The sequence below is a fragment of the Canis lupus genome, chromosome 20 (genome assembly GCF_011100685.1).
Source record: "Canis lupus familiaris isolate Mischka breed German Shepherd chromosome 20, alternate assembly UU_Cfam_GSD_1.0, whole genome shotgun sequence".
NCBI lineage: Eukaryota > Metazoa > Chordata > Mammalia > Carnivora > Canidae > Canis > Canis lupus.
In genome coordinates this window covers 21,980,974-22,053,062 of record NC_049241.1, presented here as the reverse complement: position 1 = coordinate 22,053,062, position 72,089 = coordinate 21,980,974, and the positions used below count along the sequence as shown (strand labels likewise).

General features: G+C 37.9%; 1 protein-coding gene and 1 long non-coding RNA gene across 2 annotated transcripts in view; both read left to right on the top strand.

The window, feature by feature from the left end:
• Positions 1–30,358: 30,358 nt before the first annotated feature.
• Positions 30,359–61,475, top strand: MITF (melanocyte inducing transcription factor). The gene is given in 9 exon segments (NM_001003337.1): positions 30,359–30,523; positions 31,394–31,621; positions 32,668–32,751; positions 34,837–34,932; positions 43,146–43,263; positions 46,454–46,528; positions 52,188–52,263; positions 55,607–55,754; positions 60,876–61,475. Coding segments are annotated over 9 exon segments (1,260 nt in total). The 5' UTR covers positions 30,359–30,490; the 3' UTR covers positions 61,278–61,475.
• A 4,717-nt stretch (positions 61,476–66,192) lies between these two features.
• LOC102155999 overlaps positions 66,193–72,089 on the top strand; it is a 15,092-nt gene continuing 9,195 nt past the window's right edge. Inside the window, exons 1-3 of the long non-coding RNA XR_005374765.1 lie at positions 66,193–66,857; positions 68,232–68,324; positions 68,419–71,253. This is a non-coding gene — a long non-coding RNA (uncharacterized LOC102155999). The remainder of the gene's footprint in view (positions 66,858–68,231; positions 68,325–68,418; positions 71,254–72,089) is intronic.

Sequence of the window (72,089 nt, the reverse complement as noted above, 5' to 3'; positions counted from 1 at the left end):
TCTAAAGTCAGCTCATTTGGTTAACTACATCAAGCACCAGCCTTATCGCTGGGGGCTTCTTTCTTATTTTTTTAAATCAGTGGTCAGCAGAAGGATGTTGTTGAGTTGCCACTGACTGAGATTTAGCAGTCCTTTCCAATAACCCTGAAGTTGGATTTAAGAAATTGAACTCCCTTCTAGAAGTCATAGCTTCTAACTCTAAGTCATAGCCTTCGTTTGGGATATGTTTTGGGAGAGTCTGTTCAAGAGGTGCTGGAATCAGTTCACTTGGTTTCTAATTTTGCCTCTCCTATATACTAGGAGTGTGATCTTGGATGCCAGATTACTTAACCTCTGAGAGCCTCTATTTTTCCTTGGCAAAAAGGCAATAATAATGATGATTGTGTTGTAACACAACACACTATAATAATGACTATAAGGTTGTTGTGGATAATGATGTAAGGTTATTGGAGATACAAAGTAATGTCTCTGTGCAAAAATGTAAATGTTCAGTAATTGTTAAAGACTAGTATTATAACCCTATTACTACAAATTTTGAATTAAAACTCGAGACAGCTTGTCATCATTGGCTTAAAGCAGTGTTACCCATAATTGTTTATTAATTACTGTCTCCTTTCATCCTCTCTGGAATCTTTATTCATTTCACAAATACTGATTTAGTACAAACTATGTGCCAAGCAGAGCGCTAGACACTGGGGATGCGGTGGTGAACAAGAGACAAAACATAAATGATAGCTTAAAACATTTACCTATCTTTTGACATTTGGAGTTGTTTTCAGTCTTGGAATATTGTAAATAAAGCTGCTTTAAACATTTGTGTACAGTTCTCTGTATGAATGCCTTCTTTCTTTTTTCTTGAGTCAATACTTCGGGAGCGGACCAGCTGAATCATATAGTGGGCATACATTTTACTTTTTAACAAGCTGCCAAACTTTTCCCCAAAGTGGTTGTACCATTTTATATTCTTATCAGCAGTGTATGAGAGCTCCATTTCCTTATATCTTTTTCAACACTTGGTATGCCTTTTAATTATCTGAGAGGTGTATACACTGATAGATGTGAATAAAAACCACAATGAGAAAGTATTATACATCTCCTTAGTGACTGATGACATAGAGCATCTTTCCATATGTCTCTTTGCTATCTATATATCTTCTTTTGGTAAATGTTGGTGCAAATCATTTGCTCATTTCTTATTTAGGTTCTTTGTTTGATTGTGTTTTGAATGTTCTTTATTTGTTCTGGATGAAGACATCCTATATCAGATGTCTGCTCTGCAAGTGTTTTCTCCCAGTTTCAGTTTATCTTTTCATTCTTTTTTTTATTTTTTTTTATTTTTTTGAAATTTTATTTATTTATGATAGTCACAGAGAGAGAGAGAGAGAGAGAGAGAGGCAGAGACACAGGCAGAGGGAGAAGCAGGCTCCATGCACCAGAAGCCCGACGTGGGATTCGATCCTGGGTCTCCAGGATCGCGCCCTGGGCCAAAGGTAGGCGCCAAACCGCTGCGCCACCCAGGGATCCCTTATCTTTTCATTCTTAATAGTATCTGTTGAAGAACAGAAGTTTTTAATTTGGCAAAGACCAATTTATTAATCCATTCTTTTATTAATCGTGCTTTTGGTGTCATATCTAAGAACTCTGCCTAATCTAAGGTCATAGAAATTTTCTTCTGTGTTTCCTCTAGAAGTTTTACAGTTTTAAATATTATGATTCATTTTGAGTTATAGTCTTTGTATATGTTGTAAGATATGGGTTGAAATAAGTTTTTTTTTCTGCATATGGATGTCCAATTGTTTCAACATTTGTTGAAAAGACTTTTGGGATGCCTGGGGGGGCTCAGCAGTTGAGCGTCTGCCTTCTGCTCAGGGCAGGATCCCGGTCCTGGGATCGAGTCCCACATTGGGCTCCCTGTATGGAGCCTGCTTCTCCCTCTGCCTGTGTCTCTGCCCACACCCCCCCCTCCATGTCTCTCATGAATAAATAAATAAAATCTTAAAAAAAAAGAAACGACTTTTTTTCTCTATGGCATTTCTTTGTTCTTTTTTCAAAAATGAGTTGATCATAAATGTGAGGTCTATTTCTGCACTTTTTTCTTTTCTACTGATCTGTCTTAACACTGATACAAACTCTGTCTTGTAGTAAGTCTTGAAGTCAGTCTTGAATTGCCCTTCAATCTGTTCTTCTGTTGTTACTTTTGAAGCGGATTTAATGAGTAATAGTTGTGTGCATAATGTCAGCTTTTAGAAAAGTAAAACTGGAACTCTATCACTTTGGTTAATAAGTGCCATGATCTGGCATTCTATCAGTTGTCTTTCACTTAAGATGATTTGTTATTTTTTATCATTCTGACACATTTCAGAATTTTCCCAAATACCTGAGGAATGAGTTATGTGCAAGTCCATTTGTTTAATCTTTAATTTTCTCTAAGCCTTATTTTACAAACCTTTAACGATATAGTTACTTAACATTTAAGAAGTGACTTCAGAGAGCTTGTCACAAGACTGATCAAACTCTGGTAAATTCTGAAGTGGATTGCAGAATCCAACCAGGAGGACTGTGGTTGAGGTTTTGTTTGCCTGTTTTAAAGGATGCCCAAGTGGAGAGAGTCTAGGATGGAGACTGGCTAACCTATAGATGGGTGTGGTTTATAATAGAAGTCGTCATCGTACTCCCTTTTCTACATCTTTGACCACGTACACAATAAAAGTAGCAGCTTTTATTATTGGCTAAGTAATATATGCTGATCACTGTGCTACATAAATACTTCACATAAATTGTTATACTGGATACTTCAGTTGTCACTGTGAGGTAAGTGCTATCAATGCCTGTTTGGCTTGGGAGAGAGGTTAAGAAACTTGTCAGAGGCCACACAATTAGAACTGATGGATCCTGTATTTGATCCTTTCCTTGCTTCCCCAAATACTCTTTGTTCCTAACCACGGTGCTGTAATACCCTTTGCACTGAAAGAATGAAAGGGATTCAAAACTTGAAATACAACTTAAATAGGCCATTGATCTCTGGAATTCTTACTTTCTGTGTCCAAAATGTTCTCTTTTGAACCATTGAATGAAAAAGCCTCATGGTATTTAGAGATGGGACCTTGTGGGTCAAATGCTGGAATAAATAAATAGATCATTTATTCATTGAGTAATTCAACACAAATCTGAGTATATACCAAGCACATATATACTGAGTATACAGCAGCCAAACAAATAGATTAAAAAACAAACACAAAGGTCCTTATTTGATGAAGGTTATATTCTGTTGGCAAGGGACATATATGATGGACAACTTTGAGATAATACAGATGGCTTCGTCTATGAGCTGGATGTCATATTCTCCTCTGATCCTCAGCTCATGGCATATACAGGTACAAAACTTGGAGTTGAAATTACTTTTGATTTCAGGTGGGAAACGCAAGCTGTTTGTTCCAGGCAGTTTTGAATGCTCCCTTTAGTTTAGTACACCATCTGCTTTACTTTAGCTTAGATCATTGACTGTACTTTCTAGTATTGAGTTTTCCCCAAGATCATTTACCTCTCTGTGTGCCTTTTAAATGTATGAGAGCAAACTCTCCCAACTAGTGTAAATACTATTAAGAATAAATAGTATCTGTATGAACACAAGAGAAGACATTTCTGCTGGACTCAAAGAATTTCTCAGAGTTGACTCAGGAGAAGCTTAAAAAAATATTAAAAACAACTTTTAGAAGGAAACAGGAAATGATCTCTGTGTCATTTAATGGTTTTATTTCAAGAGTGGTGGAAATAAACCAAAATATTCAGGTCCTTTTTCTTCTTTTAGAACTCTTTTGCAGAAGTTCTTGTTGCATTTGTCTTACCCTTCTGCCTTTTGGTCTTCATAGAGCATCCAGGAGGGATACATGAGATGAAAAGATAATGGAGAAATGTTCAATGCAGTTGGTTAGGCCACCCAGTTAATATGGGGATATGACTCAACTTTGTAGCATTTTAAACAGTAAGGAAACATTTTAGAGGGAGCATTGCTCTCCTTGGGCATAGGTAGGTCTTGTTCCTGTCTCCAATGCAGTTGAGTGGTGAAGAATGATTTCCATTTTTCTGCTTTGCCTTCTGGAATTTTAAAAACAAAACAAAACTCTTTTACATCTTATATCACTCCTTTATTTGGCATGAGTTTCTAAATTGACTCTTATTTCTCTTTTTTTTTCTCCCTTCCCATTTTAAAAAAATTACTGGGTGGTAGAATTTTTTTTTTAATTGACAATGAAAAAAATAGTTGTTCTTTAACAAACATAACAAATTAAAAAATTTACAGTAAAATAACAAAAATACTATCAAAATAAAATAATAGACTTTTTGTTTACCACATTATTATCTGTATATTTGTGGTTTATGACACTGCAATTCAGTCTCTTATGAAGATGTGGAGAAATGGGCATTCATATGCTGCCAGTAATAAAGTAAATTGGTATAATTTTTGTGGTGAAAATTTGGCAAAATGCTTCAAAAGCCTCAAGTGTTTTGTTATCCTTTTATCTGATAACTCCACTTAGTTTATTTTTCTCTTTTGGAGAAAGGAATAAGGAACAATCTGAGAGTGTTTGTACTTGAGCAAACACAATTTCTGATGATTGTATCAGAGTTAGTTCCTTTGTAGTGTCAGTTCTGCTTTTAATTGGAGATTATTTATGTTATAAAATATGTTTAATATGAAATAAGTCCCTAGAAAATATGTCTTTGATGCTTATTGTTATAGGATAAGGGGATTCCTTTACCAGTTGCTAAATTGTGTTTTTAACAACACTTTCAAGGGATGGTATTATAAAAGTTAGGACATTGATGCTATGATTGTGTGACTTCTCACTTGAAAGGCAAATTTAGTTGCCACAGAGGTGATTGCTAGTTATCATATAAGGTTTTAATCTTCTGTATTAAGATTGAATATCATACTGACTTTGTTTAAATAGTGAATCTTTTTGTATACAGAAGTTCTCATTTCAATAGAGCTGATGGGGTGCTTGGGTGGTACAGTCAGTTAAGCATCCAAGTCTTGGTTTCGGCTCAGGTTGTGATCTCAGGGTGGTGAGATCAAGGGCTGGATCGGGCTCCAGGCTCAGTGCTCAGTGCGGAGTCGACTTGAGATTCTCACTGCCCTCCCTCTGCTCATATACTCTCTCTCTCTCAAATATATAAATGAATAAATGAAATCTTTTAAAAAGCTAATTTTCCAATGTTAAGAAGCCAGATTTTATAGACTGATGTTTTTTATTATAATATTTATGGATTAGTTCCCTAATAAGAATATTAAAAATACTTTCTGGGAAATAATTTAAAAACATCATATGCTTTCTTTGTTTTTTAAAACTCTTTAAATTTTACTTTGGAAGTTTGATGAAAGCACAATTCAAATGGAATAAATGACAGTGGATGATCTCTTTCTAAGGCTTTTATTCCTGATCCTTTTTTCAAGGAAGGTAGATGCAGTTAAATAGAAACACAGTCAAAAGACAAGCAATAAAGAGGAAAACAACGTCGATAACATAAATAACAGGCTTAGGATTAGTACCTAGAATATATAAAGAACTTCTAAAAATTAGTAAGAAAAGTATTGGGTAGAGGGAAGGAAAAAGAATATATGTAGACAATTCACAAAAGCTCAACATTATTTATAATCTGAGAAATGCAAATTAGAGCAATAACCAGATACTATTTCACATACAATTAGGTTGGCAAAAATTAGAAAGCCTGAAAATACCATGTTTGGACAGAATAGAAATCATAGCCCTCATATGTTGGCTAGCAGGGGCACAGATTATACAGATACCATGGGGAAAATTTGGCAACATTTAATGAAGTTTTTAATGCATGGAACCTACTCTGTAACAATTCCTCTAAAGAAACCATAAAGGAGACATGCACATGGTTGTTCACTCAGTATTTCTTGTGATTGTAAAAAATTTCAATTAGCCTAAATGTCTCTCAATGAGGGAGTGGATTACACAGAACATTATAAAGTGGAGAAAATAAGCAAATTAGATGTGTATATATCATCATGGATAGATCTCAGAAATGTAATACCTAAGTGATAAAAGCAAGTTGGTTCAGTCATACATACAGTCAACATTTATGTATTCTTTAAAGAAGATCACGTAAAATAACAAATTTTTTAGGTGCTATGTTGCAGATGCAAAAGACATAGACTGAATGGATACACAAATTCTGGGTAAGTTGCATCTGGGAAGAGAGAAGAGAATGGGACTGCACAGGGGAACCCCAGAAGGACTTATTGTTATTTCTAATATTTAATCCAAAGCAAATGGCAATTTTTTAATAATTTTTTAAATTTTTTATCTTTCCGGGGTGGGAAGATTGCTATTATATCATTCTGCACAAATTTTAAAAATTAAAAGAATTGTAACTTTGTGTGGTGATGGATGTTATCTAGACTTATTGTGATCATTTCACAATATATACATTTATTGAATCATGCTGTACCTGAAACTGACATATTATTTGCCAATTACATCTCAATAAAAACATTTAAAAATAATTTAAATTGTTTAGATTTTTTAATATATATTTTTATTTTTAAAAATTTTACTTAAATCCAGTTAATTAACACATAATGTTTTATTGGTTTCAGAGGTACAGGTCAGTGATTTATCAGTCTTCTATAACACCCAGTGCTCATTACATCGTGTGCCTTCCTTAATGTCTGTCACCCATTACCCAATTTCCCCATCCGTCTCCCCTCCAGTGACCCTCTTCCATTTGTTTCCTATGATTAAGAGTCTCTTATGGTTTGTCTCCCTCTCTGATTTCACTGTTTTATTTTTTCTTCTTTTCCTCTATGATCCTCTGTTTTGCTTCTTAAATTCCACGTATGAGTGAAATCATATGATAATTGTCTTTCTCTGATTGACTTATTTCACTTAGCATATCCTCTAGTTCCATCCACACCATTGCAAATGGCAAGATACTGTTTTTGATGGCTGAGTAGTATTTTCATTGTGTGTGTGTGTGTGTGTGTGTGTGTGTGTGTGTATACACACACACCATACCACATCTTCTTTATCCATTCATCTGTCAGTGGACATCTAGGCTCTTTCCATTGTGGCCTGTTGTGGACATTGCTGTTATAAACATTGGGCTGCAGGTGTCCCTTTGGGTCACTACATTTGTATCTTTGGGGTAAATACCCAGTCGTAGGGGAGCTCTATTTTCAACTTTTTGAGGAATCAAAAAGGTTTCCAGAGTGGCTGCAGCAGATGCATTCCCACCAACAGTGTAAGAGTGTTCCCCTTTCTCCATATCCTCACCAACAACATCTGTTATTTCCTGAGTTGTTAATTTTAACCATTCTGACTGGTGTGAGGTGATATCTCATTGTGGTTTTGATTTTTATTTTCCTGATGCCAAGTGAAGATGAGCATTTTTTCATGTGTTGGCCGTTTGTATGTCTTCTTTGGAAAAATGTCTGTTCATGTTTTCTGCCCATTTCTTGATTAGATTATATGGTCTTTGGGTGTTGAGTTTGAAAAGTTCCTTATAGATTTTGGATACTACCACTTTATCTGATATATCATTTTTTAAGCTGCTCACAAAAATTGTTAGAAAGTTTCTCAAACCTTTTGGAGTCATTGTTGGGGAAGGAGTGAATAATTGGGCACTTGGATCCTCTGTTAGGAATATAATTGGAGGGGCAGCCCAGGTGGCTCAGCGGTTTAGCACTGCCTTTAGCCCAGGGCCTGATCCTGGGATTGAGTCCCATGTCAGGCTCCCTGCATGAAGCCTGCTTCTCCCTCTGCCTGTCTCTCTCTCTCTCTCTCTCTGTCTCTCATGAATAAAAAATTAATAAAAAAATTAAAAAAAATTTTTGAAAAAGGAATATAAGTGGAATAGCCTTTTTGCGGGGAATTTGAGAAGCATCCATTAAAGTGTAAAATAGGCATTCTCGTTGTCCAACTGTCTTCTACCTTAAAGAGAAAAGCTTATATTATGGTGTAAAATATTCATGAATGCAGTGATATATACTTATGCATTACTTACTTTTTTTCTGCCTAACTTACAATGGTGAAAATTGGGAGCCACCTAAATGTCCTTAAATCTAGAAATCTAGAATGGAACACAAGGTAGCTGCTTTAAAACAGAAGAGGAAGATCAAGGTGTGTTGACATGGAAAGTTGTCTGTATTATGTTATTGTTGTATTTTCTTAAAGATTTTATTTATTTATTTGACAGAGAGAGAAGGAACAAGCAGGGGGAGTGACTGGCAGAGGGAGAGGGAGAAGCAGCCTCCCCACTGAGCAGGGAGCCCAGTATGGGCCTTGAACCTAGGACTCTAGGATCATAACCTGAGTCAAAGGCAGTTGCTTAACTGACTGAGCCATCCAGGCATCCCTATGTTATTGTTTTAAAAATGCAAACTTTAGGAAAACATGCATCACACAACCAGGTGTTTGTTTTAAATGCATATATTGTATATATGTGATTATATTTTATGCAATTCTATTTGAATTAGCCTAGAAATATAAAAAATGCATGTAGACTCTAAAATTGATTACTTTCAGAGAGTGGATATAAGAAGAAACTGAGACAGGCTTTTGTTCTAGATTTATATTTGTCTTTATTGTTTTAAGATTTTTTTTTAATGAGCTTGTTTTATCAGTGTTTAATTAACACCTAGCAATATTGCTAATGTTTGGATGACATTCTGTCTAAGTACATGAAGGAAGCATGTCATATGTTGCATGTCATGTTCTATGCCATTATTTTTCTTTGGGAGATGAATCCTTCCTTGAGAGCTCTCATTTGCCCTGCATATGTAATGTAAGGTTTATCTACAGTTCCAAAGAAAAAGCTGAGGTAATGGAGCAATGACAATAATAGTGCATAGCTGAGTTTGCATGAAGGTGACTCAGAATTCAGCCCTTGAGATACTTGATCATCATGCGCGGTGATGGACTGCATCTCATTTATGATAATACAGTCGATTCTTTTTAGATATAAATAATGGCACAGTTCATTGGACAGGAAGGTAGAGCTGGGCAGTTCCACGAGTGTCATCAGCGTGTAAACTAAGCCAGTGATTTTATATCATTCTAACAAATGTGTTAATAGCATGATAAAATGAAGGCCTTTGAATTGTTTTGGTGGTGGTGGTGCCTATTCAACCTTTCCATATTCAAGACAATATAAAGTTGTAACTGGCTTTCATGAATGCAGTATAGGTTTGATATTGCACTTTTTATTAACTGTGACACTGTGGGTTATGGCACTTTAAATGAGAAAGGGAATTCTCTCTTTTTGAAATGTGAATTAATAAAATGCTTATTCTTGGGAGAAGCTGTTTTCATGGCCTCTTCATTTGTTTCTGTTGTGGTTGCCCTCTTATCCTGCCCCTTTATTGGACAGACAGACCAACACACAATTCATATTCATTAATTATTGATACTAGAATTGAACAATTTTGCTTTTTAAAGGATAATTTTGATTTTAGAAGAGGGTATTTAGATTGGGCCATGCAGTGAACACTCTCTAGTAGATGAACTTGACAGTCCATCATGTATTCATTGTCTATTTGTCTTTGGGCATGTTGTTACGTCCTCGAAGGGATGCTTTGTCCGCTTGTGAGGTAGCAGTAGTGACACCTGCCCCACTGGAGCATTGAGAGTTATTGTTATTGTTGTGCAGGGTTGGATGAGTAAGTGTGTGAAAAAGGGTGATTGCTAGGGGCTGGTTGCTCTGCATGGGAATGCATTGTAATAGTTGGCTCGTTGTTCAATAGGGGACTGGGAAGAGGAACCCTGAAGTTGACTACTTCTAGGGTACTTCCACTTCTAAAATAATGAGCAATTAAGGAGAGTTCACATCAATTCAGTATTTGAACAGATATTTATTGAACACCTTCTGTGAGTAATGTATTAAGCATAGGAAAAAATCCAAATCCTAGTTTGGTAGGTTCTAATGTAAACACCATAAAATAGGTGTACTTCTATATGTAATAAACCACTCTTTGGTCCTGTGGGTCACTGTACAATACATAGATACAGCCATGGACATTAAACATGATCAATTACCCTTTCCTCCAAAGTTAAACAGAGATACTACTTGCTTTCACATATTAACATTTAACAGTAACATATAACCCAGAGACAAATGTTAACAGCTAATTCAGTTGCTTCTAGTGGGAAGAAATCTAAGAGAATCCATTCATTTGCAGTTTTTCCATTTTGTTAGGATTCTTTTCTAAACTAGTGTTTGTATTCCTTTAAACACAAATAGTCATAATCAGACATAATAAAAATGAATCATGCCATACAGTTTTTGTTTGGGTCAAAAGTTCCTAATACATAAAGATTAATGAATAATCATTCCTCCTTATACTTATGTAAATATATTTGTACACACAGATGCATATATTCACATATATTTAAATATGTGATATTTTATCATAAATACATATTTATAACACAAATACATATTTATAAAAGTAATCAAATCTTAGCCTTGTGTCAGAGTTTTTAATAGCTAGCAATAGTGAGCAAGTCTGGTTAATTTTAAAAGAAAAGAAATTTACAGACAGAATATTGGGATAACTGCAGAGGTAGGTAGGAGGATCAGGCTTGGGACTGTGTGGCCAGGAGCAGAACCTCAAACCATATCACAGAAGTGGTCTGGAGAGCAGCCACCGGAGTCCACTCCATCGCTCCTGTTGCAGGAGGAACTGAGTCTTCTTACAACACGACCATCCATGGTTCTACCAGCTCATTCTCTCTTGTGCCCTGATCCAGTACAGGCACATTTGATTGATGGATCCTAAGTCATGTGTTCACTTTGAACTGCAGGGGAAGCCAGAAAAAATACCTACATTTTCCCACTTCTTCAGTGAGGGCAGGCTCTACAGACAAATAAAAAGAAAATTGGCAAATTGTTATTATAATGGTCATATTGCAAACTTTGGAAAGTAGAAAAGGTGAAAATGTCATCATATTCTATTCTGACACAAAGCTCTTTTAAAATACAATTTTCGGGATCCCTGGATGGCTCAGCGGTTTAGTGCCCGCCTTCAGCCCAGGGCATGGTCCTGGAGTCCAGAGATCAAGTCCCACATCAGGCTCCCTGCATAGAGCCTGCTTCTCCCTTTGCCTATGTCTCTGCCTCTCTCTCTCTCTGTGTCTCTCATGAATAAATAAATAAAATCTTTAAAAATAAAATAAAATTAAATAAAATTAAAATAAAATAAAATTAAATAAAATTTTCTTGAAACTACTATAACCCTGTATATTAACTAACTAGAATTGACACCTGGATGGCTCAGCAGTTGAGCTCTGCTTTCAGCTCAGGTGTGATCCTGGAGTTCAGGGATCAAGTCCCACATCAGGCTCCCTAAGGGGAGCCTGCTTCTCCCTGTACCTATGTCTCTGCCTCTCTCTCTGTCTCTCTCATGAATAAATAAATAAAATCTTTAAAAAACAACAAACTTAAAAAATAGAAGCAAAAAAAATACAATTTTAAAAATCTCTCCCAATCTTCCAATTAGTTTTTATGCCAGTGTAATCATAGCTTTTATAATGTTACTGCATCTTTTTTCAATATCATGTGTTTTTATATTACATATAAAATGTATTTACATTGTATATTCTTCGTATGTGTCAATATTAATAATTACATAATAATTGGGATGCCTGGGTGGCTCAGTGGTTGAGCATCTGTCTTTGGGTCAGGGTGTGATCCCCGGGTTCTGGGATCAAGTCCTGCATCGGGCTCCCTATGGGGAGCCTCCTTTTCCATTTGCCTGTGTCTCTGCCTCTCTGTCTCTCATGAATAAATAAATAAAATCCTTAAAAAAATAATAATTAGGGCAGCCCGGGTGGTTCAGCGGTTTAGCGATGCCTTCAGCTCAGGGCGTGATCCTGGGGACCCGGGATCGAGTCCCATGTCAGGCTCCCTGCATGGAGCCTGCTTCTCCCTCTGCTTGTGTGTCTGCCTCTCTCTCTCTGTGTCTCTTATGAATAAATTAAAAAATCTTAAAAAAATAATTACATAATAATTCAAATGAATGTACTTACTCTGCCATTTCTTCTAATGTTGGAGGTTACTAATATACTTTTATTATTATGAAAAATGGTAGTGAAGATGTTCATATCTGAAGCTCTGACATCTGTATGTTAGGGAAGAACTCAGAGATATATCTTATTACCTCTCTATTCTCCATTAAGAAAAATTAATGTATTTAGTTTATACCTTTCTGTAATTGATTTAAATGTAGTTGCATTTCTGACTCCTTTTGATGTGAAATTTTATAGTTCACAATTGAGTGAGTTAAAATTGAGGCTATTTGAACTTTTAAAACATTTTATTTTCCTTGAGTTTATTTTTTTTAGTAATCTCTACACCCAACGTGAGGCTCAAACTCACAACCATGAGATCAAGATTGCATGTTCTTCTGACTGAGCCAGCCAGGCATATGCAAGCTATGTTTGTTAGGCAAACATTTACAAAGTAGCAGTGCTTTTAAAACTGATATTAAGAATACAAGTACATGACCTAATAATAAATACCCTGTATCTAGATGAAATAATTTGATCTGTATGATAATAAGCTTATGGCTGCCTTGAATATCAACACTTTTCTCTTAATGTTTTTTCAAGTAAAACGTCATTTTTATCAGGATCACAAACATTAGAATGATACTGTCTTTACTTTGTGATGTTTTGAATCAATTACAGTATTTACAAGTGGATTCTTTTAAAATTAAATGGTATTCTCATAGAATAATACCATGGTTTATTAGCCAGCCTCTTTGATAAATCTGTCAGTCTGCCATTTTGAATCTTTAGAAGACTTGCTCTGTCCTGTGAATTTCTCTTATCACGACTTTGGAATATGTTTGGAATATGTTTATTACATGTCTCATGTGTGTTAGATATGTGCTAAATACTAGAATGCAAGAACAAGAAGGAAGTCTATTCTGCTATCAACAGGCTTCCGTCAAGGAAGTGGTTGTATAATATGGAAATGTATGTGTGTAGATGCTTTCAAAAAACCACAGCGGATTATTTTTGGGAGTAATGACCCAAAGAATCTCAGTTGTGCATATTTAAGTTATTAGCACTTAGGTTAGGGTATATATTTTGAGAACTCAGGTCTGGAAAATTCTTAGGTATTGCTCACCCTCTTGCCTTTAAAATATGGAGATATTTGACTTACAGTTTCTGTATTTATTTATGTATGTATGTATGTATGTATGTGTGTATGTATGTCATCATTTGCCCTTGAATCCAATCTAGGTTGTAATCCTGTCTTAGGTGAGGGTGGTTACCCTTATGAATGATGTGGAAAAGACATTAGCATAGCAAAATGGAAGGGTTGGGAGAAAGCACAGGGTTTTTCTTAAGATTTTATATATTTATTTATGAGAGAGGAAGAGACATAGGCAGAGGGAAAAGAGATCCAGGACCCTGGGATCACGACCTGAGCCAAAGGCAGATGCTCAACCACTGAGCCACCCAGGCACCCCAAAGCACAGGATTTTTCATCATTAAGTCTCTCCTTACAGCACACTCCTTGTATTCCTCACATTGACGACTCCATTTCTACTTCCTTGCTACCTAGCAAAGGGCTTATTATAGATCCGAGTATTCGCTAAGACGGGGATGCTACAACATGTAGTTAAAGAGTCAGGAGTAGTAAAATGTAATTTAATAATCCTAATTTGAACTGTACTTTCAGAGATTGATTTGAGTGTAATCTTACAGGATCTAGTTGAGTAGGTTAGTAAGCATGTTTTCTGTTTAGAGATCTGTATAAATCTCCTTTTAGGAAGGATGGAGCCTTGCTGTTTTTGAACACTATAACTTTTGCTCTAGTCCTACTAACATTGCCTGGTGACCACATTACAATTCTACGTTGACCTATAGAAAGATAAATACCATCATGCTTTCAGGATTGATCTCTCAGTATGGGATTACTTGTGACATATTGTTTTTCTTTCCTTTGCTAATCTTCATTTTTTACATTATTTTCAACTACATGTACTATTTTATATGAAAGGTGTAACTGCCTCACTCCATAATTTAAGGCCAACAGAAGATAAGAGAAGAGAATGCTCACGTTTGGTCACTGCAGTGCATTTCCTAGAGTGCTAATTAGATAAAACACATAATACAAAGAAGCTTCAGTTTGGCAGTTGAATCCTTTTGTCATTTTGCTAAAAGAGTCCATTTAAGATCCTTGGGTGATTTTGTCTGTTACCGACATCATTTGAGACAGAAACTTTGTGGGAAGAATAGTGTTTAATTAGTGCTCCCTCTACAACTTTAAGGAGTTTTTGTTTTTCCTTTCTGAGCATGTGTAGATTTTTTTTTTTTTAATGTACATGATAGGGAGGCAGAGAGCAAAATAAAGCTAGAGCTAGAATCTTTAAGATGATGAAGAGTTTGCCATTGAAGTCATCAGGATTAAATAATTTTATGTGAACATACGAGGCCACTTTTGTGTGTGTATGGGTGCATGTGTCTAAGAATGTCTAAGAACTATTTATAGTTTTTTCTTTTTTTTTATAACTACCATGAAAAACTTCTAATATACATGAAAGTGGGAAGAATTGCCCAGTGTGACTCTTTCTCTCCATTTTTCATCTTCAACAGTTATCTGGATTGCTATACGTCATTTATACTTTTAAAAGAAGTTAGAAAATAAAGTCTGTGTGTCAGATGCAAAATGATTAATTAATGACTTTTGAAAGTTCTGAAAATATATTGAAGAAAAGATATATAATGGAATATTATGCAGCCACAAAAACGGATGGAGATCTTGCTATTTGTGATAACACAGATGGACCTAGATGATATTATGCCAAGTGAAATAAGTCAGAGAGAGAAAGACAAATATTATATGATTCCACTTATATGTAGAATCTAAGAAGCAAAACAGATGAATAAACAACCAGAAGGAAATCAGATCTATAAGTAGGGAACTAAGTGGTAGTTGCCAGAGGGAAAGGAGTAGGGGAATGAGCAAAATGGGTAAAAGAGAGAGGGGAATATAGGCTTCAGGTAATGGAAAGAGTAAGTCACAGAGGCTCCACATAGGAAATATAGTCAATGATATTGTCATAGCACTGTATGGTGACAGATGGTAGCTATTACACTTGGGGTGAGTGTAACATAACTCTTAGACTTGTACAATCACTATGTTGTACACCTGAAATTAATGTAACATTGTGTCCTAAAAATACTAAAACCCCCATCACCTCCCAAAGAAATTAGAAAAAAAGGAAAAGATAATTCCTCCTTCAAGATGCAGAAATGAATAGATAAGGAACTGTGGTTGTTTTGTGCTTGACAGTTTGGGATGGGAAGGAGGATTTATGTGAAGCACTGTAAAAGTAAGCACTAGTGAATGGCTTTGTCTGCACAAACTGGCGTGTTCCTTTACTTGGTATTTTACTTGTGACACTCTGTGATAGTGACAGTACACTCATAGGTCATGTTCAGGAACACCAGAGCAAGTTCCCAGTGGGCTTTTGGATAATTGGAGTCATCCGCCTTCATTCTGCATGGTTTTAGGGCACAGTTTATTATTGTGTTGAATTGATATCGTTCTCTGTTTTCCAGCATAACTCTTCCTTCCCACGTTACTATCCAATTGATATGAAGCATTTTGAATTAAGCTATTTACTGTGATGGCATTTCCTCCTCCTTACAGTTGACTAAAAAATTGTCCTTTGCATGTCAAGACAGGATGTGAAGTGACTCTTATCTAACTGTGGAGCTCAGAAATGAGGAGGAAGCACATAAGTAGCTCTTGGGGTATCTGTGCCCTTCCTGTGCCTTGACTGGTTTCCTTGCCTTTTTCTGAAACTATCCTTGAGAAAGTTGGTGCCCAGAGTTGACACCACATCTACTAGTTGTGGGTTCTCACTGTCGATGCTGGAGTCAGGTAATTCTCTCCTGTGAGGAGCTGTGCTGTGTACCATACCATACGCAGTGTCATCCCCACTCCCTACCCAATGGGTGTCAACAGTGGCCCCCACCCATCCCCAGTACCCCCAGGCGTGACAACCAAAAATATTCCTTGCAGAGCAAAATCTGGTTGAGAACTGCTGTTTCAAAAGGTAGGAAATCCCTTTCCTCCCACCCTCACCTTAACCCTACAGCTATAAGCTTCTTGAGGACAGGAATGAGGGATTTCCTTTCATATTGAGGGCTCTTTCTATCTACTGCACATAATATATAGACTTTTGGGGACTCATTAAACCGTCTCTTTTTGTTTTTATCCAAACTGTATAGTGCAGTGGGTCTTTTTTACAAAAGGGTGATCTGCACATTTTCTTCTTCCCTATTTTGATAATGGTTTATAATTAGGTATATGGCAACTGGCATTTCTATAATACAGTGGCCTATTTTCTTTCTCATAAAAGAATTACTATATCATACAATAGTTTAATCTTTCCTTTAAAAACCCCATGATACTTAGATGCTTTTGGTTAACAAAATTCCTATTGAGTCTGGAAGATTCTGTTTGTCTGCCTATCCCTCCAACCACCACCCCCCCCCAAAAAAAGAAAAGAAAAGAAAAGAAAAAGCATCAACTCTTAAATTACTCAGAGTCCTGAGGCAGTTTGCCCATAACAAATGTTCTCTTTAACTTTCTCTGTTGTGAAGTCCTGTCTTCTTTGACCTACTGCTGGCCTGAGTGCCTGCATCTGTTCACTTAAGAACTGAGTAGAACTTTGGTTTAAATGCCTTGTGTCCACCCAGGTGATGATGGAATATTAAAGAGAGGCTTAAGGACACCTGTGTGGCTCAGTGGTTGAGAGATGCTCAGATGGCTCAGGACATGATCCCGGGGTCCTGGGATCGAGTTCCACACCGGGCTCCCTGCAGGAAGCCTGCTTCTCCCTCTGCCTATGTCTCTGCCTCTCCTTCTATGTTTCTTGTGAATAAATAAATACAATATTTAAAAAAAATAAAGAGGGACTTATTTATAAAGCATGAAAGCAAGTACACAAAAGAAGTAGGCTGTCTGTACGGTATCAAAACCAGAAATGTTACATTGAAATATGAATTGTACAGATAAGTCGTAAGATGGCACTGTTTACTCTAGTGGCTAGGAAAAAAGCCTCAATTTTCTCTTTCCTAAAATGGGAATAATGATAGCTCCTACCTCATAAGGTTGGAGTGAAGATGAAATGAGCACATCCATTGAAAACCTTTAGAAAAATTACGTGGCATATAATAAGTGCTAATCATTACTTCATGTCACTTTTTAATTTTTTATCCTCATTGTGAGAAGGCCCAGTATATTCTTGTTTTCTTATATCTTTCAAAATTCCCACCTTTCTTCCCAAAAGAAGTATTTTGTTCTTTTCATCTTCACTCCTTTATTCATTGTTTTTGTTACACACAGAAGTCCAAACAGGACTATCCCATTTTTTGGTTTTGTAATAAGTGCATCCCACTTTTATAAATTTCTGTCTGTCTGTCTATCTATCTATCTATCTATCTATCTAGCATATTTAAAGTCCATCTGAGAATGTGCTTTGTAAAGTATGATAAATCACTTTTAGCAAATGTTTTTTAATGAATAAAACAATTCCTAAATATCTTTATAAACTTAAGCTTCAGTTGCTTGTATTTTTTTATCTAACATAAATACAGATCATTGTCCATTTTGCTTGAAAGAGGTAGTCCTGATTTTGATCTGAAAAGGTCAATATGATTTTGGTTTTGTACCCTGTGCACAAATAAATATTTTATTTGTGGCTAAAATACACATTCCTGCTTTGATCAGTGAGAACACTTCATGGACAGATCCAAATTACTCTGTAAACAAAATATTTCTTTGAGAGTTGCTCAGGCTGACACCACCACAGAGGAATGGCATGGACCATATTGAATCCACGATCAACTCATAGAACATAAAAATCAGCTCTTAGAGAAGCAAGTTCAGGCTTAAGTCCGGAAGAGCAAGAAAAACAGACATTTATACTTATGATACATTGATGGATTAACCAAGTGCTTGCTCAGTAAATATGTTACCGTAAGACTCGCCTTTTTATAGGAAGAGAAGATAAAAAATGAGTACAGAGGAAAACATCTAACACATAAATATGTATGCTGTGCGTGAATGTGTATAGGTTGTTCCAAACTCCTATAAAAACAGTGAGAATAATATACTGAACCCCTCATGTCCTCATCAGCCAGCTTCAGCAATAACAACTCAGGGTTCATCTTGTTTCATGTATATACCTCTCTCCCCCTTGCAAATCCTAGACAGAATTTCATCTTCAAGTATTGTCTTGTGTTAGATCTCTTCTTAGGAAAAATGAACCTCAACAGTTTGCATGCAATTTTCAGGAGTTCCCAGATTCTCTGAAGCCCAGTTTAAGAACCAGTGACCGAGCTAGCCGATTCAGAAAGTTAGAAGAGAGAAATAATTTCACAAAAGCCTTTTATAAGATACTCCAGCCAGCACGTGTCCCATGCACTAAGATTGTTGTGTATCCACTTTCGCCCTTAGTATCCATCTGTGATATTTGAGTCATCTAAAGAGAAGGACTTAAAAAGATGCCTGGAAGAGGCTGAATACGGCCTCCATTCCCTTCTGCCCTCTCCACTGCTTCAAAGTGGAGAGGGCACTCTTTTTTTCTTTTTCTTTTTTTTTCCCTTTTTTTTCTTTTTCTTTTTCTTTTTTCTTTCTTTTTTCTTTTTCCTTTTTTCTATTTTCTTTTTTTTTCTTTTCCTTTTTCTTTTTCCTTTCTTTTCTTTTTTTTCTTTTTGGAGATGGATGAGCTAAGTGACCTAACGCTGGTCTACTGGAATGGGAAAGTGAAAAATCCAGGACTAACAATAATAGAGAACAGTATTTGTTTATTAAGCATTTATTTCATGCTAAGCACTTCTCATGCACCAATCAAGCTTAGCAACTACCAGGTAGGTATCCGTGATCCCATTTTTGCAAATAGAAAACTGAGACTAAAAGCATTTAAGCAGTTTGGCTAGGATTCAAGTTCAAGTGTATAAAAATTCCAAGCAGGTATCAACAAGGGTGGATCGGTTCTCTCCGCTGCACTCTGACAGCTGGCCATTGCTTAGCTCATGAGCCCCAAACAAATCTAAATGGGATATTTTACAACTGTATGCATCATTTATTGTAACTTCTCGATGGTGGTGTGAGACATTTCAGAGCATTGTGACGATCATCTTTGTTGTTGTTAGTTCCTTGTATGTGCTATTCTTAAATTGGATGCAAGCCCAGAAGAAGCCAGGTACAAGGTCCAGAAACATATTTTTCATATCCAACTGTTTCTTAATTTTTGAGTCTAAGGCATTTTCATTTCTTCCTATATATGGCTACAGGAGTCTCGGAGTTGTTCCTTGTGTGTCCGTTCTTACTTCCCATCCACATCAGCCCCAGAGGGATGGTCTTACAGATGTTCATCAAGTCATGTCACTTCTCTGCTTAAAACCTTCCAAAGAAAGGTTTCTTCTAAGTAACAGAGAAGAAAAATCCAATTCCTTACAAAGCCTCTGAAGCCCCTAAACAGGTGACTCTGACTGGCTCTCTCTGTTCACACGCTGACCTGGTGATCGCTCCAGCACCACCAGATTCTCATTGCTGACACCCTTGTTTCTCCCATCCACTAGGCTGCTTCCTACCCGGGATATTTCAGCTCCTTGGCTTCACCACGTATGTGGCTTCTTCCCGTCATTCAGGCTTCAGCTGGAATGTCACCACCACAGAGCAGCCTTCTCTCCTAATAACTTTGTTTTGTTGTTTGCAATGCACTGAGTCATTGTATGGAATTGTTTCTTTGTTGATTTGTTTCCATTGTATTTGTCTCTGCTTCCCGGACTTACACAGGTTTTCTGTGGTCCTAGGAGTCTAGCTGTGGTGGTTGTTCTCCATATGCTCAGTGAGTGCCTGTGTGCATGCTGGTTGCGAGAACACCAAAGGAGGTAAAGGGGGTAGTTACAGCCTGCCTGTGAAGGGCTCAGCATAGCACCCAGCACGCTCCAAAAGTGCTCCCGTGCAGTGGTCCATTCCAAACCGGGTTTTCCTCATCACATAATCTAGGCAACGAGTCTTTGGAATTACCCAAGACAATGCAGTTCCTTAAAAACCAAGAGACCCCTCAGTCTTGTGATACGGACCCTGAAGTCTGTTATTAGGAGGCGGCTGCTTTTTTGCCAGTTTTCAGCCCATGTGGACTTGACCTTCAAACCGGCAGCCTTCAGCTCTCGTTTCTGACTGACCTTTTGCTTAAGCCCAGGGCAATGTTTTCATCTCCGACAAACTTGACCACTGCCAGTTTCTTAAGAGTGCCGGCACTCATGAAAAGGAGTTTTGCTGCCTGTGCCATAATGATCTCTAATACCCGATAAACTGCAAACAATGGGGGCATTTTGGGGGGGAGATACTAAGACAAAAAGGCGTCTGCAGTTCTGAGGCAGTGCTAAACTGGGGCAGATGGAAAAGTTACAGCACGTGGAACGCTGCGTTCGCAGCTCCCATTAGGAGGGGGAGAAGTGGACGGCCCTTACAATGGGTTATTATTAGGGTACCACTGGACCACGTAATCACAGCCCTTTACAAAACCATAAAATATGTCAAATATACAACCTCAAACTGTTGGGGCCTGAATGTTGGACTAAAAATTTCATGAAAAGCAGGGTCCTCTTAATCTGATCAAGTATTTAAAGGGAAAATTGAAATGAGGCAGATTTCATCATTATATAACAGCTTCATGGGTTTAGGTGTTGTTTGCAAAATTTTCAGTAGAGGGGTTCGGCCTGAATATATTTTTGTTTGCCCGGGTCCACAGGATTTAGTTTTTGTTGAATTTGTAGATTTTTTTAAATTATAAAATTAGTGCCATGTAGATTATAGAAAATTGGGAGGGGAAACCCCAGTAAGGTAACAAACCCCTATAATTTTCTTATCCCAGAAGAGGCATTGTGATTGATAATCGGTCTTTTTTCATCTCTGCTGATGTAAAAATAACAGTTTTAAGCCAGTTTAGGATCACAGCATATGTAGTGTTTCTAAGTTGCTTTGCATTCCTATGTACATTCGGAATGTTCCCCCAATTAAATCATTTTGTGAAATATGGATTTTAATGACTGCATTGTATCTATCTACATGCAGTAGTTCTCGACTGGGGGCAGTTTTGCTCCCCAAAGGATGTTTGGAATGTCTGCAGGCATTTTTGGTTGTCACAATGGCTGTTTCAGGGGAGGCTTCTTATTGGGTAGAGACCAAGGATGCTGCTGTCCTGTGCACAGGACAGAGGAGTATCTGGCCCTATGGTCAACAGGCCAAGCTCAGGGGAACTCTGAACTTACACACCTATCTTGTAATTAGTTTAACCCATTGCCTGTTATTAGATTTTTGTTTCCATTTTGTTGTTGTTGTTAGAGATTTAAGGTTGGCAAACTTTCTGTAAAGGGCCACAGAGTAAGTATTTCGGCTTTGGGGGACATAAGGTCTATTGGTCAACTCTGCTCTACCACTGTTATAACTTGAAAGCAGTCACAGACTATATGCAAACAACTGGACATTGCAGCATCCCTGTAAACTGCTTATAAAACCAGGCAGTGGGCTTTAGGGTAATAATTTGACCATTCCTTTTATGGTTGATGCTCTGATGGACATCCTTGTAACTTAAACCTTTTCTTTTATCTTTTGATTTCCTTAGAAAATTGTTGATTGTTTAATTACTAGCTGGACATGCATGTGCCTTTAAAAAGTTTACATCAGTTTATTTTATGTATTAAGGCTATATGAATTTATTTTATATTCTCTCCATCGCATAAGATTGTTTATTAATGTGGCTTTGTAAACATATATATGCTACCCATTCTGTGAGATTTGGAACTACTCTGGGAATGGGGAGTATTTAAAGGATAAGGGAAGGTTTGCAGTTCAGATGCCTTCAGGAGTTAGGGAGATTAGTGAGTGGAGCAGGCTACTGGCACTGTGGGTACAAGGAGTGGTGGAATGCTGGCAAAATGAAGAGCAAATGGCCCATCTAAAGAGGAAAACCACCATTGAACTCTCTTCTTTGCTGGCCCACTAGAATAGCTTCAGTGTTGCTAGATCTTTTAATTTATCCAAAGAAGCCAGAAATCCAAAATTTGGTATAAAAATTTCCAATTTTTAATTAAATAGAATATAATGGCAAGCCATACCTGTAGACTGTGCCCATGGGCCACCTGCTTGGAGACCTTCACTTTAACTGTCACTTACTGTGTGACATTGCTTAGACATCAAGGCAAATCTCCAGGCTCCTGGCCATATGTCCTAGCCCCTCAGGATCCAAAGCCTTATAGATGAGAGTGATAATAATTGGCAGCCTTTGGGAAGACCCTGAAGAGAAAAGGAAGCTTTATCTCTCAGAGTAGGGAGGCAGTCTATGAATTACTGCCTAGCCTGGAGACTTAGTTTCTCCAGAGCCTTCTGAATTAGCCAGGAAGAGGGCACATTTGTCACTTCTCCATTTCCTCAGGACATTTCTGGAGGCTCTCAGAATCCTAGCCTCAACCCCTACAGTACCCTACATGGTTTGATTCCTTGTGCTTAGCTTCTCTTCTCCCCTACCTCCATGTGCTTCAGGCACAGCAGCTCCATTCATTCACTGATTGACCAGATACTTGTTGAGCACCTACTATGTGCTAGGCTGTGTACTGTACAGGGTAGAACAGGGTACTGGGATCAGGAGCACTGGCAAGGCATGGTTGTGGGATTTTGAATAAGCTCTTAGGATGGTTGTGGGAGATAAGTCCAGACAGGTCATGATCCCAGGGTGGAGAGGGAAGTAGGCAAAGAGGGCAGGGGTCTTCAAACTTTGATGTGCGTAGGAGTCTACGTGGTTAGCTTGTTAAAACATAGTTTTCTGGTCTCCACCTAAAGAGTCTCACTCATTAGGTCTGGGGTGGGGCCCAAGACTGCATTTTTAACAAGTATGATGGGTGGACTTGTCAGCCATTTTAAGTACTTTTTTTTTCCTCAGAGAGAAATAGGGAGCCATTAGAGGGTCTTTTATTTATTTTGTAGAGTAGTGACATGATGTGACATATTTTACAGGGTCATTCTATTGATGTATTGAAAATAGACTGTAAGAGTACAAGAGGGCACAAACAAAAACCAGTAGAAGAGTCCGGAGATTTTTCAGTAATCCAAGTGAGAAATGATGATGGCATAGATCAGATGGTAATAATAAAGGTGATGAAAATTGGTTAAATTCTGGATATATTCTGAGGAGGGAGCCAATACTTCTGGATATATTCTAAGGAGGGAGCCAGTACTTCTTGATGGATTAGAATGAAGGTGTGAAGGGAAAAAAAAAGGAGTCAAAGATGGCCACAGTTTTTGAATGTGCAACTAGGTTGAACTATATGAAGACAACTTTTTTGATCTACAAAACAAAACAAAACAAAACAAAACAAAACAAAACAAAACAAAAAAAGGTAATTTCCTATATAGATGGAGTTGCCATCTACTAAGATGGAGAAGACCGTAGAGGAGCTGGTTTGGAGGGGGTGATGACTATGTGACGTGTAGGGTGTCTGCAGTGGCGCTATGGAGTAGGCAGATAGAGGTGAATCTGGAGTTCAGAGACACCTGAACTGGGTATTTAAATCCCTGAGACTGGCTTAGCTCTTCAGGGCTGTGCATGTCCATAGAGAAAATCAAACTCTCAGCCTTGAGATACTCTGACATATGAGAGCAGAAGAGAGAACTAGCCAATGATGAAAGAGGTTAAGAGGAATACGAGGTGCCTATGCTAAATTGGAAGCCAAATGAGGACTGTGTATTAAGAGCCTTCTTCCTGTTCCTTGGGCAGGCTGGGCTTGCTCTTGAGAACTTTCGCACTTTGCTGGGATACTCTTCCCACCATTTTGCCTGGCTTATCTCCTCCCCAGACCTTCAGGCCTGTGCTTCACTGTCACTTTTTCTGTAGGACCTTCCCTGAACAGCCTGTGTAGGATGAGGGCAGTTGTCTGACATCTGGTTGGCACTCAAGCAATACTTATTGAATGAATCATGAACATATAACTCTTTTTTGGGAGAAGTCCAGGTGAGAACATATTACAGCCTTGCACTCAAGGTGTAGTGTGGTCTGTGGACCAATAGGGTGGGCATCCCCTGGGAGCTTATTATAAATGCGGGATCTTGAGGCCCACCTCAGACCTACAGAATCACACTACATTTAACAAGATCCCAGATGATTTATATACACATTAAGGTTTGCCCTCAAACCTATATTTAGTTCTTTATGGATATGGCATGAAGGCAATTGGGGATAGTTTCAGACAGCAGAGACTTAAAATAAGAGGTTAAAACTATTAAAATCAGATTTTTTTTCTGTAGTTCCTTCTGGATTCAATCAGTTATCATATGATTTAAAAAAAAACAAAAACAACTACATGAAGAGGCTTTGAAGAAAATCTTATGTGGTTATCCAAGTGATTTCCTAGTTTTGTTTTTAAATGACCTAAGCTTGGAGTGAATATAAAATGTATAGGGTAGAGAATTTTGAGTGAATGAATACTAATTTTTTTAATATATGTTTTAAAATTTTGCTGTTTAATATGACATACCATGCATAATGACTGATACAATCTTCCTAGTACAGGTAAATGCATAGTTTTCAATTAAAGTGAGTAATGCATTAAGTTTATTGGGTTTTGCTGCTTCTCTCATAGGAATTTGATTCTGAAAATGGCATTTTTATTCTGGGATTATAAATACCCTGCAGGCAGACGGCTACCACTCTTAAATCTCCTATTTCTATTTGGATGAAATAAAAACTTGATGTTCTTTTTATACTCAGACCTTTGGCTTATTTTAGTCTGAGAGAGAAAAAATAATGTATATAGTAGGAATTTACTTATAGTGATACTTTTTTTTTTCCTGAGGGTACTAAAATATTGTTTGTCCTAAACCCAAAGCATGCCCACCTTGTGGTTTATATTTATAATAAGCACACTGGTTTATAGGTCATCAGCTAAGGATAAAAGACCTATTAGGAATTTTTGGTAAAGCTAGCCTGGTTTATTCTATTAAAACATCAAAATTTTTAAAAATGGATTTGCCATCCTCTCCTTTTGTGCACATTTATAACTCCTATCTCTGAATTTAGAAGCCTAATGATTCCACAAAGTGATATGATACGAAGTAGTGTGAAAGTATACAGACCAGAGAAATGGGATATAAATTCATATGTATTTATGTGTACACACCTAGAGTTTGTGAGTACACCTCTGGATTTACATAGTTTTATCTTTCCCCCTTAATTAAGTTAAAGTCCTAGATTAAAATTCATCAACAGTGAAGGGCGGTTCTGTAGTTTGCCACTGGGGACAGAATGATGAAGACCTTGGTTTGTTTTCCAACCCTGGCACATCTTTGAACTTTCTCTTCAGAGCTTCTGTTTGTCTTTAAAATGGGGATAATTAAGCATACCCTGTGTTCCTACGTGGCTGCTTGTCCAGTTTAGACAATATTTAATGAAGTAACTACAAAATTATATACACATACACTGTTTCTCTTTAGAAAAGTCACCTCATTCTTTCCTTCGTAAAACTTCTACTTAATAAGAAAGTTGAACTCTGGTTAGGTAAAAAACTATGGTTTAGGGTGGTTGAAGACTGGAAATTTTATTCATATCCTTATAGAGCAGAGGTTGAAATTTTCTGTAAAAATCCAGATAATAGGTATTTTAGGCTTTGGAGGCCAGGCAGGCTCTACCCATCTCTGTCACTGCAGTGTGAAAGCAGCCATGGGCAATATGTAAATGAATGGGCATGGCTCTGTGCCAAGAAGAATTTATGGACACTGAAATTTGGATTTTACATACTTTTCATGTATTATGGAATTTTCTTCTTCTGATTCCTTTCTACCCATTAAAAAAATGTATAATGTATCCTTAGTTTACAGACCATACCAAAATAAGGAGCGAGGCCCTTTGGGCTGGTGGGCAGACCCCTGTGCTAGTGAAAGGAACTTGGGCTCATCCACCTAATCCCCTGTATCTCTCCTTTATGTAAGTCTTTTTTGGTTTTGCTATTTGTTTGCATCAGATTTTGATTCTTCTCCCTTAGGTCAGGATTCATATCCTCATCTTTATGTTTTGCTAAGGATACCTTTGTACAGACTGCACAGAAAACATGACTAAGTGTCTAGAAACGTGTGTTTTGGGCTTGAGGTTTCCTTAGTGGTAATATCGCAATGGTGGAACTGAAAAGAACCTTTCACCTGTCAAATGTGACCCTGGACAAGACTTAGCCCAAGCCATTTAGGAAAGCTATCTTTCTCTGTCTTACCATGTTTTTCAGGGATGGTGATTGCATAATTGACCATCTCTATAAATTGACATTTTAAAAAACAATATAAATGAGTCCGGGGGAGGGGGCAATAGTGGATAGCAACTGAGTGAATTTAATCCCTTTAATAATCCTTAACTTTACTGAGCAACAGGATACATTTTCTCCCTAAACATAAAATAAGAAATCTGAACTCTCTGTTGATGTGTTAAAAAAATAAATTGTGAACTAAAAGGATTATGAGGATCTTCCCTCAATTGTATTTACATTCTGGTTTACAAATAGTAGAGGCAACAGAAGAACAGTGAACCTTGGATGGGATTTTTTTTTTTTCCCCTCTAGTGAATTCTTCATCACTCAAGATGGTAATATCTCTAGGTACCATCTCACACTGATGTGCTCCAGGATCTTTTTTGAATGAAATTGATGGAAAATAACCTGTCATTGTCACCTGGGAAGTGGCACAGCTAAAGTGTGACAGTTAGAAGGTGATCCATTCCACTTCCCTTGGTATCATATCAATTCAGGATCTGAATGAAGAAAGGAAAAAGCACAAAAAGATAGTAGCAGTAACAAGGAAGAAAAGTTTCAAAGCCTTTGGAATTCTGTACCTTAACAAGAAAGCTAATGTACTTTATTTATATGAAATATCCATTATATCAACAAAATAGTATGGTTTGATAGAGCATGAAGTATTCTAGTTTTTTTTTTTTTGTTTTTTTTTTTTTGTGGTCTGTGCTTCAAGTGCTCAGCCTTGATACCTTTGATACCTTGATACCTACCTACCTTTGATATCTGAATTCGTTAACTTGGGTGGTTAGTTTGAAGGTCAACCCTATGCAAAAATTATCAGGAAATCATACAGATGTTTAATGTTACATATATGTTCTCATTTATATGCTTGCTTGATTGGCTATTTAGAAACTAACATAAGGAAAGTCACTAACTAAAAAGCTATGGTTTAGGGTGGTTGAAGACCAGAAATTTTATTCATATGGCTTTTAAAATTGTCATAGGACTTTAGAGCCTCACAATATGGCTGTGAGGAAGTTAAAGGGTTTAGGGTCTTACTCCAGCATCTTCCGGCTGAGAGAGGCAAGTAGACAACACAGGTTGTGTCACACACCACTGATACACAGTGGTGAATAGCATGGCTAAGATGGGGTGGTAATAATACTCAAGCACTACCTGTATTCTAGATCAGTGGTTCTCAAAGTCAGAGAGCCCCGAGGGGTCTCCAGGACCCTTGCAGTGGTTCTGCGAGGCCAAAACAATTTTCTTAATAACACTGAGAGATTCTTTTCCCTTTTTCATGCTCATTGTGTGATCTTACGTTAGAGTTTTACGAAGGCTTCATGCAGGTTAAAATGTCATTGTTCTGATGGTCAGTGCAATATATGCTCCTGTATAATCTTGTGTTTTAAAAATTGCTGCTTTATTTCCTAATATGGTGAACGCTGATAGATATAATTCACGTAAACACTAAAGTTGAAGGGCTTAAAATGGTTTTAAGACAAAAGTTTGAGAATTGCTGTTTTTCAGATATATTGCTAAGCCTGTTAGAAGTGTGATTTCATTTAATGCTGCGATAACTCTACGATGGAGGCTCAGCTATCATCCCTATTGAGCATGTGAGGAGATGAAAGCCTAGAAAAGTTAATGACTTGCCAAGGATCACAGGTCACATAAATAGTGAAGTTGCAAAGTCACAATTCGAACACAGGTTTTGAATTCTTAACTATTCTGCTGACTGTGCTGTCAGGCCTGCTGTCTCTCCAAAAGCACCAGGAAATACCTGGATTTGGACAGTAACTTGTCCTCAGAACCTGGGCCACCCTCCCCACCCCCGGGAATATAGATAGGAAGGTGATCCTCAAGGATGGTATGAAGCAAAGACCACATTCTAGTGGCTTATGGGCTGAGTCCAGTGCACAGATGTGTTTGACTTGTTTTATGCAGTACGAAAAGTCAAACATTTGGGTGTCAATTTTTTAATCTGGGAAGTTTAACTTAAAAAAGTTTAGATTGCCATGGAAGATCTGTACTAAGTTGGTGTACTCATATGTCCACAATCAGCTGCAGTTTATGTCAGCTATTTCTTTTATTTTATTTTATTTTTTAAATTTTTTATTGGTGTTCAATTTACTAACATACAGAATAACCCCCAGTGCCCGTCACCCATTCACTCCCACCCCCCGCCCTCCTCCCCTTTTACCACCCCTAGTTCGTTTCCCAGAGTTAGTAGTCTTTACGTTCTGTCTCCCTTTCTGATATTTCCCACACATTTCTTCTCCCTTCCCTTATATTCCCTTTCACTATTATTTATATTCCCCAAATGAATGAGAACATATAATGTTTGTCCTTCTCCGACTGACTTACTTCACTCAGCATAATACCCTCCAGCTATTTCTTTTAGATGAGATATGTGTGTTCTAGTTTGCCACAGGCCTCACTACCTTCTATTATCCAAAGTTCATATATGTTCCTTGTTTCTGTTACCTGTTTTCAGTGTTTGGATTAGAAACAGCTAGAGACGTTCCACCTCCTGCATAAGATTTATAGCCAATCTTTACTCAACTTATTTGAAAACTAAAAAGACACTGGCGGTAAGGGGACAAAATACATTTCACTCTGATTACCCTAACCTGGATATAGTAAAGAGCTCACTGGCAATGCCAAAGAGATAGCAGGTTGCTTCCTTCCGTACTAAAGCATAAAATTCTAATTCATTAAAGAATAAGGATCTGCCAGTGAATTAACATTTATTTTTAAATGTGTAGCCCTTTCTTTTTTAAGTGTAATAGTGAAATAAACACATTACACCCATTGCCCTCATTTTATGTTTATTTTAGTAATGTCTGTTGTCCTCATCATTATCGTGTCTGGACCCTTTCATAAACCTAAAATGTCTCTGTGAACCTCTGTGTACATGTTAGATCAGTCATTTGAAACAATTTGAGATTGCCAATATAAAGGACTTCATTTTCCTGGACGTTTGGATAGAATTACTGAATTTCAAAGTTTTATGCTTAAGATAGCTCACCATTTCAGCAGTGAATATTAACCATTTATCATAATTTTTAGATATGTATTTGTTTGCCTTTTTCTTCTTTTGTCTCACCCCAGACTACAAGTTTCATAAAACTGGCAGTTAGGTCTGTTTGTTCACAGTGTATTTTCCATGTCTTGCAAGATGTTAGCACATAAAATGGTATTTAAATAATGGAACAAGTAAATGAGTAAAGATATATCAGTCATATGTATGATAACTCTTATTCTTCTCTATCCCTAAGAATTATTATTATTATTATTATTATTATTATTAATCCCTAAGAATTATAATAAAAGATTTTTAGTACAAGTTTTCATGCTTCCCAGCTTGATTAAGTTGGGGAGACATTTATTTCTTATTCTCCACATAAATATACATCCAGTCCTGTGTGTGTGTATGTTTTTCTTGTTCTGTTTAGGATAGTTTCCCTTCCTCCTGATCAGTAGGAAAGATCCATATCCCATGCAGTTAAGAATAAGATGCATATTGAGACCAGGATACAGGATGAGGCCATTGAACTTGAAAATGCAGCACAGAGACTCCTCCACAGACCCTCTTCCTGCAGTTGGCAGTTACAGAGTTATGTGGCCATTAGAAAGTCTCATGTGTAATAGTAGCTTTTAGGCGTTGTCTTCTCCAAAGGGGCAGCCAGCTCTTAACCTATTGCTGAAAGAGAAATACCATTGTCTATTAATACTACTGGAACTAAAGATGAATAGTGAATTGGCCTTGATCTGACAGTGAGTTTGACTTTGATAGCTCATCACTTAAAAAGATTCTTTTATATTTATGAAAAAGCATGACGTCAAGCTGGGGGGCGGGGGGAATTGATACCAATATTGAAGACCAAGCTCGTAGGACTCCCCCCCCCCAAAAAAAAGGAAAAAAAAAAAGCCCCTTGTTCGAATGGTTTTTTTTTTTTTTTTAACATGCATAACTAATTAGCTTAGGTTATTATAAGCAGGGCTGCTGTGATAAAGTTTCCGGTGGTGTCTCGGGATACCTTGTTTATAGTGCCTTCTCTATGCCAGTCAGTCTTCGAATCGGAATTACAGAAAGTAGAGAGAGTGAATAGTCTACCGTTTCTCATTGGATTGGGGCCACCTAAAACGTTGTTATGCTGGAAATGCTAGAATATAATCACTATCAGGTGAGCTTTATTCTTATTCATATTTAGTGTCTGAAATATATGCAATACATTGAGTAATTCACCTTTTCATGTTATTGTACTCTTTCCAGTAAGTGCAGGTCTACTACTTTGATGCTGTTTACTGTTTGATACCATGAGTATCACTGATTTAAAGGATTTTTAATTCTGTATTAATGTTTATAAGAAAGGAGGAAAAATACCCTGGCGGCTTAATAGTCCTGCTTTTAAAAACACATACATGTAAGTGTGAGGCATCTGAAAGAAACTGCTTCATGTAGAATTGCTTTTTATGTTGAGTTCAAGATCTTAATTAAAATGTTGAATAATCATGTCCAAATGAAAGTGGGAGGAATTAATCTACAACTAGTTGATTTAATCATCAGAGTGTTTCTGTTTATTTTCTACAACCGTTTTACAGCTGGCTCTTAAGGAGGTTTGTTGTTGTTGTTTTTAAACAGAAAGCTGTTCTGTTTGCCAAAGAAAGTAAAATAAATTGTTATGCTCCTTTTTTTAGATTGTTGTTCTGATCTCAGTAAATCCTTTCAGTCGTGTTGGGGAAAATTTTGCCCTCCAGATGGTTGCAAATTTTAAATTATTAGACATGAACAAAAGGGCACAAGTTTTCAAAGAGATGTGCAGCTAATTAGCAGGGAAATAAAACAGGGCAAAGTATTACCCCAAATCCTGAGAGTTAGACTTTAAACTTCAGTAATATCAAAATCCATTAGCACAGTGCCTGGTACATAACAGGGGCTTAATAATTTATTCTGTTGGTGGACTGGCCAGTCTCATGTTTGTGCCTGAGAAAAGAGCCGACCGAAACTCACAAATAACGGCGCTGTCTTCTCTTCCCTCCGTGGCTATGTTCAGGTGCAGACCCACCTCGAAAACCCCACCAAGTACCACATACAGCAAGCCCAAAGGCAGCAGGTAAAGCAGTACCTTTCTACCACTTTAGCAAATAAACATGCCAACCAAGTCCTGAGCTTGCCATGTCCAAACCAGCCTGGCGATCATGTCATGCCACCAGTGCCGGGGAGCAGCGCACCCAACAGCCCCATGGCTATGCTCACACTTAACTCCAACTGTGAAAAAGAGGTAATTCATGTCTCCTCCCCTCTCCTGTCTTCTTACACTAAATGAATGTCTGTCGGATATTATTCCCCCACTCAACTGTGGACTCTGCGGGGCCACACACGCCGGTCTGTGTCCCAGATTCTGCTATGTGGCCTCCACCCTACGGCCTCTTGACACCATCACCGGGTTATTGGGTTGTGTGGCTCAGGATGGGACACTTGGCCGCTCCAAGTGGGACGTGGAGGCGAGGACACGTTCTCTCCCACCCTGTTTCTGCTCCGTTAGCCTCGCGCTCTCTTCTCTTCAATGCCTTTCCATTTACAAAGCAGTAAAAATGCAGAGAGAGGAAAAGGCAAGGTGGAAAAGAAAAGGCAAAAATAGAAAAGGTGTGGGACAGGCGGTTTAGAAGTTCCGCTTGTTGTGAATGTCTGGAATATTATTTTTATTTCTCCCTGGGTTGAAGAAAAAAAAAAAAGCACAGAATGTGCGTGGATGGATTTGAATAATGTAGCACATGAGAATTTAACAGAAAAGCAAAGGTTTAATTGCTAGATAAATTCCGTTTCGTAATAAGATTGCCGCGGCCGTGAAATCTGCTTTTGTAAAGGCTGGATTGGAGACGAGATTCAGACACACCGCAAGCTAATTGTTGCATCAAAATTCGAAGCATTAAAATACCTGAGGGGAGAGTTGTGATTTAATGCCCGTTATTTCCAAATTATAAGATGATAAGCCTCATTTTAATGGAGTTTTACTGTACTCTGAAATGTTCATGTGATTTCAGAGGTGACTCTTCTGAAGTTTCTGAGTTTTAATTTCTAGAGGGACTAAGTCTTTTCCCCTGTGCCCAAACCAACCTGTCTTATTTTTCTCTGTCCGTATTTGTCATCTATCAAGCTCATTTGACGGAAGTTCTTTCTGCATTATTTTATTTCTCGGTCAGATTCTACTTTGTGAAAGCTTTATTAGTCCATCTTGTTGCTGCACCATCAGCCTCGTGTGAACATGTCATTGAAAAGTCATTTGCAAATCCAAGTCATGGGCTGATTTTGCTTGTGTTTTTGCAGGGATTTTATAAGTTTGAAGAGCAAAACAGGGCGGAAAGTGAATGCCCAACCATGAACACGCATTCACGAGCATCGTGCATGCAGGTACTGAATGACTCGGCAGTGCAAGGATGTAACACTTTGTAATGAGAATCTATATTTGTGGCTCATCACACCTTCCTGATGACTTAAGGGATTTTTTTTCTCCTCGTTGATTTACATATTTTTTTTAAATAGAGAAAGCTATGAACAGGGCCATTTTCCTCATAGTATCTCATTATTAAATAACTCAGGGAAGTTAAACTTAAAATGCATTTTCTGTAAGTTGTTTCAAGTCCTTAAAAAGTGCTTGAAATACACAAATTTTGATACATAAAATATAATATGCTGTACTTCTTTAAGATACCATCATCAATGTGTTGCACAAATTTGTAGAGTAACAACTTCAATAGGCTGTTAAATGAAGATATACGTGTGTGTAAGAGAGAGTAAGAGAAAGCAAGATCTATAAAATGGAATCTCATGCAACATGCATTTGCAACTTTTTAAATTTAATAATATTTCATGGATTTTTCCCAAGTGATTAGAGATTCTTCTATGACATCCTACTTAATAGACATATAAATAATGCCATGTTTATTAACATATTTATATATTTTAAAATGTGTGTATAGATATATAAGGAAAAAGAATATCAATGAAAAAATTTTTTTTGCTTAAAAAGAAATTATTCTAAAAATTCTATCATACCAGGCCCATTCATTTTATTTCCCTAAAAAAAACTTATAATGAGAGATTGTTCATAAAGTCCTCTAGCCCATTTGCCTATTCAACTTAATTAGAAAATCATCTCTTAAAAGCAAACAAAACTGATGTATCTAGAAATGAAACTGCATAAGCAGTGTGCTGGCAGTGTTTCAAAACTGACCTGCAATTATTCTTCTTAGGGAGTCACTTAATAACCCTCATTTTTTTTGGATATTTACTATATTCATTTAACTGTGAGTTCTTTATATGGTTTATCCTGAAATCTCACAAGGATCCAAAAAGGCAATGAGTATTATTAACCCCATTTTTCAGATTGGCCTATTGAGCCTCTTACAGGTTGAGAGCTTTGCCCCTGATCCAGAAAGTGGGAGAATGAGGATTCCAACAAGCCTTGTGGCACAGGAGCCTGTCCCCCTTAACTGGAAATGGCAGAAAGACATAAAGGAGCATTCCTCCGAGTATTGAGATTTCATTGTGTACTTGCAAAGCACTACTTGGATCCAACCATGTGTGCATGCACTCAGACACACAGACACACCAACCAGCTCAGATACATAGGGTGTTTACAAAGAAATGTTTTCACAGACTTGTCTTTGCAACTGCTGCAATGCACATGTAATCACTGTTGTTTATTATCATAACTAATGTTTTGGTACTTCAGGAATAAAATTGATCTAGTGGGAATGTCAGCTCCATGACTGTAATGATAACCTCGTCCTGATATACTCCTCGGGGAATACCGAGCACACTGGCAGCTCTACAAGGAGAAACTTATTTTACAAGTCATTTTAAGATCAGTACAGGGTTAGCCGGTAGCCCAGGAGCCACAGTGCCCCATACATCCTTATGAGAGCAAAGATCTGAATTACCATCCGGATTCTTCTTACTGCAAGGAGGGTCTACTGAAGGCTGTGGGAGTGAGTCTCGAGAGAAAACAAAGAAATGGCAGCCATCATTCAGATGAGGTTTCCTGGTTCATCTTTGCTTTTTGGGGGAGGCAGTTGAACCTCTGTAACACTTTAGAGCATGAGTTCAAGTTGTGGCTCTCACTCTCTTCCCATATGACATTCGGCAAATTGCTTCTCATTTATCTCACCTGGAAAATTCATGTTAATAGTACCTACATTGATAGGGTTATTGTGAGGGAGCAAAATAATTTAACCCATCAAAAACCCTGAACTGGGTGCCTGGCACCCAGTAATCCCTCCCTAAGTGCTGGTTGCAGGTGTCATCATTGTCACCTGTTAGTGTCAGTGACTTTCAGTAATGTTCATATTTGGGAGGAAGAGGACGGTAGTTTCTCAGAATCTAACTGAAGAGCATTAGTGCTTAGGGTAAAAAAAGACCGTGGATCTCTCTTTGGGTGGCTTTGCACAGTTTTTGCTTACATTTATCTCTCTTCCATTGCCCTTTTTCCTACAGATGGATGATGTAATTGATGACATCATTAGCCTAGAATCAAGTTATAATGAAGAAATCCTGGGATTGATGGATCCTGCTTTGCAAATGGCAAATACGGTATTGATGACTTTTTTTTTTTTTTTAAAGAAAATCTTGAGATATTTCCAGTGTTCTCTCCCTTTCCCTGAACTTTTATTAGGTTATTTCTGCAAGTGATTGATTGAGAGATTTATTAATAATAAAACAAAATTATCTCAGGATCACAAATAAGTGACTTTGACATTAGAAATTAAGAGTTTCTCATGGGTTTATTGGTAACCCCATGATAAAAGCTCTACCTTCCCTGGAGTCCAAGTCCACTTTCAATAGGACATTAGGCCTTCCAATTCCCCCTGACATCTAATGCCCAACTTAGTCAGTGCTGCCAAGGAGAATACTATGGATTGAACTATTTATAGTAGCATTCTAGTTGGCCTGAAAAGCGAAAGGCAGTACCTTACCATTCACAGGTAATAGAGTGACTGACATTTGAGTTGCCTTTCTTCAATAGCAAAATGTATTCCAGTTTTGATTAATAAATAGTGATTTATTAAACTTCTCGCTATAGTTTGGAACCTTGCCCCTACTGGTTTTATTTTATTTTTTTTTTCCACTCCTTGCAGTGGTATCTTATGTTTCCATTTTGCCACCAAAGTCTTATAGTAGATCTCATTTAGTTCTTGTAATAATTGTGGGAATCTAGTCCTTACAGTAATTCTGAGAGTCAAGTTGGGGTGGTATCATTGCCCTCATTTTTAGAATTAGGAAAGGTTAGGTGGTCTTACACAGAATTACATAGCTTCAATGTGTCAGAGTCAGGACTTCTCAGTAGGCTTTGAATACCTTGTCCAGTCTTTTTCTGTTTTCTGTAAAGCAATGCCATGAGACTATCATATTCTTTAATAACGTGTATTTAAAAGACCAACTCCCACAGGGGAGAAGGGGTAAAGGGGAGTTATTCTTTAATGGATATAGAGTTTGATATTTGCAGGATGAAAAAATTCTAGAGATTTGTTTGACAACAATGTGAATAGACTTAACACTACTGAACTGTACACTTCAAAATTGTTAAGATGCTAAATTTTATGTTATATGTATTTTTACCACAATAGAAAAATTTTTAAAAGAATGCATTTATAAAATAAACTCCCTCGGCCAGGGATTATGATACCCCTTACTTATTTACACCAAAATTCTTAGTGAACTAAAGTAGCATTTTCTTTTTTTCCATCTTAATCCAGTTCTTTTCAGTTCATTTACCTGAAGTCCTGAGGGGTGAGGACTCCCCTTGAAACTCCAAAGTCTTTTCTGGGATCTTTAGTTTCTGTCAACTTCCTACCCACTTAAACTCACCCCCTGATTTTGAAAGAACTAGATGTTCTACCATTTTGACAGATATTTCCATGTCAGACCCTCCTCCCTACCCTCTTTGAACCCAGGGTTGGCTTCTATAGAACTCTTCTGCTTCCAACTTTGTGCCTTTTGTAAGGCGAGCTACACTTATCAGTGGTCAGAATCCTCAGACCAATGTGAGCAAGACACTTGGGAGAGCTTGCACTGTGGATTTATACCCATGGAAACATGGGTATAAATACAATGTTTTCAATGCCTTAGCAGCAGTTATTAGCAATGGTCCAGTCATCCCAAAGGAACTTTGGTTGACAAGAGTGGTCATTTTGCCAGTAGTATTAGGTGGTATCTAGTAGGCACACTGGAAGGACTGTAAAGTTAACATGATTTTTTACAAATCACCTTTAAAATTTTCTCCAGTGTCAAGGACCTTTCAAGTCATTTGAGCCAATCTGGTACTCAGTGCATTAGCCTCCTCTTGCATCTTTTGTGTTCACCCCCATACACTAAAAAAATTAAACGTTCATCTTCTGGAAAACCTCTAATGAAGAATATGCACTAATTCACAAGACAGACTGGCAACCACAGTGGTTAGGAGTTGGAGATTTGTGATCATATCTAGGTTTATATCCAAAGTATGTCATTTCCCGTGTGTTCCTGCATATTCCTTACCTTCTTGAAATGCTACATTTGTCCATCTCTAAAATTGGACTGATAATTGTACCTATCTCCTATGGTCATCTCATAAAGGATGTAGAGCATTTAGCATTGGAAACAGAAGTTGTACTCAACAATACCTAAATTAAGTATGATTTCTTATAATAGCAAATAATTTTTTTAAATGGTTTTTTTTTTAATATTTTTTTTATTTTATTTATTCATGAGAGACACAGAGAGAGAGAGGCAGAGACACAAGCAGAGGGAGAAGCAGGCTCCACGCAAGGAACCTGACGTGGGACTCGATCCTGGGTCCCCAGGATCACACCCTGGGCTGCAGGCGGCGCTAAACCGCTGCGCCACTGGGGCTGCCCAATAGCAAATAATTTTGATAGTATTTTATTTGGATGATATCCCTTGAGGATCTAATGTGTCCAACTTCAGAATAACATCACACTTAATAATCCAGATATAGCTCATAGTGTGTTACTCTGTGAGTTCCAGACATGAATCCAGTTTGCCTTTATGGAGAACATGTCTTCATGACAATTTTTCTGAAGACAGTTCTCAAGACCCCCGATTGCTTCTCTCCTTTAGACTGAATACCTGTGTCTCCTCTTCAGTCATTCTACATTAGAATGGAAATCTTATTCCTTCATTATCTGAAAGCCTCCAAGCTAACTCTAAGACTGAATCAGTGTTTATTAAATACCTAACATGTCATCACCAGCCCTGGGCGAGGTGCTGTGGATGAAGAGGTGTAAGGTATGCTTCCTGTTCTCATGGAGCTTACCAGACTGGGAAGGGGAGACCCTTTCAGACCTTGAATGGAGGATGATAATTCAGGGGCAGAGGGACCATCTTAAGGGAGTCCCTGGATAGGAAAGATCCCCTGGGCAGAGTTGAATTAATTGCCAACCAGAGGAGGAGTAACCTATAGCTACCCTCAGATGTCACTGACTGTCCAGGCATACATTACTTTTCTATATTTCCACTCTGAATAAGTCTATTTTTTTTTAATTTATTTATGATAGTCACACAGAGAGAGAGAGAGAGAGAGGCAGAAACACAGGCAGAGGGAGAAGCAGGCTCCATGCACCGGGAGCCCGACGTGGGACTCGAACCCGGGTCTCCAGGATTGCGCCCTGGGCCAAAGGCAGGCGCCAAACCGCTGCGCCACCCAGGGATCCCCCTCTGAATAAGTCTAAATGTAGCCCCATCAGAGCTAGCCCATGACAAAACTATTTCAGCATTTTGCTATTAGAAGAGACACTATATAAAATAGAGATTAGGATCACAGACTGTGAGCCAGATAGCTGAATTCAGTGCCTCCTCTTGAATGAGTTATTTGACCTCTCTGCCTCACTTTCTTTATCTGGAAAAATGGGAATAATAATAATAATAGCATCTAAAACAATAGAATCCACATGACGATTTTAAGAGTTAATCTATAAAAGCATTTAGAAGAATCTTGATTCTGTTATGTTTTTACTAATTATTGATTACTAGTTCTTATTGATAAATTTGGGTTTGGGTTGTAAAATAAATACCAGTGCTACCACAATTCACTAACATTTTAATTTTTTCCGCTCTCAAAAGAATTTAAACTTCATGTTCTTCATGTTAAGCACTTTTTTCCTTTTATTTGATTCTTCGATATGCTTTATTTCAAGTTAACTTCTTAAAAAAAAATAAAGTGGAGGGATCACTTAGAGAGGAAACTATCCTAAGGGAATTGGAATCTAGAAATAACTATTCTGAGAGCACAAGGGCCCTCTTGTACCATTACAAACAAAGAATAAAAGTCCCAGTTTACTTGTGCTAACAGTGCTCAATTGATATTCAGAGAAGGGGAACATCCAGAAAGAAAAAAATAATAACATTTTACAATGATCATTTACTTGGAAAAATATTCATTTTGGTGGAGCAGAACATTGAAGAACTCAATTCAGACCAAGTCTGGGGCACAGACCCACATGTGTCTACCTTCTCTTTATGTGTTCCTGTTAGACTGGGACTTTTTCCCATTGTACAGCTTGTGTGCTGCAATTAAAATCTTACTCATCAGGTTAATGTGCTGGATAAAAACCCAGCAAAGACATGACATAGCGATGTTAGCAGAAGATGCCTCTTCCTCTTTCTTAGCTCCAAAGATATTATTATTATCAAAATAATATCTTTGACCCAGTTATAATGTTTATGGGGCAGTTTTTCTAACCCAGAAGGGGAACCACAGAATCCTTTCTTAAATATGCATGGCTGGTTTTTAATTAGAAAGCCATGTTTCATCAACCTTCCTGTTAGTAGCTTCAATAAATGACAGCCATTAGTGTGAAGAATGTAAGGCCCCATTTCAGGGCAGTCTCTCAGCTTCAGCATAATTAATATTTGAGATGGGTCGTTCTTTGTTGGGAGGCTTTCCTGCCCATTATAAGGATGTTTAGCAGCCTCCGTGGCCTCTACCCACTAGATGTCAGTGATACTCCCCCCCCCCTCCCAGTTGTGACACCCAAAAATGGCTCTACAATTTTGACAAATGCCCTCCACTAACAATGGAGAAGCCCTGATTTGAACACTGGGTGGTTACTCCAGCTCAATAGTTCCCTTGATTCCTGTGTTTAGGTTTGCATTGCAGTCTGGTAAAATTGGTACAGTGGTTGACAGGATACCTTATAATTAACATGTAGTTGCTCAACATGGAAGTTAGCTTGAGGTTTAAAACAGCCTGGGAATACAGTACTTTGTAGAAAATTATATTACTGAACATGGCACTATTGATCACTTAAATACAGTGTTTCACCTACTGGACCTCTAATTCTCACAAAACTCTGTGAGATGGGTGATAGGATTGCCACTTTTCAAAGGGGGCACCATGCCTCAGAAAGGTTAGTATCACACAGCAGGTCAGTTATACACAGGCAGGTTTTAACCGAGTTCTCTGGCTCCTAAGGCAGCCTGCACTATAATTTCTAAGTTTGAGTAGCCATACTTGGCTAGTGAGCAACTAGGTTTTTATTTGCTTATATCCAGTTGGAGATTAATTGAAAATTGCAGTTTCTACTTGGTTTATCAGCAGATTGACACCGCCTCCCAAATACTGCTATTAACATGGTATATGAACCTCCTGCCACGAAGCTCTATTCAGACATAGCTAGAACTACGGCTTTTCTTTCATAAAATCAATTAAAGCAACATATACAAAGTGCCTTTCTAGTTCTGTGCCGGACCCAGAGTAGGTGCCCACAAAATAATGTTCCCCAGCAAAATATCCTGGCAGGTTGTATGCTGCCAGCTGCTAATCAGCAAGTATTGGAAAAGCAGCCGAAGCGGGAAATCTTTTAGAGAAGTAGGTGGAGGGTTATAAGCCACTTTTTGGACTGGAAGTAATGATGTCTGATCTTAGTGGAGTGTCTGATAAGGCATCCTGTTATAGAGATTTTAATTCATCTCCCTCCAGGGATTCCTGGGTGGCTCAGCAGTTTAGCATCTGCCTTCGGCTCAGGGCGTGATCCTGGAGTCCCGGGATCGAGTCCCATATCAGGCTCCCTGCATGGAGCCTGCTTTCCCCTTTGCCTGTGTCTCTGCCTCTGTGTGTGTGTGTGTCTCTCATGAATAAATAAGTGAAATATTTAAAAAAATTCATCTCCCTTCTTGGCGGGCACTGCTGTCAATCCATGCCACTCACAGCAATCTTGTCTGCCTAGCCCATTTGTCTCTGGGTGACCCCAGTCTTGTACTTTTTCTCCCCAACCGCATCCTGAATGTCTCTCCATCTGTCTTTCCACCTCTCTCCTCTGTGTACATGTGTCTCTCTTTTTTGTTTCTGCCCATTCCTTTGTGTCTTTGTCTCTTATTCTCAGTTTTTGTTTCTTTTGCCCTCTCTGTATTTCTCCCTCCCTCCCTTCATCCTTCATATGAGTCTACATTTGTTAAGTATATGTGCACCTCGTTCCCCTTTAGAATATGTTTAGAAAACAGGTTCTTGCCCTGGAGAAGCTTATAATTAGATATCTGTCTGTTCAGTGTAAATCCATAGATGACTTAAAGGGTTTTGTTTTTTTTTTTTAAGCTTACTGTGTATCTCTTGTCTATTAATTTTCCCTAACAAATCATCATCACAACACAGTTGCATTGTTTTGCTTGCAGCTTGCATTTGAAAATATTATAGATATGATTTGTATTTCTAGGGGTATAGAAGTATATTTTTTAGCTTGTTGCATTGAATTTTGAAGCCACATTCAATACTGAGCAGTTCCTCTGAAAATCTGGAGCTCCAGAAAGATAGAATAAATCTTTGGAATGCAGAGGGGTTATGAGATGTCATAGCAGCTTTATAAGTTTTGATGCTCTGACTCAATACACTCTTTACAACGCTGTATTGAGACATTTGCACATCTTTCACTGTGCTGTCTTAAGTTGGACAAGAGTAGAACTGATTGCACACAGAGCAAGATTGACCCTAGGAAGGTGACCTACTTCAAATAAAACCACTTAGTAAAATGACAGCTAATCATCAAAGTCACTTTTTATCAGGTTTTTAGCTAGAGGACCTTGAATTGTGGTTCAAGAGCATTTTAAATTGTCACAATGCATTGTTTATATGTGAATCTGTGTGGTGGGAAATGTGTATTACATTTTATATACATAATATAAATCCTGCCTTCAAAAAGAAGCAAAAGACTGAATGGATAAGAGAGAGACATGCTCTGTCGATCTGCCTGTCCTTCCTGCTCTCAGCCTCAGTCATATTAGAGCAAGTGTCTTGTTTATCTGTCAGAAAGAAAGTACAGGCCTCTCCCACCTCTTTAGCTTGGGGTTTAGTTCATAGAGTACTTACTTAGAAACCACACTAGGAATAGGTGGTCAGGGGATCCCTGGGTGGCTCAGCGGTTTGGCGCCTGCCTTTGGCCCAAGGCGCAATCCTGGAGCCACGGGATCGAGGCCCACTTCGGGCTTCTGGCATGGAGCCTGCTTATCCCTCTGCCTGTGTCTCTGCCTCTCTGTCTCTGTCTCTGTCTCTGTCTCTCTCTCTATCATAAATAAATAAATAAATAAATAAATAAATAAATAAATAAATAAATAAATAAATGTTTTAAAAAGAATAGGTGGTCAAAGGCTATCAATGAAGGGAAACGCATTCATTATCTTTATCCTGCGGGATATTTTTATTTGTATGGTAGTGGCCATTGGAGAAAATGAAAGGTGACATGTAGTATAATCTCTGCTCAATACCTCTTGGTCACTAAACAACTTGAAAATGCTGTCTAGATTGAGTTTTCTCAGATGTAAAGTAAAACTCAGAGTGTATAATCAAGGATGGGATGGGCTGAATGCTCTAAGTCTTACTTGGTAATAACACTTAGAGCAGTTGTTTGAATTAAGCTGGGAACAGGGAGCTTCTGCACTGGCAGCAGTGCGGTCACTTAACTGTGCCCTCATAATTAATATTCAGAGGGTGGGCAGAAGAAATGTCTGGGACTTCTCATGCTCACAAAAATGGGTGCATTAAACTCCATCAGTGAACTAGGTACAGGGAAATGCATATACAACAAAAGGAAGTCAGCATTGGAGACAGAAAGAAGTTCACTACTTCAAAATATTCAATTCAGACCTGGAGAAAAACACTCTTAAGCTAGCTCAAGAGGGCTAAATATTTCTTTACCCTTCTTTTTTTTTTTAAGTGTAAATTTTTGTTGTTTTATTAAAGTCAGTGGGCTCCCTCTTGTGGTTCTATGAGAGATTTCAGTTTCAAGGAAAAGCGCTTTTCTTTAGCAATAAGGAAACCATTTCTTTTCTAGTAGAAAACACTTTTCATTCCTTTTCCCTATAAAAAGAGATAAAAAGGGAGAAGGAAAGAGAGAGAAGGAAAAAAGTGACTTTGACGAGAAACCTAATTTGGTGGAAAAAGCCATGCCACATAGAACCCTATTAGACTGTAATAGTCAGCATTTACTAAACATCTGCTATATGCTGCTGGATGTGCTCCATAATGAGTTTGCCATATTATTTGTTGTCTACATGCTCAAAATATAACTATTAGCTGCTTGTAGAACCATCTTATGGGTCTTGGATTCTGCATCCTTTCTTCTCTCAAAGGGAACAAGTCAAGGTCACCATTTATCTAAGTGAGTGGAAAGGTAAACATGTCTTGCTTTTCTGTTTTAAAATATGATTTTTAACATCAAACCATTTCTTTTAGATAAAGTCTGGAATAGATCTGGGTGCTAGCTGAATAACCTAGGAATTGCTCAGTAGTTCATTTCTGTTATTGCTTCTCTCTCTAGTTACCTGTCTCTGGAAATCTGATTGATCTTTATGGCAACCAAGGCCTGCCTCCCCCAGGCCTCACCATCAGCAACTCCTGTCCAGCCAACCTTCCCAACATAAAAAGGGAGCTCACAGGTAAATACTGGCAAGTGTGCCTCTTCCTGGGGATTTTCTGTTTATTTTCTGACAAGTGAGGTTATCAAAGTTGTGACCTCTAGACTATTCCCAATTTGTAGACATACTTTTTTTTAGGTCGGTGCTGTGGTGAAAGTATCGAGCAATATTTTAAGATGAAGGATTTATACTTGGAAATCCTGGTTGCCAGTTTTTCTTGAGATACTGGGAGTTGGATCTGCTGTCACTCCAAAGCACCATTATTATTCCATGACACCCATCGTGGCGTCTTTGGCTGCTGTCCCCTTTGAGGTGGAGCAGCAGGCAACACTTTTACCTAAAAAATGTCTCTACACAGTCTGGTGTTTGTGTTGCTTGCCAAGCCCCTAGAGGCATTCCAGTTTGAGAACCCTGGTCTGGAATTTTCTTTGACCTGCATTTAAGCCCGCAGTTGTCAAGATAGAGTAGGAATGAGTCTCTTCCATCTTCGGAGGCCTCCTGTTATTTTTGCTACATCATGTGCAAAAGCTTTATTACACAGAGTAAAAAAAAAATAAGATTATAAAATGGAGTGATGGATATTGTTTGTTCCTGAGGCACTGAGAAATTACCTATTTTGCCATTTTGTTTAATGCTTTAGGGAAGGCATTTGGCCATTAAAACATGACAAAACTACATTAGAACTGACATTCTACCATACTGAGTTTATGGCCCTCACCTCATCCCCCTTTTTAATGTCTGGTCCTTGCATCTTGTAGGATTAGGTGAATGAACAGTCTAAGAATATGAGATATATATTTGGGGCAAAAAATTCCTGTTTGTTCAAGTGTGTCTTTTAAAAAAAATACTTCAGAAGATAATGGCAAGAGAAAGACCATTTAAAAAAAAACATTGATTTAGGTTAAGAGGTAATAAATTAATTGATATGTAAAACCCATTGAAAGTCAACAAAAGTAGGTACTTTACCTGGAAAGAAAAATATCACGAAGTCTTACAAAATAATGCTATATGAGGTCTGTACTCAATAATGATAAAATATGGTTAGTGTGATATGAACAAAATTCTTATGACTTAAATGCAAAGCAGACCTTTTTTTTTTTTAGAATTAAAAAGAAGTTATTTATTTTAGAGAGAGTGCGAGTGGAGAGGGAGCAGAGAGGGAGGGAAAGGGAGAGGGAGAGAATCTCAAGCAGAGTCTGAGCTGAGCAGGGAGCCTGATGCAGGGCTAGATCTCATAACCCCAAGATCATGACCTGAGCCAAAACCAGGAGTCGGATACTTAACTAATGGAGCCACCCAGGCACCCCCCAAAGTAGACTTTTGAGTTATGTGTATGATTATTTCTTAAAAAACAACAGAGGCAGGGGGTGAGAATGAGAGAAATGAGTAAGAGGGTATAAATTTATTATTTTTTTAAAAAAAGAAGCAGATATAATGAGCTATACACTTCTAGAATCACTTTGTATCTTAGAAAATGACCACTTGAGACAGGAAAAGGGTAAAATGCCAAGAAAAGGAGAAAATGGACAGGAATTGGGGTTCTGAACACTGCTAGCTGAGAGACAGCATGATGTAGCCAAAGAGAATAAGTTTAGGACTCAGATCTGACCTAAGGGATAAGAAATGATCTTTATTAAGTGATTTTCCCTCTAGTCAGGAAGCAGAGGGCACCATGATTTGAACAGGGGAGGTTAAAGATAAAGAATTGTTAACCATGAGCAGGCACATAGCTACTCAGAGAGGATGAATACTGAAGAATACCCTGAGGCTGCAGAGGGTTTATCTAAGCTTGAGGAAGAGCCCTCCTCCCCAAGGCCAAGAGTCTACTGCCTTGGGGAGGATATGGGTAAAACTACAAAATGGCAGTGAAGTTCACTGGATAGCCTTGACCAAAGCTGGCCTACACTTGGTGGGTTGAGGTTGATGGGTAAAAAATCATAGTTGTGGGCTAGCAAATTGAAAAAACAAAACAAAACGAAACAAAATTAAGATACTAGAGGGGAGGGTGCCCATAATGCTCAAGTGAAAAAAAAAAAAAAAAAAGAAAATGGATTGATCAAAAGGAAAAAAAAAAAAAAAGAAAATGGATTGATCTTCCCAACTGAAATAATTCAGCTTCTGAATTATTTATGTGTATATATGTATATATAATACACATATAATAAATGTACATCTGTATATAAGCTTCAGTGGCTATGAGTTATAAAGATTTTGAATTTTGGGTAAAATTCTGATTTGTCATAGTATAATGTTTCAGATATCAATTGTATAAAGAAAGTAACAGGAGGTCCCAGAATGCCAGGATTAATCAAACAACTGCCTCTTGTTTTGTTTTGTCGTCTGTAAGTTACAAAGTCACCCCTCCTCACAAGAGATCTCACAAGAGTTCCATGCAAATACATCTTTTCAAATGAAGTTGTCACTAAACGCCTTTGTACACTATTCCTATTTTTGTTTTTCAAAACTTAGACTAGTAAATAGTTGATCCTCACAGGCATTATTTAATTCTAGCAAGTTCTGTTGGAACCTCATTCCAAGTTCCAAAAAAAAAAAAAAAAAAATCCATTTCCACCAGTTAGAAGATCCAACGTGGTAGCTTTTCTCACTGGTTTTCATGTTCATGTGTTACAAAGGCATTGAAGAAATACTGAAAAGTTCTGTTGCAGGAAAGGAAAAATTGACTCCCATGGCGTCCTGGTGGCTCATTTAAGCGTCCAACTCCTGGTTTCAGCTCAGGTCATGATTGCAGGGTTGTGGAATCAAGCCCTGCATTAGGCCCTGCACCCATTGTGGAGTCTGCTTGAGATGCTTTCTCTCCCACTGACCCTCCCACTCATACTCTTTCTCTAAAACAAACTTTTAAAAAGGAAAAAAAGAAAAATCAACTCCTGATCATAGAATAGCAACAGCAAATTTCCATAGTTTTCTGGTTTTCTTCTTGTATGTTCATAGTGAGTGAGACACCTTTGTTACTGGTCTTTTACCATTCTGTGGCAGTCAAATCTTTGCATTTATTAGGTATATATTGCTTTTGGAAAAAATACAAGCTTTTGAAGAAACAGAATTTTTTTAAAAAAACTTTTTTTTTAATATTATGAGAGTTTGGTCAGATATGGTTCCATATATATCTAGAAAATGAGATGTTTTATAGTGTGCGTCATTGTGTGCCTTAAACAGTTCCCGTTTCTAATTACTTCATTCACGTGCACAGCGTGTATTTTTCCCACAGAATCTGAAGCGAGAGCATTGGCTAAAGAGAGGCAAAAAAAGGACAATCACAACTTGAGTAAGTTGGTTTTATGTTCATGATGTTGATATTGGAGTGAATGTTCCCCCTTGTATCAAAATTGTTTAAAATCTCTTGGGAGGAAATTGATATACATTGCTGTTAAAGGTACATTTTGTGGAGGAAAAAATGTTTTTCAGAAAAACTGAGGTTTTTCCCGTATTTTATCCCTGATCAGATTGAAGTTTTTTCAGTGTTCTGAAGAGTATTTACTTATTTATAGTAATGGTTTTGGCGTGTGTGTGTGTGTGTGTGTGTGTGTGTGTGTTTGTGTGTTTGGTGAGAGGGAGACTTGATCCCCAACTACCCAATTATAAGTGTTGCTTACACTGGAACTTATTAACAAAAGGGGATTATGGGATCATCTTCTCCAGTGAGATTTGAAAGGAAAAAAAATGAAACAGTTGGAGGGGAGTCTGGGTGAGATAGCCTCCCAAATTTCCAACTTAAACTGTGACTTAAAATAAAAAACCTTCCAATATTTAAAATTATTTTGTATGTGTTTAATTTACTCTTAATCAAATCTTTAAGCTTTTTCCTATGAGAACTTAAAATTTTTGTTTCATAAACAAAAGTAAAAGAGGCTGCATAGTTTAAAAAAAATTTTAAAAATTGGGTTTGAAGTCATTGGCGCATGTGTGTGAATTTTTCCTTTTACGGCCTCCTGTCCTCTTCTTCTTACATTGAGTTTTAAGAATGTAAGTTACAATTAAATACTTTGTCCTCATAAAAAAATGATAGAATGAGACCAAAATTTAAAATGATAGAATAAAGCTAGAGTTCTCCTCTGATCCCTAGGAGTCATCATCATCATTGTCGTCATTGTTTTCAATTTGCTATTCGTCTTCCCAGCCTCTGCCCATGTATTTAAGAATATACACACACACACATACACACACGCACGTGCACACTCAATATAATGGGCTTTTTGTGCATCTATTTTAACACAAGCAGTATTATGTTATCCATATTTGTTGCCATTTGCTTTCTTACTCAGCAGCCTGTCTCAAAGAACTTTTGCTGTTACTAGTCTAGATCTGTCTCCTTTTAAAAAAAACTGTTGCATACTACTCCACAGTGTGGCTGTGTGAAATTCAGTAATCCTCTTACTACTAAATATTTATGTTGCTTCCAGTTTTTTCCTGTTACAAATAGTGCCATAGTGAACATTTGCACACAGGCCTTTTGGTGGACAGGGGAGTTTAGGTTAGGGACTGAGAAATGGAATTGCTGGGCCCCAGAGGGGGTGAATTCTTTCTTTAAAAAAAAAAAAGATTTTATTTATTTATTCATGAGAGACACAGAGAGAGAGAGAGACAGAGACACAGGCAGAGGGACAAGTAGGCTCCATGCAGGGAGCCCGATGCGGGACTCGATCCCGGGTCTCCAGGGTCACGCCCTCGGCTGAAGGCAGTGCTAAATCACTGGGCCACCAGGGCTGCCCAAGTTCTTTCTTTTAATAGAGTCTGCCCTTCTCATTCTTATTTCAAGTATGAGAAGCTTTGCTCCTTTCCACCAAAAGATTTACACTAATATTTCTCAAGTCTCCTTCATCTTCCGAGTAACTGTACTCTAAGATAGTTCTTTTCAAATAACTTAGAATTAAGATAATTAAGCATTATCCAAAACTTTACCTAACTGAAATGTGGAAAACTAAGTTGGATCTTGTCAAAAACAAGGCCTTGACTTAGGCACCCATACCCTCAAGTTAAGGGTGGTCCATAAAGTATGAACATGATCAAGTTACACTCTAAGGGCTACAAAAACATATTAAAATCTCATCTAACCATTAGAAATGAATACTCAAGTTTAGATTGTGCATTGGCATAGCTTTTCCTCTCCTAGAAACTCACCTTGTAAACACAGTTGCCAAAACATGCACAATAATACGTTCATTTATTTACTCACAACTATTTATTGAGCTTCTGTTTTATACAGGCATTTTTCTACAGAAGTAACCAGATAGGCTTCCCACTCTTATGGGTTTCCATTTGAGTCAAAGGCAGATAGAATAGACGAGCAAAAAATACAGTAAATTGGTGTTTTCAATATAGAGCAAGAACTACATAGGAATAAAATGTACATGTGAACACCGGCCAAAATACTCCTTATACTGTTGACAACAAGAGAGAAATTGGAAATAGTCTAAATATTCATCAGTAGAGTATTTGTAAGTAAATTATGTTATATTCCTACATGGGATACTCAGTGGCTCTTGAGAAGAATAGAGTTGGTCTGTTTCACCTGACTTACGTGGATGTCCACAATATATTACTGAGTCAGAAGAGCAAGTGGCAGAAAAATAGGTACCTTTTAGAAAAAGATCACACTGGATAGAGATGTGCGTGTGTGTGTGTGTGTGTGTGTGTGTGTGTGTGTATGGATGTGTGTGTGTGCTGGGAGAGATTTAGGAGTTTACCTTTATCAATTGCCCATTTCTTGAGGCAAGTAGGTGTTGCATGTTGTAAGCAGTTGGCTTTTACTTTTTCCTTTATGCACTTCTGTATGTTTTGCAAAATTTTGCAAGTTATAATAAAAAATAATTGTGGAGGGAAGGCACCGCATTAAATAAAGTGTAGTCTATCTAAATGTTGCATGATGTTACTGTTAAATGAGAAAAGACAGGCACAGAAGCATTTTTATTATAATTCTACTTTATCATTCTTTATTTAATACTTAGTAACTGAGGGCCTACTGGGTGCCAGACTCATATAGGTACTTGGAATGCACCAGTGAATAAATATACATACATACATTTATATATATATATATAAATACAAACAAATGAAATATGCAGATGGTAGAAAGTTCTTTGATGAGACAAAGTACAGGCAATGGAATAGAGTATCAAGATAGGCGTGGAAGGAGGTGGTGGTTCAATTTTAAATAGAATGGTCAGGGAAGGCTCAGAAGTAAATTTGAGTCACTTCCTGAGGGAAGTGAGGGCAGAGCCATTCAGATATCTGGAGGAAGAGTGTTCCAGGAAGAGTGAACAGCAGTATGAAGCCCTAAAGTGGTTGAGGAATCGCAAGAAGCCCATGGGGCTAACAGGAGGTTCACACAAATGAGTCATGACAGAAGATGTGGTCAGAGAGGGAGAAGAGTAGAACACGAGATCAGAGGAATGGGAGCCCACCAGATCTTTGTCAGAGACGTCTTTTGTCTAGGTGAGTGGGTAAATAATTGGCGGGTTTTCAGCAAGGGGTTGGATGCTCTGACTTACGTTTTAACCACATTCCTCTGGCTGTTGTGGTCTAAATAGACCAAAGAGGGTAGGAAGTAGTAGACATAGGTGATACAGAGATAGCAGTTAGGAGCACTGCAGTCATCCAGGCAAGAGATGATGGTGGCTTCTATTAGTGGAGATTGGAAGTGGACAGATTCTGGAAATATTTTGAAGGTAGAGCCAACAGACTTTGATGATGAATCAGATGTGGGATGTGAGAGGAACAGAGGTACAGAATTGATTCCAAGGTTCCGGCCTAAGTAACTGGAAGGATGGAGCTACATTAAATGAGGTGGAAAAGTCTGTGGGTAGAGTTATTTGAGCATGGATGACCAGGAGTTTGTGTGCAGAGTATTGGGACTGCTCATTAACCCTCCCTGTGGAAACCTCTAGTAGCCAGACATATGAGTTTGGAGTTCCAGGGACCTGTCTGAACTGGAAATACAACTAGGGAAGTCATCAGTGTATATGTGGTGTTAAAAACCATGGGTCTAAATGAGATCACCAAAAGTGAATGTAGATAAGAAGGGTCCCAAGAACTGTGCCCTGGGTATGCAGCATATTTAGAGAATAAAAAATTGTCCCAAAAGATATATAAGAAACTTAACAGTGGTCATATCTGGATCATAGGGTACTTTTACTTCATCTTATGAATTTCAGTGCTGTTTGAATCTTTATGATTATTTTATATGCTTGGAAAAGTCAGAAGATAGGTCATGCTTCAGAGTTTTAGAGGAGGTTAGCTAGAAGATCAGAGGTCCCAAAATTCCTTCTTTAGAACCATTGAGTATCACTATTTCTATTTTATAAAAGCTTAATATTAAGGAAGTATTTTATTTTTATTTTTTTAAGATTATATTTATTTATTCATGAGAGACACAGAGAGAGAGAGAGGCAGAGACATAGGCAGAGAGAGAAGCAAGCTCCATGCAGGGACCCTGATGTGGGACTCGATCCTGGTACTCCAGGACTACACCCTGGGCCAAAGGCAGATGCTTAACTGCTGAGCCATCCAGGGATCCCCATTAAGGAAGTATTTTAAATAACTTCTATGATTGAATCATAGAAGTGATCACTCAGCTAAGAAAAAAAACACAGTATGTGTTGGGAAAGTAGTACATAATATTATTTACCTAAGTGTATGGAGTATTAGTAGGTCAAATATAAATATTTATCAGGTCATAATATGTTTAAAGTGAAATATTAACGTCTTTAATCCAATTTATTAGACCTTAAGTTATTTGGAATTTATTTGTCAGAGTAGGTAAATTAAACATTTGTTAACTCATATGCTTGACTGTTTCATCCTCCCTAAGAAGATGATAATTTAGCTAAACATGTAACTGAATTGATAAAATAGGGATGCCATTAGGATGCATGTATAGTTAAGCAAGCTACACTTAACTCCTAGGCTTGTGTTACCCAGTACTGTAGCCACTCAACCCAACTGCCTGCTGAAATGTGGCTAGTTCAAATTGTGATGTGCTAGAAGTATAAATTATACACTGGATTCAAAAATCTAGGACAAAGAAAAGAATGTTAAATATTTAATTTATTAATATTTACATAGATTGCAGGTTGAATTGATGATATTTTGGATATATTGGGTTTACAAAAATATTCAAATTACTTTTACCTTTTTCTTTTCACTTTTTCAATGTTGACTACTAGAAAATTTAAAATTACAGAGTCACTTGCGTTGTATTTCTATTGGGCAACGTTGGGCCTAGAGCAGGGAGTTTTGTATGGCTTGTAGGCTAAGAATGCTTTTTACAATTTTAAATGGTTAAAATTTTTTTTTTTAATTCTATGATGTGTGAAAATTATATAAAATCCAAATTCTGGCATCCACTGCTTCTTGTTGATAGACTTGCATTGCAGAAAACTTTTATCCAGTTAATATTACCACATTTTGAATTGTGTCAATTAAAAAAAGCTATGGAAAGTTATTTTCTTTCTCATTATGTAGGTACCTACATACTATCCTCAATTTTGCCATTAGACTTCAAAGCCAAAAGTAATTCATCATCCAGCCCTGTAAAAGTTTGCTACCCCCTATTCTGAAATACTCAGGGTTGACTTCTTTCTGTTCCCACTTACTGCTGGGTGTCCTTGTCAAGCCTCTAATATCCCCAAAGTAGTTTTGACATTTATAATTGAAGATACCAAGTCTAATTTCGGTGATGTTATAGGATCAAATGAGGAATCACAATCTTGGGATTCTGTAAGTGATAAAGTTCTGTACAAAGGTGGCTCATTTTCTTGAAGTGCTTTAACCTTAGTACCGAAAACATGGTAACACAGGGGAAATACAGATTCGGGTTGCATTGCCTTGAGCCAGCAAAGGTAATGCACACATGGCTTTAACAAGATACACTAAATGCGTATGTGGTGCTGTTACTAATAGTCCCTTCCTATGCTCTTTTCTTGAAGTTGAACGAAGACGACGATTTAACATAAATGACCGCATTAAAGAACTAGGTACTTTGATTCCCAAGTCAAATGATCCGTGAGTACAATTCCATGTTAATCTGCATCGTATATTTTTTGGTACCTTAATGCTTATTCATATTGTTGCGAAAAATGCACAGTTATAGAAACTAGAGTCAAGAAGCACCCCCTCTCCCTTTGATTCCATTTCTGGTATACTTCTTATATCTTTCTTTTGGTTGGACTCATCAACTAAACTTTTGAGAGCAATCAGCTGAATTGTATGTATTCAAGGGTTACTGAGCATGAGCTGTTCCCCTTGGATATGAAGAGGTGGCTTTCTGAAATCTGAGACTCCTTGGCAAATGATCCCCAAGCTGCTAGAATTCTCTGAACAGTTCATGCAGGACAGAGATTTCAGTAGTTCTTTAGATTTGTTGACTATCTGCTATATACACTCATACAATATCTTATGGGTCCTGAGAGCTGGTATTCGAGACTTCAAGTTTAACAATATTCAACAGACAAAAGGTCAAAGACGGTTTTTTTTTTTTTTTTTTTGAAAACTTGCATGCCTTCTGTATGTTTTACCAATGTAGAAAAAAAGTAATTTTTAATCCTCTTTTAAGTACACGTCAGCTAATTTGGGTTACAGCTTCCAGTCTCTGCTCCCCTCCTGCTCCCTTTCAGACGGAGATAACAGTAGTAAAGATAATTTTCCTACCAGCAACGTCAGCAAGTAGGACAACAAATACACAATTTTTATCCATTAGAAAGTGGCCCATTTGAAGTAAGGGGCTAGAGAATGTGTACATTTTAATGGCTCCCACAGGCATCCGATGAAATTAGCCTTTGAATATGACCTTTTAGCTACCTAATAAAATGTAAAGATGAAATCAAGCATTATTCATGCAAGGCTTATTAAATTTGCTATTCACATTATTGTCAGGGAATTTGTGACAAAATAAAATAAAATCATTGCCCATTGTAAGGTGGTTTTGATGGATGTTCAAGCACAATTTCCATCATCAACATTTTGCTTTCCCAGGTTTCAAGGAAAGCCATTTTGAAACTCAAAACATTCAGATTCTCAGTTCTGCAGCACAAATTTATCCTACTAAGGGGCTGTGACCTTCATTTCCTATAGTCAGTCTTGCATGATAGTTGAAATTGAATTCCCATTTTCCTGTTCTTTATCAGCTTTCACTTTTTAGCATATTCTTTTAAACTGTAGCATGTGAATCTCTTTAGCAACGTATTATGAAATTATGGGGCTGCAGTGAAAGCCCGTATTTGCATATCTTCTTTCTCTATTGTATTAGAATACTTACGTGTTTATAATCTGAACTGATAATGATCTTTAATTGTAGGCATTGTTTTAAGATAAACGGACTATAATCTCTACTAGGGGTTTTTCCATACTAGATTTCTGGAACAGGCTCTGGGGCTGCTATAGGGACATAGTCCAGCTGCCCAGGGTCTTAGCCCCATAACTCCCTCCTCCCCTACAGCAGATCTGCTTTTGTTGATTTATATATTGGGGATCTTTTTTATACTTCTGTGTGAAAAAAGGGTTGCTCTCTAATTAAAAGGAAAAAAAAATTTTTGAATACCTTTTCTTTAAGCCTAAAAGCATAATTGATTGAATGAGTCTCACAAGGAAGCAAAACCTAAGATAATTGGTTGGAACAGTCACTTCTTAAAAACTAAGTAGCTGCCTATATATTTCAGTAAGGGTTTTTCAGATTACTGGCCTAGTTAAGGCATATTTCATTATGGTTACATTTCTTTCTGGCTGCTAAAGAGTCTGTTACTTTGATCTCAGCCCCGAACATTAAACAAGTCCCCTCTGTGCTCCCTCTATCTCAGGACACCTCCCTGGATAGCCATCTTTGGTGCTCAGACCCCAGGGACCAACCCCAGGGGATTCTCTGGGGTCTGTAAGTCTGCCTCTCATGGGAGAATTTCTGTTTTGTTCTTCATCTAATCCATAGGAGGATCAATTACTTGTTGACTTGTTTTAATGACTCTCCATTCACACATCCCGGCTGATACTTCCGATCAACCTTCAGCAGATATAGGTTGTAGGGTAGAAGAGTTTTCATACATTAAGTTGTTTCTGTTTTTTTTTTTTCACTGTCCTTGTCGTTGTCATCATGAACATTGTCTATGAAAGAGCTCAGATTACAGTACCACAGAAATACTACTTAATGTAATTCTAATTTCATTCTTAATTATTTTTCTGCAGCGCTCTAAATTTTTCAGCTCACTTATACCTACATTTTAATGGTGTTCTTAATTTCCTCATACATGAGTATATTACAGCCACAGTGATTAAAAACTGACAGGCACCAAACTTAGGCTGCCTGGGTTCAAATTCCAGTCCCTTACTAGATGTGTGATGTTGGGAAAGACACTTGATTTTCCTCATCTATTAAAAAAAAGAGGGTAGGAGTTCAGAATATTTTTACTCAGTCTGGTTGTTTTGAGCACTCAGTCACATAAGAATGATATAAGGGTTCAGTGCATGGAGTCTGGGGCCAGATCCTCTATCTAGGCTTCCTGGCTCTGCCGCTTACTAGTTGTGTGGCCTTGGGCAAATTACTCCAGCTCTCTGTGTCTTTGTTTCCCACTTTACAAAATAGGGACAATATATTAGTGCCTAGCTAGTGAGGTTGTTATGATTAAATGGGCTATAAAATACCTTAAAACATACCTGAAACATAGTAAATGCTGTTTAAAGATAGCCATTGTAGTTATTCTTTTGGGCCTTTGACACAGTGCCTGCTCTGTTACTTGAATTGCATTCCAAACTTTTCATAGCACATTCATATCTGAGAGGGTTTCTTGGATTTCTGTAACATACCTGCAAGCCTGCGAGCCTGTTCTTCATACATGTGTACTATCACCATTTTATAGATAAAGAAACAGGGACACAGAGAGAGGTTAGAGAACTTGGCCATGAATGTTCATGAGAAAATCCAAGGATATCGCTTTTATGCTACACATGGTCAAGTAGTAGGATCTCAGGGATATTTTTTGTTAACTATAGATTATTCTGCTTGTCTGAATGATCTAACTTTGATAGTCCGAAAAACCTATGACTCTAATATAGTTTTTAAGAATATTGTTTTTTGTAATCAATAGAACTAAATTTAAGTCCCAACTCCACCTGATAGTAGCTCTGTAACCAAGGGCATACTGAGTAGTGTCTGTTTCAGCATGTGCACAACAGCCTTCCCTTTCAAGGCACTTGCCTGGGTTAAGTAGGATATGTAAGAGGTGGGTGAACAGTGTCCACATGGCAGGCATAGTTCAACTTGTCATTGTTACCTTGTCTTTAGAAATTGAGTGCTCTGGATAATGAATTTTCATTGTGCCTCAAATCCCGAAAAAGGTTGTTTTCTTCCTCTTTGTTACAGAGACATGCGTTGGAACAAGGGAACCATCTTAAAAGCATCTGTGGACTATATCCGAAAGTTGCAACGAGAACAGCAACGTGCAAAAGAACTTGAAAATCGACAGAAGAAATTGGAGCACGCCAACCGGCATTTGTTGCTCAGAATACAGGTATGGGGCATGTGTTGTGTAGGGTTTCCAATATGTCGCTGACATGGAGGTGGGAGGAGAGGGGATATAATAAGCCATGAGGGACTTGATTTACATGATTCTATATAGTAGGTACTTGTTATTTATGTCCCTGTTTGTGACTTTGCTACTCATAAGAATTTACTGTAAGCTTAAGATCAACATTTATGGCACTGTCATGGTCATTACTGGACATGTGCAGAGTGGCTAATTTGAGTTAAGGTTGAACAAAACAATGACCTGCTGTCTTGTTTCAGCTCATGTGGTAAATAAGCATACTTTTCATGGTCCTTAGTCCCGCGCTTTTCACATTTCTGTGGGTTTTATGTGTGAATTTTGCTGTTTAAAATGGCCCCGAAGGGTATTACTGAAGTTGTCTGGTGTTCCTAAGCATGAAAAGGCTGTGAGGTGTCTCATGGAGATGAGTTTCCTTCATATGTGAGTCGCAATACTGTTGGCTGTGAGTTTGATGTTAATGAATCAACATTATATATTAAGGTGTCTTTAAACATAAAGCAAGGTTACATGTTGATTGGTTAATGAAAATGTGACAGGGCACTCTTAGAAACCCAACTCCGTATTTTCCTCGAGGAGCATCGTTTGATATTTACTAACTCAGGGTTCAGAGCCTCTTTATAGAACATACCTATCTTAGTGCATTTGGACTGCTGTAACAAAACACCATAGACTGGGTGGCTTACACAACAAACATTATTTCCCAAAGTTCTAGAAACTAGGAAGGCCAAGATCAAGGTCCAGGTAGATTCATTATCTGGTGAGAGCCTGTTTCTGTTTCGTAGACGGGTAAATCACTGGGTCTTCACATGGCAATGCGGGGAGGGAGCTCTCCCATCTTTCTCTTACAAGGGCACGAATCCCCTTCTTCAGAACTCCACCCTCATGATCTACTCACTATCCCAAGCCCTACCTCCAAACATATCACATTGGTGATTAGATTTCAACCTATGAATTTGGAGACCAGGAAGACATAAACATTCAATCAAGAGCAATCATTACCTCTAATGATGAGAATTGACTGTAGTTGTTAAATACCAAGATGCCTTAGTATTTGGTGGGGGTATGTAGCCCACAGTCAAAACCCTTGTCTATGGGGAACTTGGGAACATCCAGAAAATCATACCAAGATACAAATTTTAGGAATACGTACTGATAGTGAAATTATGCTATATGTATCTTTAACTCATACTATTTATGCTTAGAGATGTACTAATTTTAATATGTGGAATTTATCCATCATTCTATGTATTGAGTATATGTACCAGTGTGAAGTGTGAGACGGGGCAGTCCTTCTGTAGTATCAGCTCCTGGTCCTCCTCTTAGGCACTCGGGCTCTCATGCTGAGTGTAAAGACATAACTTCCTCTGAAACTATCTTAAAGAAGAAAAAGAAAAATGGACTCTCTGCTGATGACCCCAGGAGTTTGCAAGAGTAATTTTCATTTACTTGCTGACCTCGAACACAGTCCACCAGTAAGTGACAATTAATAGACTCCCTTCTCCTTGAGTAGATGGACCCACGTTTTACCATTTTTTCAGGTTTCCAATGCAGCTGTTTGGGGTAAGCAAAGCCTGACCCTTCAGACAGCAGTGTGTTTGATCTGGTGGTATTGATCCCAGACACCAAATCTCTTTAACAGAATAATTCATTTACACTAATGGTCTCGGATCTTTTAAGTGCTCCACAACACTGTGGACATTTCCTACTGTCACATCTCTCATTTCAGTGCAGTGATTTTCAGCCCCAGGACAGGGAGGCAGAAGACGATTCTCCTCTAGGGGGTGCAGTTTAGAATGTCTGTAGTGAAGCAGAGGTTGCACATCATTTGAAAATCCTTTCTTTAAAATATTTTTTTGGTTTTTGTTTTATGTCTTATCTCTTCAATAAGTAGCCATAGATCCTTTTCTCTTGAACTTAACATATTAACATACCCGTTTATAAAAGCAGCTTATACTAATGCGTTATTTCTTTATACAAATGTTAAAACATAGGAACTATTTTGAAAGAGAAGGTAGGTTTTCTTTTAAGCTTGTTAAACATGTCTCTTCATGTGGAATATGAATATTGTGAAATACATGGATTGGAAATGCCACAGTGGTGACGTCTTGGGTTTCTTCTGGTGACAGTGTGAGGCAGCCTGTAGAACTTTCGCAAAGCATGGAAAACATTATTAACTAGGAAGGTTCTGCTGCGACATGAACCTGAGTTCTCCAGATGAGACTTACCATATTGTTTAGAAATCTAAGTAGTGCTTTAATCAGCCGATAAACATTTTAAATTAAACAACAAGAGATCAGAGTAAGATGTTAGCGTCTTTTCATCCAACTTTGTTGTTTCTTTTTAAGACAAGCTGTATGTGTAGGGGAGCTGTTCTTATTAGCATGTTGGTATAGATTTACAATAGTGCATGTTTTAAGCTTGGGCCTAAGGGCTCCCTTTCATTTTCACTCCAAGTGATGCATGCAGAAATTTTCACAGAAGAAAGAACATGAAGCCTTAATATCATTGGAACCATAATTTTATTAAACAGCCCAAGGCTTTAAAATGATGCCTGAAGAGAGTTGTGTTTCTGGAGATCGTGCAAAGGAACATGCACATACTTGTGTGACATCTCACACTCCCGTCTCTTATGTGTCATGTGTTCAGAGAATGATCTTTACTACACATTGAACATGACTTTTTAGGAACATACATTTCTAGGATTGTGGGCAAAGGTTGAGTGGCTGGATCACACTGGAGGCTACTTTTCCCTCCTTTGTAAGACAAGGTGACTTCCTTCAAATTTATATTTTGTCATTATTATATTAGTGTATGACAAGTATAGAAAGAGTCGCCTTGGCATGTAGAAGCAGAACACTCATCGAGAATCAGTTGGGTTCATTTAAGGAGGGTCCAGGGAATACTCAGGGAGAGTGGAAGAGCTCCCTTGAGGGCATTTTGAAACGAAGAACCCGGGAAGGCTGTGACTGTTGGGAAGTACATTAGTCTGCTCAGGCCACTATAATAAATACCACAGGTCAGGTGGCTGAAACACCAGAGGTGCATCTTCTCACAATTCGGAAGGCTGGAAATCCAAGGTCAGGGTGTGGGTGGGGTTGGTTTTTCTGCACTTCTCTCAGAGACTGCCTTTTCCTTGTGTTTTCCCATGATCTGACCTAGGTGTATCTCTGTGTCTTAATCTCCTCTTCTTCTAAGGACATCCATCCTATTGGAGGTTGGATTAGGGCCCACCCAAATGATCTCACTGAACTTAACTCTGTCTAAAAAAGGGTATCTCTAAATACAGTCACATTCTGAGGTGCTTGGGGTTAGGACTCGAACATGCAGATTTTTCTTTTCTTTCTTTTCTTTTAAGATTTATTTATTTGAGAAAGAAGAGATGGAGGGAGAGACATAGAGAACACAAGTGGAGGGAGGAGCAGAGGGAGAAGATCTCAAGCAGACTGGGCACTGAGCAGGGAGCCTGACTCAGGGTTCAATCTCATGACCCTGTAACATAACAATTTTTCAATTCAGCCCATAATATGAACGATGCGAAGAAAGTGTAGAAGAAAATTATTCATCCTCCCTATGAGAACTTTCTTTTGGAATTAAAAAAACAAAAACCAACCAAACAAAACACTTCCCTTGGCCCTGGTAAGATGAGTTAAGCGACATTTCTCAGGCTTAAGTTCCTCATGTACAATTTCCACAAGTTGCGCCATTACTACCCAAATTTTATTAGTTCATAAACCCTTCATATCTTAGTAATTGTTTCACTGTGCCCTAGGCCAAAGAACTATATACCATTTCTTTGTTAGGTCCAAGCAACTTATTGAATATTTAGGTCCTAACAACTTAGTCACCATTTGAAAGTACAAAATACATAAGCCAAAAGAAAAATAGCATTTTTATTTTATTTTTGAATAACTGCATTACCTACTAATGGGATGTATGTGTCTGTTGAGCACTATACAGCTTCTCCAACCATGGAAGCTGCTTGGACAGTGCCACGCTCATTTCTTATCCCTTGTTGATTTTCATGCAATTCTTACTTTTTATCACAGCAGCCAGCAAAGACCCAGCTCTGCGATGTTATGTGATGGAGAAGCACGTAGCATGACTTAATGCTGAGACTGTGACCTGTCTTGAGTTTGGTAGTTCTCGGAGTAGTATTTCTTCAGATATCTGAAAATGTCACAGTGTCCTGAGAGTTCCCTGTAGCACCCCTTGATATGTGTGCATAGTGGAGAGACCCCCAAACTTTGTTATTTACTGAACATTTTCCTTTAATCAGCTCACATTTTGAAATTCTATTTTTTTTTTAATTTTATTTATTTATGATAGTCACACAGAGAGAGAGAGAGAGAGAGAGAGAGAGGCAGAGACACAGGCAGAGGGAGAAGCAGGCTCCATGCACCGGGAGCCTGACGTGGGATTCGATCCCGGGTCTCCAGGATCGCGCCCTGGGCCAAAGGCAGGCGCCAAACCGCTGCGCCACCCAGGGATCCCTGAAATTCTATTTTTATATTTACTTTTATTTCTGTATTTTTAAAATTTATCTTCATGAATAGTAACATCTGGGAGAGAGTGTCTTTATATTTAATACATAATGAAATCCATATAGCACCTAAAGCTCAAGTCATGTACTACCAGTGGTTCCTGTACTTTAAGAAATAATACTTATTAATTAAAAGATTAAAAAATTATTTTAACAATTTATGATTTTTTTCCTCTAAGTGTCTGATTTTTTTAATATGTTACTTTTTAGAGAAGTTTTAGATTTACAGCAAAATTGAGGAAAAGGTAGAGAGAATCTCCATATATTCCCTGCTCTCCCACCTGTATAGCCTCCAGTGCTGTCAACATCCCCCACCAAAGTGGTATATTTGCTATAGCTGATACACCTGCACTGCACAACATCATTACCCAAAGTCCCTATTTTACCTTAGAGCTCACTTTTGGTGTTATACCTCCTGTGAGTTTGAACAAATATGTAATAACATGTATGCGTCATTATAGTATATCATATATAGTACTTTGCCCTAAAATCCTCTGTAAACCACCTCTTGAAACGTGATTTTTTTTTTTTTACTTTTATTTTAGGAACTTGAAATGCAGGCTCGAGCTCATGGACTTTCACTTATTCCATCCACGGGCCTCTGCTCTCCAGACTTGGTGAATCGGATCATCAAGCAGGAACCCACTCTTGAGAACTGCAACCAAGACCTCCTTCAGCATCATGCAGACCTACCTTGTACGACGACGCTTGATCTCACAGATGGCAGCATCACCTTCAACAACAACCTTGGAGCCGGGACCGAGAGTAGCCAAGCCTATAGCGTCCCCACGAAAATGGGATCCAAACTGGAAGACATCCTGATGGATGACACTCTTTCTCCCGTTGGTGTAACTGACCCACTCCTTTCATCAGTGTCCCCTGGAGCTTCCAAAACAAGCAGCCGAAGGAGCAGCATGAGCATGGAAGAAACCGATCATGCTTGTTAGCAGGCCCTCCCTGCTCTGCGCTTTCAAAAACTGCTTCCTTTCTTGATTCGTAGGTTTCATAATTTACCTGAAGGGGTTTTCTTGATAATTTTCCTTTAATATGAAATTTTTTTTCATGCTTTACCAATAGCCCAGGATATATTTTATTTTTAGAATTTTGTGAAACAGACTTGTATATTCTATTTTACAACTACAAATGCCTCCAAAGTCTTGTACCATACGTGTACAGTATCTGTGAACTGAATTCACCCTGGACTTTAGCTTTCTGAGCAAGAGGATTTTTGCATCAGAGAAATTTCTGTCCATTTTTATTCAGGGGAAACTTGGTTTGAGATTTTTATGTCTGTGGCATCTTTGGAAATTAAATGTAAAGTTTAATCGAAAGAATGTAAAGCAACCAAAAAAAAAAAAAAAAAAGCAAAAAGAAAGAGATTGAGGAAAGAAAGGAAGAAATCTACACTAACCCTTTTTTATTTTGTAAATGTATTGATTCCTTGGTACTGCCTTAAAGTTCCAGTACCATTCTAACAGCATTTAGTCTTTCTACTGCAAACTATTTAAGGCAATACAATATTCTGTAAAAGACAAAAAAAAAGTGCACCCAATTTCATGAGGATTGTCTGGTTAGAAAATGTAACTGATCCCTTCCTTAGGTGCAAGTGAAATTGAAGAGGGTTAGAGACCTAGGCTCTGAAACATGGGCTCTAATCTTGCTGTCCTTCACTCTGTGCTCTGTTACAATTTTCCTCATCGATGAGTGTGATTCAATTTTCCATAAGATACATTTTATTTTGAAAAGGAAATGAGTGTCCTCTCAAAGTAAAATATTGAGGAGCACTGAAAGTTGTCCTTTTTTTTTCTTCTCTTCAATTTCACTTTTGATAAAACCAAACTGGGCACGTTTCTAATTGGCTTTCCTATTTTTATTTTTAAATTATGTTTTACTGTTTGTTTGATTTGTACAGATTCTTTATTATCATCGTTCTTTTCAGTATGTTTGTATTAATTTGTAAGAATATGCATCTTAAAATGGCAAGTTTTCAATATTTTTACAACTCACTGGTGGTTTTCCGCATTCTTTGTACACACATGAAAGAAAACTTTTATGCAAGGTCTTGTGTTTAAAGAGAGCTTTGCGAATATTTTGTATATTACAGTCTCACTCGGAACTGTTTTTTCCACACATTTAAGGTGTAGTATTAATAGGTAAAACTGGCTTTCTAGAGAGAATAAACTTACATATTTATTTTTAGTCATATAAAAGTAGCAATATTCTTGGAGACTGATAACCATAGCGTTAATACGCCCATTATGGTCATTTAAATTAGGGTTTATTTCAGCAAACTTGCTGAATTTTTGGAAGGAGAGAAATACTGTATTGGCAAATTACTGTTACTTGATAACAGTGTTTTAACAAGCAGCAAAGTTGTAAGTTAGTTTCAGTGCATTATCTACTTGTGTAGTCCTTTGCAATAACAGTAGTGTTACATGTAATCTATCTGGCCTACCTGTTTTATACAGCTGACATATGGTGTTAAGAGCCAGGCTGTTGAATGGAATTTCTCAGTAGCAGCCTACAATTGAATAGCAAGTGGCATAAAGCATATCCATTCAGAATGAAGTGCCTTAAATATAGCAGTAGTCTTTTTTGGACTAGCACTGACTGAACCATAATATAGGAGACAGTTTCAAGATGGTATCTATAGTCAAGAGGAACATGGAGCATGGTGCCTATGTAGACAATATAAGAGCTTCCAATTTTCCTTCAGATATTTTTAATATTAAATATATTTTAGTGACAGAGTGCCAACTTCTTTCATCAGGAAATCTTATTCAGGAGGGTTTTTTTTTAAAAAAAGAAAATGAGTTTAAATGTCAAATACGAATTGGTGGATGGGTATTGGAGGGTTCAAAAAGAAGGTGTGATTGTCAGATGTATGAATGGATGGCTTCCGTGAAAATAATCAACTGCATAGTTCCCATGCACATTGGGCAATGAGAATCCTTGGAAACACTGATGATGCTATCAGTTTTATAGCTTTATTACTGAAGGGGGTAGGGAAAATTAATTCCCATTCTTTCAATCCCCTTAATTGTATAGCTCTTTTCCTAGTATAGTGATGCAAATCTGCATGAACAGCTAACTGTACCATAGTGTTCATTGATACAATCATAGCATTGTCTACTTTTCTCTTCATATTTATATGGGGGGAGGGGAGCTGGTTGCACAAGTCAAAGATCGCGATGGTGTGATGCTTGTTTACTTTAGCTGATTGTGAGAGTTCTTAAAAATGGAGCAAGGTTGACTAGCCCCTGGCCCAGGGAATATGGCCAGGGCTAAGTGACCTTATAGAAAGCTCCGTTGAGAGGAAGCATGGCATCTTGTACCACTGTCCTGACTTTCGCAACTCCTGAGCTCACTGTCACCTGCTTCCCCATCCCCTTCTTCTTAAGAGACAATTTCTGGGAGTGGCGGGTGAGGAGGCCCAGGAGAATGCTGCATCCTCGGGGGTGGTTTTATTTATTTCTTTTTTGCCAAATCGAGTGTGGATTTGTTTTAGGGACTAGTTAAGCCAAGAGCGGTGGTTTGGGGTCGCTGTTTGTGACAATGAAAGAATGATCCACACCACTCCCCGCATCCCTGAGAGCAGACTTGTGACTCGGGGTTGGGCCTCCGTATGGAGTGACCAAAATGCCAAACTTGTCCACCTGCCTCCGGGTAAGGCAATGGAAATACCAAACCTTTTGACTTTGCCAAAAACCCTACAACCAACCTGGTCATACATAGGATGACAAAGTTCTTTCTGGTTGTTTTTAAATAATAAAGCAATAAGAACAAATAAAATACATAGGAAGTTAAGAGATATAAAATAAAGCACAAAGGAATGCACTTATTAATATTTTTTAAAAATGCACTGGGGAAAAGTTGGTGTTGATAACAGTATATTAAAAAACCCTATTTCTTGAAAAAAAAGTGACAAATGACTGTCTCTTGCGGACGCTTGGTACTGTAATGTTAATAATATAGTCACCTGCTGTTGGATGCAGCAATAATTTCTGTATGGTCCATAGCACTGTATATTATGGATCAATATTAATGTATCCAATGAAATAATTGAACTGTTGTTCTTGATAGCCTCATTAAAGCATTGGTTTTTCACATAGTGGTGGCCAATTGTTTTTAGTTAATGACAATTCTGAATATTGTTTGCCTTATCAAAAATGGTACCGCACATTTTCTTCTGATTTAACGAATAACAAATTGCATGAAAAAAATTTTAAATGCCAGTAAGTACTTTTTTTGTTTTAAATGCCATTCTCAGATATTACTTTTTGGTTTTAAAAAATTTTTGATTATGACTTGCACTCAGATGAACTATAATTATACAGCTTTTTTTCCCCTCTGAATTTGGGGGAGATTTTAAACTCCCAGATGCCAAGAATTCATTTTAGATATAGGAGTTTTATTTAACATGTTTAAGTGAGAGGTGGCTTTACAAGAAGAGAAATTGTCAGAGAAGCCCTTGCATATTTACGAAAAAAGACATTGGGTTTTTAAAATACAAATTTACAATAATGAAAGCTTAATATACCCAGGTTGCCAGCTCCTGGCTGTATTTTTTTTTAAATACAGCACTTAAGAATCATTTGATAAATGTTGGATTTGACTTGGGAAGTGTCAGACAAAACATGTCTTTATTCCCTAGCTAGACCTTAAACTTATGCCCTCTTTAAAAAATATTCTGGTTTAACCTCTGGAGAAAATGAGCAAGAAACTTCTGTAATGCTTCTGTTCTGATTGTCAGCTTTTTGTTAAATTTGATATTTTTTCCCCTTACGTTGTAATATACAATAATCAAGCCCTTTCTTTTTCAGAGTTATTTGAATTATTTATCTTTCCCATAGAAATGTGATTATGTGATGCCTTAAAAACGTGTAAAAGTAGGAAGATTTTCTATGTCAACAAGAAGTTCTCTGAGCAACACTGAAAGCAGGTAAGCCGAAGGTTGGAGCTACTCATCTCAGCAGGTCTGCAGCTGAACCGTACCTGACCTGTCATTTGCCTGTTCCCCTTCACCTCACAATCTCTAAGGATCCTTAATCTTGAGCTTCACCCTGCCAAAAGAAAACAATAAAACACATCAATGTGCTATAGCATGGTTACCTGAACATCACACATTTGCCTACAGCTTATGTGACTTTATTTCATATTCACAGACTTACATGTATTAAATTTTGTATTAAGTGAACCCACTTAACAGATAAATATATCCACAAAGTGACAAAACATGGACTGGCAGCTAAATCTCCTGAAGCTGAATCTTGTCTCTGCCCATTTCCAGCTATGTAATTTTGAGCAAGTTACCTAGCCTCTCAGTGCTTCATTTTCCTTTCTGTTCTTTGGTGATCGTAATAGCAGCTACCATTTGGTAGGCTTGTGAAGTTTATTCAAATACAATTTTTTGCTTGGCAGCACATAGTAAATGCTCAGTAAATGGCAGATGCATTTATATTATCATAATCCCCTCCATTATTAGAATGGAACACCATCCCTGAACTACCTAAAATCATCGCGTGTATCAACAGTGGCATACACTATTTGAGAAACGCCACATTTTAGCACAGAGCTAATATTTGTGTGGACTGGCAAGGTGACAAGCCACAGAGTACTTCTGAGAAGAGGACCACACTGTATCTAGGACCCAGGGTTAGACTATTTTAGAGAATAATAAACCCAACTTACAAGTTTTAAGAACATTTTTAGCACAAATGACCTAAAATTTAAATTGTATTAAGTGTGTATAATCTGCATGGGTGCCTCTGCCATGAGAATAATTAAGCTATATTATTCCCAGGAAATGTGCTTTACTGAAGTTGAAATCTCCATTATATTCCCTAGAGAATTAAACTTTTTAATCCTTTATGATATACACTGATGTTATGTATCCAAAGAATGATGTCTTGACTATATCCTGTCTGTTCACTTTCCTATCAATATTTAAATGGTTTTCAGGTTTTTATTTTCAATTATACTTACATTTGATGACTTCTTTGGAACACCATCTGAGGAGTTAATCTTCATAATCCAGCCAACATAAATGAACCCTTAGAACTACCCTGTTTTTATTTTTTGTGTATGCCAAGATTTAATGCATAGCCAAGTAGCATGAGGCAAGCTCGTTTAAGAGGAGTGTTGTAAAGTTAGATTTTCATTATATTTAGTGAGAGATGGTGATGATCTCTTAATTCTTTGCTGCCACATCTGAGGCTCAATAGCAATGGCTTCATGTCCTCACCCATACTAACATGAATCCATAATATACATCTTGTGCGGAATATAAATGAAAAAGCTTCCATTCCATTCCCAGTCTTCCCAAGAAGCATGTACCAAAAAGAAAAAAAAAAAGAAAAAAAAAAAAAAAAGCAGAGCACATTTGCCATATTAAAATTGTCAAGCCCTTGTTTATAGATAAGATTTAGACATGGCTAATCTTATTTGTGTTCAATATTTATAGGTCTTTGGAGCCTATTACCTATACCAGATATACTGGAAAGTAATAGAACTGTACGTAAATCCAAGTAAGTCTCAGCAACATTTCTAAATGGTAAAGGCAGTTTGCTTTTGAAAAATTTGCATTTTAAATTTCTAATTATGGAGTCAGTTGAAGTTAAATCCAAATGGGTGCAATTGTCACTCAAAATGCCTTCCATATTATTCAGACAGCAAAATCTGTGTAGATAGAAACCACTAAACTAGTGTTTCCCAAACTTTGCTTTATGGAACTAGTTCCACAAGCTGTTCCAAAGGTTGCTTTGGGGAATTGGGGTTTGGAGGTTGGGGTAGGAACCAAAACACTCTATTTAATTTTGAGGAATTTAATGTTGGGAAATGCCATGTTAAACACATTTGAACAGGTATCCGTACTGCAAGACTTCTTGCATTCTCAAATACACTCATATGCAGAGTTTTCAGGATTGAGGATAGTATTTAGTGTTTCACAATCTTATTTGACCACAGGATTTTGTGTGTATGTGTGTGTGTAAAACACTTGCTGATGGTTCCAAAGAACATAGTTTGGGAAATTCCAGAGATTTTACAGAAATTATATAGAGTTGCTAAAAGATAACTCCTTTCATTCCTAAGGTAAGTACGCTTACATTTGTTTATTATTCTATTGGTAGAAACCATTGACACTAAAGAATTATTCCCGAAGAAGCAAATTTGCTTAGGTTTGGATTTCCATTGCAAATACTAAACTCTGGTTAAGGAAACTATTGCCATTAAAATATTATTATTCCCAAATTTAAAAAGTAATTTATATTGTCATTTTCAATGGAATATAAATTCTCTTAAGCTCACATTCAGTGTACGTTTTCTATGACTGATAAAAAGTAGTCCTTTATATTGCATGCCTCTCACCCCTTTAAGTATAAATACCTGATGTGTGGGAAGAATGGAAGAGATCTTGGCTACAGTGCAAGGAGTTTATAACTTTGGGTTCTGCTCATTGATTTTTGGTGGAAGGGACTTAGGAAGAATTATACAGTATTCAGAATTTACATAGTCTTCTCAATGATTTCTTTTTTTAAGGTTTTATTTTTAAGTAATCTCTATACCTAATGTGGGGCTCAAACTCACAACCCCAAGAAAAAGAGCTGTAGGCTTCACTGACTGAACCAGCCAGGTGCCCCTCAATTTTTTTTTTAATGCAGGCAAATCCTAACAGATAAGTTATATCTCCAAAGTTTGGTTAATTGGTTGTAGGCCAACCCACAAAAACTACATTAGTTGTCACAGATCCGGTATATTATAGTATTAAGATTGTTATAGAATTGAAATAGCCATATTACAAAGTCTTAGGGAAAATACATTAGCACATCATTCTATTCCTTACAAATGAGATCAGAGATTTCTTTCATTCAACACCTTTTTTACAATGTTTTTTTTTTCAGCCCCCATTCTTTGCCTGGAAATAGTGAACAGAGGAACTTCGCTCCTGTGGGCCAGAAGAATTAGTTGGCTTATATGACCACAGAGTTGAAATGGTAAATGTAACTTCACCTATGTCTGAATTTAAGGGCTCAAAGGCATTCAATCTACCTGTCTCTCATTTACTTGATTCTGTGCTCCTCTCTGCAGGTGACTCTTCTCCATGTGGACCCCACAATACAGCTGAAAGCAAGCGCTTCTTTGCCAGTGCCTATGGTCAAGTCCCCGTATCAGTTCTGGTCAGGCCTACTGTAAGAGCACCACAGCAGGAAGGTGGAACTCACCGATTGGTCAGGTCTGGGTCACGCGGTCCACTCCACTAGATTTCCCTTCAGCTGCACCTAAACCATGTGGACCAACAGAAAGGAAGGTGGAGTTAATCCACCCAGATTGCAAGGAGTGATGCCTAAAATGGGGAGGAGATTCTGAGCAGGCAAAACCACAAGCACTCAATTCCTGTAGATCTCAAAGAGGTTTGGGCAAGCTCTTCCTTTGCCAGTCTTGCTTCTCCCGTGTGCATCAATTTGGGATTTTTCTTTCCTCTCCCTAAATGGCAGAATGGGGGAAAGGTAGGGAAGGAAAGTATCCAATCCCTAGAGTTGTATCTCCCTCCTCATCACATGTGGCCAGTTTTTCACAAGCAGTTCTCCAGCTCTCACCCTCACCCTCACTCAATCCTCTACCACATGGATGTCCTAAGACCAGGGCTCTTCAATAAGATGTTGAGAAGACTCGCAAAAGCACAACTTCCTCTAAATACACAAGAACTCTTCCATAACTTCCGAAGCCCCCTGGGCCATCAGAGTGTTTTCACTCTCACATGACAGAAACCAAACTCCCATTTGGCTCAAACTGAAAAAGGAGATTTACTGGTCACATAACAAACTCCATGGATGGAGCTCAGCATGGTAACCTCAGATCCTCCAATGACCATGTCATGAATGGTTTGCTGTCTCCAACTCACCTCTGCTCTCCCCTCTTTTGGCTTAATTCTCATGCAAACTCTCCCTGTGACACAGCAGAATGACTTGATGGCCCCAAACACACCCCTGCAGTGAATCAACCAGCCTGGGAGAGATTTTTCCTCTTCCCAGAGTCTCCTTGGCCCAGAATGGCCAGGACCAGTCACTGTTGCCAGGAGCATGCAACAGACTGATAGGTCATCCTCATCTTGTTTCCACCCATTGAGCCCAGTGTACTTTGTCCCTCTGGAGGGGAAAAGGACAGCCCTGAAATCTGGAAAGGCAGTCCTCTTACAGCCCTTGTTCACTTTTGCACCTGTGGGTGTCTACTCCTTGCCCTTCTACCATTTGACTCTTTGTCATTTTGGGCTCAGATTAAGTTTTACCTCCTCAGAGAAAAGGGCACTGATCACCATTCAGGAAGGAAGTTCTGTTTGTATTTTTTTCAATATGCCATCTTATTTCCTTCATAGCCGACTTGTTCTCTTCCTCCTCCTCCTGTTCTACCTTTCCTCATCCTCTCCTCCACCACCTCCTCCTTTCCTTAAACCAGTGACCTGATTTCCTGTCATTTGTATATAAAATAATCATATTGTGATCAGTAGAAAAGTACTGGCAATTTTTGCCACAATATTATCAAAAAGAAGGCAATCCTTTTTTAATAAAAATAACATAAAAGAAATAAGATTGGAAAAAAGTAGTAGGCTGAAAGAATATTTGCTAAGACTGTAAAAAAAATGTTTACAAGAACATCATCACATCCTATTTATGTGAGTTCTTGGGAGAGTTCAAGTTCAATATGAATTAAATACTGTAACTTGTGCCTCTAAGTGCCCCAAATTTTCTCTTCACTATTTGATGATAGACTTTCTCAAGTGTATTATTCCCTGCCTTTTGAGACAGAATATAATTAATATAATTTTACCTCAGCTTAATGGCACAGGGTCATCTTGAAGATTATTATTTCACTGAGCTGGAAGACCGTGGTGTCCTTGGGGGCTTCAGAGTTGGGATGGAGGTTGTGGTCCTTGTATTAAGAGGCCCTAAACACAGTGCTTCTCCCCTGTCCCCTTTCCTCCCCAACCCCTTCCAGTTTATTGCTGCAGCCCTGCTGTGGGTTTGGAAGAACAGCTAACCCAGTTAAGTCATTGGCAGTTAACAGAATTGTGTTTTGTGTGAGGGAAATGTCTTGTTTGTGGATGAAGCTCAGGCACTCTTATGTGCAGCACATCAGCTTTCCTGCTTTGATTGTGGCTGTGCAGAGACTTTTTCCTCCTATTTCCTATTTCCCACTGGGCTTTAGCTAACAGAAGTCTCTGGATTCATAACTTGGTTAAAGAAATTTTACTATGATTAAGAAACCCAGGCCAGACTCGTTAGGATCATGGGCTTCTGTGTTGCTACACCACTCACAGGCCATTCTTCTCTCCATACTTTGCAAGAGTGTCACCATACTAGTCCAGCTCAGACTCTGGCAGTGGTCAGCCAATTCTTCTCTAAAGAACCAGGTAGTAAATACTGTGTGCTTTGTGAGCCAACAGGAAAAATCAAGGATATTATGTTGGTTCTTGAAGGAGAAGAGAGAAAACAAATTTCCACAGATTTTACATTAATGAGTTTCAAAGTGTAATAATGATAATTGAGTACAATTATTGCAATATGGTTTTACGCATGAGAAGAACAAAATCCTTTTTTGAGAAGGACTAACATTTTGCTTAATTGGGGTTCAAAGCTAGTGTTCTTTAGCCTCAGATTGATTGTAAATATTCATTTGTAAAAGCCATCTTAGCTCATAAGCTATTCAGGAACAGGTACAGTGAGCCAGATTTGGACCATAGTTTCCCAACCCCTGGACTATGGCATAAACTGATAACTGTCCCCCATATCTGTTGTTTCTTTTTCCTTTTAGTAATATAATGCTCTGAATTTTAGCTCAGCTCATAACCACATTGCTGGGTACCTTTCTTTTCAGCCTTCCTTGCAACTCAGTGGGACCAAGTCATTCAATTCTGGATAATCAGATGTGAGTACCCCTCTGTTCCTTACTTTCTAATGGCTAGGAAGGAGTAGATGCTCTGATGACTGTGGCAGAGCTGCCCCACCAGCCTCTGGACTGCTGTGTGGAAAAGAAAGAAATTTATTTCAAGTCTATATTTTGAGATCTTATATTATAGTTATGTTTGCAAATACTATATACTGTATGCTGTACAATTCGAAGGAAGAAATGTTCTCTCCTCTTCCGTGTTCTCCTTCTCCTCCTCTTCTTCTTCATTCTTTGCTTCAGTGACATTACTTCAGGATTTTCACCCTTTCCTACTGGCCTTCCTAGTCAAATCATCTAAATCAATGAGTTTTTCCTTTTTTTCACCCCTGCTTAAGCAAAAACAAATTAAATTCCCCTTTGCAGCTTAGATGAGAATCATTGAATAGAACTTAAAAGCTGTCTAAGGACTTTGTGTATTTCCAAAATGAACCTCATGAGATGGAGTTGCTCTTTTGTAATAACAAGAAGCACACAAACTTGGCAAATGTAATCTTACCTCGGCTAGCGAAACCTGCAGGCAGATTTTTATCTGTTTACAGGGATTATTATAAAAGGCTGAATAACAGCCTTGACTGTTTCTTTGGTTGTCAGCTGAACTGTAATCACATCCAGTTTGAGATGAGGAACTGCTGAGTGTAGAGTGTTAGACACACACACACACACACACACACTGCACAAAATTGAAAATCATACAAGAGGCGTTGAAACTACTACAAACATGTTGTCTGTGCTGATTCACTGTAGAAAAAGAGAGTTAGAAAGGCACTTTTCTCATCCTTTTTTATGTGATACCTTCTTAGAAAATACTTTTTTTT